Raw genomic sequence first — 72,089 nt, 5'->3', positions numbered from 1 at the left:
ACACGGAGATATGCCAAAATGCATACACAAAAGCAAACATTAACTCAATTGATCAGCTGACAGAAAACATAAGTGACATACTTTTCAGAACCCTGGATACTATTGCACCTCTTAAGAAGAGGAAAGTCTGCCAAAGGAAATTAGCACCTTGGTACATTGACCATACTCGTGCTCTCAAGCAAGCTTCATGCCAACTCGAGCGCAAATGGTGTTCTATCAAATTGCAGGTATTCCTCCATACCTGGAAAGACAGCCTACTAACCTATAAACATACCCTCTTCCACAGCACTTTCCTCATATTTCTCTACCTTAATTGACAAAAATAGAACAATCCACCTGTTTCCCAGACTGATCCCAGTGTTTCAATATCATTTAGCAGCAATGACTTTATGAATTTCTTTGATGACAAAATCTTCTACCACCCCTCATATAGGGTCTGCCCTTCCATTCACTCAACACATGGAGAATCTTCAGAAGGACGGGTGGCCTATCTGCTCCAATAGATCTCATGAAGTTTAATACCATAGTTCATTTTTCAAAATCTTCTACTTGTCTATGTTTGTAGGTCTTACGGTGAGTTCTTAAAATTAATGTAGCACAGACATTGTTCTGTCAATATTGACACTGAGAATGTTGCACTGATAATGCATTGAAATCAGCTGATCCTGAGACGGGTGCGTGGGGGGTTGGACCAAAAATGCACGACTTAGACAAAAGGGGTGAAATAAAGTCCTGTCAGGGCTTTATTCAGGGAATGTCCAGTGAGAGTAGTCAAAAAACAAGCAATGTTCATACACGTAATATTCAGCCAAAACCAAAGTACAGTACCGAGGGAGAAGGCAGTCTCGTAATCGGTACATCATGCAAAAAGTCCAGTCCCCAAGAAAGCTGTCAGCAGGGCAGAAGTACAGGCGGACAGTAGGCAGGCTCAGGGTTGATGGTGGCGCAAGAGTCAAGACCGAAGTCTGCTCCACGGGGCAAAAGCACAAAGACAGCAGGCAAAGTCGTGGTACAGGCAGGCAATTGTCAACAAAACAGAAGTCAATAATCTTTGGTCAATAAACAGGCTTGGATCGTAACGGGTAGACAATGGCTTGACAAAACCGCTAACGAGTGCACTGATGAACAGGAGGCAACAATTTCGCAAAGACTTGCCATGAAACTGAGCTTTTATGCAGGTGTAGACAGGTGTAGCCAATTAGCTTGAGAGCAGCATGAGAATGGAAATCAGATGTGGAGGATTGACAAGTTAACAAGATAATTAGTAATCGTTAGTAATAAACCTATCCTGTCCTAGCGTTAGTAAATTAGTAAATGACATGCACAAGAAACGTAAGGTAACATGAACACATGGTTTAAATGTTTTACCCAATCCTGATCTAAAGTTAGTAGATTAGTAAGAAGACAAGGGAAATTGAAACAATTAGGGAAGTGTGAGTGACAGAAAGGGAGAGAGAGAAAAAGCATGAATTCAAGGTCTGCAGAAAGACACAAAAAAGTGTATGCTAATCAATGAACAGAACATGAAACAAACAAAAATCGTGACATAACAAGTTTGCGAAATGTGACATGAATAAACTACATAACGTGACATGACAAGACTAACAATTAAATCGTGACAACTAAACATGAAACGTAACATGACATGAAAATAAAATGTAACGAAATAAAACATAAAAACATAAAAACATGGCGAGACTATCCATCCATCCATCCATTATCTGAACCCGCTTATCCTGAACAGGGTCGCAGGGGGGCTGGAGCCTATCCCAGCATACATTGGGCGAAAGGCAGGAATACACCCTGGACAGGTCGCCAGTCCATCGCAGGGCACACACACCATTCACTCACACACTCATACCTACGGGCAATTTTAGACTCTCCAATCAGCCTAACATGCATGTCTTTGGACTGTGGGAGGAAACCGGAGTACCCGGAGGAAACCCACGCAGACACGGGGAGAACATGCAAACTCCGCACAGAGAGGCCCCGGCCGACAGGGATTCGAACCCAGGACCTCCTTGCTGTGAGGCGGCAGTGCTACCCACTGCACCATCCGTGCCGCCCATGGCGAGACTAGACTAACATAATACGTGACATGACAATGACGTAACAAAGACAATGACTAAACATGAAACATGACGTGACAAACATGAAACGTGACAGATCCAATGGTATAAAGTCTGTGTGAGAGCAAACAATGTATTCAAATAGGCTATTGTGTACCAAAAATGTAGGCTAAACAAACATCCCTTCTTTCTTACCACCAACTCACTTTTAATGCATTTTGAACCATTCCTGTAAAATCAGTAAGAGTCTTCTTGTGAGCAAAGATGTTTCTGTTATGGAGATGAATGGGATGAGATGAAAAAGACAGTGGCCTGAGGTGACCGAAGTTATCTGTCCAATCTTAACTAGCTAACCCTGTACTGTAAGTTGGACCACATTGAACAGGTACCGTTAATTTTAAACTGTCATACATAACATAACATAATTCGACCGTTAAACTGTCGAATTATGAGGCTATCCAGTGCTGTAAGATAAAATCACATTGACAAGAAGCAGAGTACCACTTGTGATGACTGATGAGATTGTTATAGTTTGATTAACGTTACAAGCTAGCTAGCTGTTTCAGAGACGTTTGACAATTGCCTCACTGTTGCTTGGCAGCAGAGCTACATGCTTGGCAGCAGAGCTACATACTACCACTCTCTCCCCCACACTTTCCTCAGCAAACACAGTTTTTCGAACTTTTAGGCAGGCTCTTCCTGAATCACTTTTTGTCAATTCGTAAACCATACATGCAGTATTATATTTACCGTTTGATAACAGTGAGTGTTAGCAAGTCTAGCTGACGTTAGATTGCATTAGCTAACGCTAGCTAATTAGCTAACGTAGCGGATACAAAATGATGCGGAATGACATTCTCGAGCGCTGCTGTCCCACAGGTAGTGAACGGACCGGTTCAACAGATAGCTTATGTGAACATGGTAAATATATAAATTGTATATTTACCTAGGGTGACCATATTTCGGTTTTCAAAAAAAAGGACACTAGTTGGGAGACTAAAATGTTACTCACTGCTGGCAGGCTCTCATTGTTCTTATCCCTCCGACTATCAGACGTGAGAGAAACACGGTCCCTTATCATTGAGGAATAAGTTCTAATTGGCTAAAAGTCTCGAAACGACCATTCCTACAGAAAATTCTCTCAGATTTGTTGACTGTTGCGTCGGAAGGGGGAATTAATACCGAAGTCAAAACACTTAAAAAAATTAAATCAAATCATGTTAATTCACGCACACCTATAATGCTAAATGTCAGCGTGAGAGGGAAGAAATAGCTGAGGCCCAGACCTCGGTGACCTCATAGCTGGCTACGGGGGTGATTCCATGTTAGGAAAGTCGTCGTGCAGATGGTAGCCAATAGCTACTAAGGAATACAAAAATGAATTCAGTTTTTTGTATTTATTATTATAATAGGCCAAATAATAAATAAATATGTTTTTTAAAAAGGAATAATGTTTGTTCATCAAATAGGCTTAGAGGTATCAGAGTGTTTGAATTTACTTAATGCCAGGAAGTAGAGCTGACTTTTTATTTTCCAAGGAAACTACATTGGCAACTAAAACAAAATTCAGTTTTAAACTGAAAACTGTAAAAATTTTGAGGTCCCTAACTGCCGGAATTCTAGGACACGTTATTGAGGATGATCTGAGACAATCATTTTTGGTTGTGCTCTGGACTGGCATGACAGCTGTTAGGATGGCCCTGGTGCGTTATACCTTTCCCAAAACCTGAAAAACGGACAAAACATCTAAAAAGGCATTGGTTGTCAGATCAAACATCTCACCTCCCCTGCCAAAAGCCAAGTTTGGCCGGCTCATGTGGAGCGGCATTAATTGGCTCGCCGCTCCAGAGGGAGGGTCTTGGCAGGGTTAGCTGATCAACAATAAGCGCCTCGGACGCCTTGGAACCACAGACACGATTAGAGAGATGAGACGTCTTGAAGAAGACGTGTCACTCTTCCTCGGCCCGCCAGGGGGCGGGGTGCGGACGGTGTATCTAACACTAACTCGAATTGAATTAGAGGAGGGTACAATTGGCTACTAAATTGGGAGAAAAAAAAACAAAAAAAACAACAAAAAAAACACCTCACCTCCTTAAGATAGCACTGTCACAAATTCAGGGGGCCATTGATGTCCTGCTCATAGAAATCACAGAGGCAACATGTGTCAGAGAGAATCTCTGTCCTGAAAAGTTATATATTTTTAATCACAAGATCATTATCATGTTCGTACAAGATAAAATACAATGGTCAAACTGACCATCACCTTGCCTGTGTGCTTTGTGATATTGAAAGCGCTTATGTTGCCTACTACACAGCAGCACCATTGGCCATTTTTTTACATAGTTATGTTAGCCTACTGTATGAGCGATACAGTATATTCAGTTAGCTAGCTACACCCTGGTCATATAAAGAAGTACAATGAGGAAGCCAAAACTGACAGCAAAAAAAAGTGTTTGGCTTCATCATTGAGATTCCTAGATAGCAAGGAGAGAGCAGGAGACATCAGGGAAGTCCCAAACAGCAAGGTAAAAGAGAACCGGTCCCAAGTTGCTTGCTATCTGGGCCTGAGGCTGAGTTTGGACAAATTAAAATAATCATAGATTAAATTGTAATTTTCTTATACTTGGTTGCATATCCTTTGCATGCCATGACTTCCTGATGTCCGTGACCTATCAACGTCATTAGAGTCCGGATATCTTATTTTCAGGTTGTCCTACAAGGGATACTAAAACTCTTTGCATTTGAATGGATCTCTAAGGGAATTGGGGGGTGGGCCTAGATTCAACTAAAAATTATGCTTATACAGCATGGAACACATTTGTTGGCTAAATTGTTTTTAGTCGTAAAGGGTCCAAGGTATCCTAGTATCCTAATTTTTCCATTGGTTGCAGTAGGACAACCAAAAAGCCACAAAACACAAAACACTCTAACATTCTGTCTGTAGTAATAGACGTAGCCTACGGAGATGGAAATGCCTCAATGAAGGAAGTAAATGCAGCTTATGGGAAAAACGGGAGTATATTTAACATCGCTTCTGGTTTCATTGGGTAGCCATTTTATCACCTATATAATGTTTTATATTTTTATTCATAAAAAGGTGAAATAGGGTCCAGTTCCATTTCTGCGTTGACAGGCATGGGTCAACCCAACCTGTTTCTGCCACACATGCCCCCCCCCTTAGCTGCAGGGTCAGCCAAAACCAGGCTCACTTGGTCTTGTTTCTTAATTTTCATACATAGCTGTTTAATAAAGGAGTACATGGGACTTTTATTGATATTACATTACATTACATTATTGGCATTTCACAGACGCTCTTATCCAGAGCGACGTACAGTTGATTAGACTGAGCAGGAGACAATCCTCCCCTGGAGCAATGCAGGGTTAAGGGCCTTGCTCAAGGGCCCAACGGCTGTGCGGATCTTATTGTGGCTATACCGGGATTAGAACCACCGACCTTGTGTGTGCCAGTCATTTGCCTTAACCACTACGCTACAGGCCACCCCTTGCAATATGCAATTTATATCTGCATAATTTATTAGGTATCGAGAATCATGGAATTTTTCTGGTATTGGTATCAACTACTAAAATGCTTACCACCCCCAGTACATTCAATGTGTCAATTGTATTCATGAATGCAGTTTTTGATGAGATGCTCTTTACAGAAACAGGAAAGAAGAAGCCAAGACCAAGCCTGAACCCTCCCCAAATCCTGACATAGCCACCACTGTCATGAACCAGTGGGTCGGGGAAAGGAGAGGGGATATTGTGAGTGTCCCTTTTTGGGGGCGTCTAAGAGGAGCCTGGGACATCCTGGGGTTGGTCTTCATTGTCTCCAGAGAAGGCGTTCTCATAGTTGGGAGGTGGCTGGGCGGAGCGTCTTCTCTGATTGGCCAATCTGCGCCAGCGGATATAGACATAGGCCGGGTGAATGAACGTGGCCAGGCACAGGATGCACAGGGCTATGTTTATCTGCAGAGGGAGTAAGAGAAGAGACTGGAACAGCTATGCATATATATTTTCGTTTTTTGGTGCTGTAAAAACACACCTCCAGAGTATTCAGTGAAACATGCTCTTTTTAAATTGTTTGTAGGACATTTAGGCAGCAATGTAACATACAATTACGTCTTCTCATAGACCGACGGAAACAAATCTTGTTGGCCTAAGTGGACAGGCCCTCTCCTGGTTCAGGTCCTATCTATCATTTGTTTATACTACAAATTTGTCCATATATCGCTCTAGAGTAAGATATGGAATACCACAAGGATCTGTGCTCAGACCTCTGCTCTTCCCCTTATATATGTTACCTTTTAGCAACCATAGCATTACGTTCCACTGTTATGCAAATAATACCGAGCTGTACATATCAGCCAAACCTGAGACCATTGTGAAACTATCAAACATGGAAGCCTGCCTCAAAGCCATAAAGGACTCTTAACTCTGGTAAAACAGAATATTGGTTGTTGGCCCAAAGTCCATCGGAAACAAAATGCCTGACATTTCATTACACCTTGGTGTCTCTATGGCTTCGAATACAGTCATCAAAAACCTTGGTGTCACTTTTGATCCTGAGCTCTCCTTCAAAACGCATAAAAAGCACTTCATTATAGAGGCAAGAGAAATATTGGCAAAATTTGGAAAATGCTTTTAGTATATGATGCTGAAAAGCATTTTTTCCATCCAGATTGGATTATTGTAATGCCCTCTTGTCAGGATGTTCAAATATCTCCTTAAAGCCCCTGTAGCTTGTTCAAAATGCAGCTGCTTGTATTCTAATTAGAGCAAAATGCTTTGAGCACATTACCCCAGTATTATCATCTATCCATTGGCAATCTATTAAATTTTGCATTGATTTCAAACTACTCCTCACATTTAAGGCCGTAATGTGGCTCCCCCATTTTAAGGACCTCCTCCACCCATACATTCCTCCACAAACTTTCACCTATCGAGCCCCTCTCTTATGGATTTACCCATTGAGCAGACACACTTCCTATATTTAAGTCTAGGCTCAAATTTTACCTATATAGCAAATCCTTTAGTTGAGGGACACGGTTTGGTGTTGGCATTAATGATTTAACTTATTAATTTTAGGTATTTACAGTGGTGTGAAAAAGTGTTTGCCCCCTTCCTGATTTCTTATTTTTTTGCATGTTTGTCACACTTAAATGTTTCAGATCATCAAACAAATGTAAATATTAGTCAAAGACAACAAAAGTAAACACCAAATGCAGTTTTTAAATGAAGGTTTTTATTATTAAGGAAGAAAAAAATCCAAACCTACATGGCCCTGTGTGAAAAAGTGATTGCCCCCCCTGTTAAAACATAACTTAACTGTGGTTTATCAAACCTGAGTTCAATTTCTCTAGCCACACCCAGGCCTGATTACTGCCACACCTGTTCTCAATCAATAAATCACTTAAATAGGACCTGCCTGACAAAGTGAAGTGGACCAAATGATCCTCAAAAGCTAGACATCATGCCTAGATCTAAAGAAATTCAGAAACAAATGAGAAAGAAAGTAATTAAGATCTATCAGTCTGGAAAAGGTTATAAAGCCATTTCTAAAGCTTTGGGACTAATTTTGGCCGGCCGACCAAAATTACCTCAAGAGCGCAGCGACGACTCATCCAAGAGGTCACAAAAGACCCCACAACAACATCCAAAGAACTGCAGGCCTCACTTGCCTCAGTTAAGGTCAGTGTTCATGACTCCACCATAAGAAAGAGACTGGGCAAAAATGGCCTGCATGGCAGAGTTCCAAGACGAAAACCACTGCTGAGCAAAAAGAACATTAAGGCTCATCTCAATTTTGCCAGAAAACATCTTGATGATCCCCAAGACTTTTGGGAAAATACTCTGTGGTCTGACGAGACAAAAGTTTAACTTTTTGGAAGGTGTGTGTCCCATTACATCTGGCGTAAAAGTAACACCGCATTTCAGAAAAAGAACATCATACCAACAGTAAAATATGGTGGTGGTAGTGTGATGGTCTGGGGCTGTTTTGCTGCTTCAGGACCTGGAAGACTTGCTGTGATAAATGGAACCATGAATTCTGCTGTCTACCAAAAAATCCTGAAAGAGAATGTCCGGCCATCTGTTCATGACCTCAAGCTGAAACGAACTTGGGTTCTGCAGCAGGACAATGATCCAAAACACACCAGCAAGTCCACCTCTGAATGGCTGAAGAAAAAAAAAAATGAAGACTTTGGAGTGGTCTAGTCAAAGTCCTGACCTGAATCCTATTGAGATGCTGTGGCATGACCTTAAAAAGGCGGTTCATGCTTGAAAACCCTCCAATGTGGCTGAATTACAACAATTCTGCAAAGATGAGTGGGCCAAAAGTCCTCCACAGCGCTGTAAGAGACTCATTGCAAGGGTGGCCCAACCAGTTATTAGGTTTAGGGGGCAATCACTTTTTCACACAGGGCCGTGTAGGTTTGGATTTTTTTTCTCCCTTAATAATAAAAACCTTCATTTAAAAACTGCATTTTGTGTTTACTTGTGTTGTCTTTGACTAATATTTAAATTTGTTTGATGATCTGAAACATTTAAGTGTGACAAACATGCAAAAAAATAAGAAATCAGGAAGGGGGCAAACACTTTTTCACACCACTGTTTATATTACATATAACACTACTGTTAAACTCACTGTTTGCCCATTGCCAAAGTTTTGTCCTGTTAGTGAGGGAGTTTTTCCATGCCACTGTCGCCCTAGGCTTGCTCTGAGGGGGTGTCAGGCCTGGGCTCTTTGTAAAGCTGTTTTGTGACAATCTTGCGTTGTAAAAAGCACTATATAAAGACAATGTAATTGATGGCAATTAGCTGAAACTTGGGAAGTATCACAGGTGGTAAGGAGTCTGAATTCTTAATTCTTAAATATTTCAGAATAACACCAAAAACACAGAATTGAGAGTACCTCTGACAAAGGATATGCAAGAAAATTCCACAAACTCGAAAATGTGTGTGCATGGGTCACAGTTCACATAAATGTTTTGACATCAAGCTCATTTTCATAAATCACACAATCTGCAGGGAAAGTGATGTCCCTATTCTCTAAAGTACTACTTTTAATTTTAAAATGGAACAAAAGGCTGACAAAGGTATCAACTAATTTTAATGGGAAATATCAGCAACTGAACGTTGCACATATCTTCACATATCTTCACTGGCCACTAAGCGAAAAGTGATTACTATTATGATTTTGCTGTGACTGGATGCTGGGTGTGTGGGTGTGGAGCACAGTTGTGCGGTGCTCACATATAAGGGGTCTCCATCCAACACCTCATTCACCAGGATGATGCAGGGGAATTGCAGGAGCAACACCACAGTCACTGTAGCATTAGCCACACCGATTAGCTTACCAAAGTGACAGACTGGAAAACTGTACAGACAAGAGGAGAGTATGATCAGAAAAAAATGGTTGAATAGAGGACAGGAGAATGATAGGATAGGGGGAAAAGTGGAAAGAATAGGGGTAAAACAGAGGGGGATGACAGAGAATGAGGGAAAGGAAGAGAGACATCCTGGCTGCACTGCTACTCAATAATCATGACAATTTCATCCATCCATCAATTATCTTAACCCGCTTATCCTGAACAGGGTCGCAGGGGGGCTGGAGCCCATCCCAGGATACATTGGGCGAAAAGCAGGAATACACCCTGGACAGCCAGTCCATCGCAGGGCACACACACCATTCACTCACACACTCATACCCATGGGCAATTTATAGACTCTCCAATCAGCCTAACCTGCATGTCTTTGGACAGTGGGAGGAAACCGGAGTGCCCGGAGGAAACCCACGCGAACACGGGGAGAACATGCAAACTCCACACACAGAGGCCCCGGCCGACCGGGAATCGAACCCAGGACCTCCTTGCTGTGAGGCATCATGACAATTAGCAACAACAATTATTCAGAGCTCTCAAGTACGAGTACGAGAGTAGGAGCATCTGCTAAATGACTAAATATGAATGTATGTTATGCTCACACAGAGAACGGCCCCAGGCTGGGAACATTCTGGATAAGCAGTTCTGAAAAACTGTATGTGACTCTGGACATGTGATGCTTCATATATTCCTCTGGATAAGAGGGCTGCTAAATGAGTGGATTTGGTCACTCACGCAATGCTGATGAAGGCTGCATTCCCTCCAATCGAGAAGGCGCGGTTGAGCACTTGCAGGACGAAAGTCAGGTACTGCAGCGGGAGCACAGGTATGGTGGCGCAGATGGAGAATAAGAGGCACTGCAGGGCAGTGAGGAAGAGGGAGAGCACCACAGAGCGCAAGTTACTCTCCTCCTCCGTCTCTCCTGTGGCAGAGGCAAGAGCTAGGTTAGCAGAGTTAGAGGCAGCTACAGGCAGCCCCCAAACACTTAACTGCTGCGATATTCTGATTTCAGAATCTAGTGTTGATTCTAGGCTTTTGAGTGCCTTTATAGTCTGTTATTAGTGTTTGTCAACATGAAGCCAAGATTTGTGCCATGAACAGTCAAGGAAGCCATTATTGTTCCCTCTCCCAGTAGTTTTCTCCAATTGCTGTGTAAAGTGTAGTAGCCTTCCGGATGAAATGTCTGATTTGAACATGTGAAGCTTCTTTCCAAAAGCAACCAGTTTTTTTGTTCCTCCCTTGCAGCTGAATGTTTAATGCATTCAGGTAACACAATATGTCCAGCAAGCAATATGCATTCCCTGCTGCAGCACACCTGTGGGAAGGTAACACAGGTACCTACCTTCGGCCCGTTGCTTGGCCTTGTATCTGTCAATGATCAGGCCATTCAAGGGGGCGCACAGTATGCCACATAACTGTGTGTAGGCGAAGACGTTGGTGTAGTGGCTCACTGAGACAGAGGGAGAGCAGAGCAGAGGATTAGCATACAGCAGCACACCATAGCATGGCCTCACACACTACTTCAGCTCCTCAGCCTGTCTCTCTTCTGCTCATTGTCTCACAGAAAAGCACCATTAAGCTGGATTCAATATTTCTCCTTCACTTTATCTAAATGCAATTTAAAAATTTCCCTTTTCTCTCCAAATTGGAATTAGCAATTGTATACAATAAGATCCTTGAGCAAGGCCCTTAACCCTGGGGATGGATTGCTCCAGGGGAGGATTGTCTTCTGCTTAGTCTAATCAACTGTACGTCTGCCAAATGCCATTAATGTAATGTAATCTAATGCCAGATCACAGGGCCCATTCCTGCACTAGAACAGTGCCTTGGCTAGATGAGTTATCTCGTAGACGTCTGAGCAGCAGACTGAAGACAGGGGATTACCTTGGGCTGTGTCTCCGTGAGCCAGGAGGGTCAGCATGGGGTTCAGGGTGCTAATGAACAGGATATGCCGCAGAGCCGTGACAGACACCCACACCAGGAGCCACAGAAAAAGCCAGCTGAGCACACACTGCTTAAAACTGTCTACAGGGAGAGGGTGAACAGAGAGATCGAGAAGGAGAGAGGGGTAGACAGATATATAGTGGCACACAGCGAGTCAGAGAGGACACGCTCCTATCAATCTATACTCAAACAATGACCTGTAATAACAAAGTTTTGTTTTTGCAAATGTATTAAAAATCAAACACTGAAAACTCTCATTTACATAATTATTCAGAACCTTTACTGTGGCACTCCAAATTGTTGTCAGGTGCATCCTATTTGCTTTAATTATCCTGTGTCTAGAACTTGATTGTCCACATATGGCCAATTTAATTGCCGATTAATACATTTCCCTGCACAGAGGGAAATGTCCATCCATCCATCCATCTTCATCTGCTTATCCGGAGTCAGGTTGCGGTGGCAGTAGGCTAAGCTGGGTATTCCAGGCGTCCCTCTCCCCAGCAACACATTCCCGCTCCTCCTGAGGGATCCTGAGGTGTTCCCAGGCCAGGAGAGATATATAATCTCTCCAGCAGGTTCTGGGTCTACTGCGGGGTCTCCGCTCAGTTGGATGAGCCCGGAAAACCTCCGGAGGGAGGCACCCAGGAGGCATTCTGATCAGATGCCCGAACCACCTCAATTGGCTCCTTTCGACACGAAGGAGCAGCGGCTCTACTCTGAGCTCCCTCCGGATGTCTGAGAACCATGGCCTCGGATTTGGAGGTGCTGACTCTCATCCCAGCCACTTCACACTCAGCTGCAAACCGCTCCAGTGCGTGCTGAAGGTCACGGTTCGATGAAGCCAGCAGAACCACGTCGTCTGCAAACAGCAGAGACGCAATTCTGAGGTCACCAAACCGGACACTCTCCTCACCTCGGCTGCACCTTGAGATCCTGTCCGTTAATATCACAAACAGGACCGGTGATAAGGGGCAACCTTGGCGGTGTCCCACACTCACTGGAAACGTGCTTGACTTTGTGCCGAGGATGCGGACACAGCTCTCACTTTGGTTATACAGGGACCGGATGGCTTCCCCGGGGGACACGGTCGAAAGCCTTCTCCAAGTCCACAAAGCATATGTGGACTGGATGGGCAAACTCCCATGACCCCGGCAGCAACCCCGCTGTTAAAGAGCTGGTCCACTGTTCCATGACCAGGACGGAAGCCACATTGCTCCTCCTGAATCCGAGGTTCGACCATCAGTCGGAGCCTCCTTTCCAGCACCCTAGAGTAAACTTTCCCGGGGAGGCTGAGGAGTGTGATACCCTGATAATTGGAGCACACCCTCCGGTCCCCCTTCTAGAAAATGGGGACCACCACCCCGGTCTGCCACTCTGCAGGTACTGTCTCTGACCTCCACGCAACACTGAAGAGGCATATCAGCCAAGACAGCCCAACAATGTCCAGAGCCTTCAGCATCTCATCCACACCTGGCGACTTGCCACTGAGGAGCTTTTTGACTACCTCAGCAACTTCCACCAAGGATATAGGTGCAGATTGCCCCGGGTCTTGGGGCTCTGCCTCTTCCACAGAGGACGTGTTGTTTGGGTTCAGGAGCTCCTCGAAGTGCTCTTTCCACCGCCCGACAACATCCCCAGTCCGGGTCAGTCTGAGTCCGAGTCGTCGGATGGTTTGCCAGAACTTCCTTGAGGCCAACTGAAAGTCCTTCTCCATAGCCTCCCTGAACTCCTATAGCCAGGTTTTTGCTTCTTTGCTTCAGTGACTGCCGAAGCCGCAGCCCTTCTGGCCACCCGGTACCTGTCTGCTGCTTCGGGGGACCCCCGGGCCAGCTAAGCACGAAAGGCCTCCTTCTTCAGTTTGACGGCCTCCCTCACCGCTGGTGTCCACCAGCGGGTTCTTGGGTTGCCGCCCCGACAGGCACCAATGACCTTCTGGCCACAGCTCCTGCTTGCCGCCTCTGCAATGGAGGCTTTGAACATGGCCCATTCGGACTCCATGGCCCATTCGGACTCCATGTCCCCAGCCTCCCCCAGGATGCACGAGAAGTTCCTCCGGAGGTGGGAGTTGAAGACCTCCTGGACAGGGGGCTTCCGCCAGACATTCCCAGTTCACCCTCACTACACGTTTGGGTTTACCGGGTCTGTCCGGCAGCCTCCCAGGCCACTTGATCCAACTGATCACCACCCGGTGGTGAGTTGGATCAAGTGGCCTGTTCTGTTCCTCTCTTCACCCGAGTGTCCAAGACATACGGCCGCAGGTCTGATGATACGACCACAAAGTCAATCATCGATCTTTGGCCTAAGGTGCTCTGGTACCAAGTACACTTATGAGCTACCCTATGCTCAAACATGGTGTTCGTTATGGACAATCCAAGTCCAATAACAAGACACCGCTCGGGTTAAGATTAGGCAGGCCATTCCTCCCAATCACCCCCTTCCAGGTTTCTCTGTCGTTGCCCACGTGAGCGTTGAAGTCGCCCAGCAGAACTATGGAGTCTCCGGGCGGCACCCTTTCCAGGATGCTGCCCAGTGACTCCAAGAAGGCCGGATACTCTGAACTGCCATTTGGTGCATAAGCACAAATGACAGTCAGAGCTTTCCCCCCAGCGACACGTAGTCGCAGAGAGGCGACCCTCTCGTTCCCTGGGTGAAACTCCAACACAGTGGCACTCAGCCGGTGGCTTGTGAGTATCCCCACACCTGCCCGGCACCTCTCACCCTGAGCAACTCCAGAAAAGAACAGAGTCCAGCCCCTCTCCAGGAGTTTGGTTCCGGAACCAGTGCTGTACGTGGAGGTGAGCCCAACTATATCTAGTTGGTACCGCTCCGCCTCCCACACTAGCTCCGGTTCCTTCCCCACCAGAGAGGTGACATTCCACGTCCCCAGAACCAGTCTGCGACGCTGAGTATCAGCACGCCCGGATCCCCGCCTTCGCCCACTGCTCGTTGGGCAAAGCACCGATGCCGACCCCTGCAAGTGGTGAGCCCACAGGGCGGCAACCCCGCGTTACCAGTTCAGGCTGTGCCCGGCCGGGCCCCATGGGATAAGGCCCGGCCACCAGACGCTCGCCGACGAGCTTCCCTCCCGGGTCTGGCTCCAGAAGGGGGCCCTGGTTTCCCTTTTCCGGGTGAGGTAGCTGGGTATCTGTGAGGCCATGTCATGGAGTTTTTCTTAGTCTGGCCCCTCGCCTGGGACCAATTTGCCTTGGGAGACCCTACTGGGGGCTAATGCTAATGCCCCCGACAACATAGCTCCCAGGATCACCAGGACACACAAACCCCTCCACCACGTTAAGGTGGCGATTCTTTGGAGAGGGAAATGTAACACACCCAATGTGGATGTGAACACCCTTATATTAAAGATGACAGTCTCCATTTTAACGTCATTATCCATTGCTTGATTTCAAATCCAATGTGAATCCAAATTGTACCATTGTCCAAATACTTACAGACTTCACTGTATGTCTACTGCATAGCAGAGCCATACCTGTCTGTGGGGTCTGCTGGGGGTTTCCTTGTTCAGATGTTGCGTTCTCTATCCCTTCCTCTCCCTGCACAGGCTCTGTGTTGTCTGTCTGTGCTTTTTCTGTGAAGCAATGGGTGTTACATTTGGTCTGTCCACAGCTCATCCTGTAACAGAAACCAGGATTTAATACCTTTGTGAAAGCCGGCTACACCACTGTCAGTCAGGCAGCCAGCTGTTAGGCCACTGGTCTAGTCTACCCTTGTGGATGTAAGCCTCCCTTTCCCCTGTGAAGCTGGTTCATACCCATAAGTGTAGCCCTCAGGGAGGGGGTAGGGGATGTGCCTCTTTGGCATGAGGATGAAGGTTCTCATGAGGTGGATTATGCTGCATGCCGACAAGAAGAAAAAAGCATGGTGCAGAGAGATCCCTCTTTCAGATGCCACCTGTAACCAAAGATGGAGAGGATCATCATTATCCCTATAATGGTTCTGCTACAGTACCTCAGAGTGCCTGCACTTCCAAGTCAGTTGGTTTGCACTTTCCACAGTCCTCAACAAATCTGCAAATCTCAACAAAACTCTCAGAAAATGTGGTAAATATTTTCCACTCCTGAAAAGCTACTAATTTTCTTAATTATGAAAACATTCCTGGTGATAGGTTCCCAGTTTTATTATCGGCAGCTTCATCAGTACCGCAAAAATTGTGGATATATGTTCCATGTCCCATGGGACGCAGTGGCTGCAGCTATTTGCTCCTACCGTGTGCTACAGCACCTGATTTCACTAATTATTTCACCTGCCTGGTTCAGATAATAAGCTCATTCATGAAATCAGGTGTTGTAACGAGCAGTTGAAGCAAATGCCTGAAGACACTGTGACCCGCTGGACGTGGAGTTGAGTAGCGCTGCACTAGGAATTATTCAGTGAGCAATGGAAACCCTCTGACCACAGCAAGGTGGCAATTCACTGCCCATTATAGATGGTCTAGTGATAGGATTATTATTATTATTCCCCTTAATATTATTTAATATTATGATTCTTTTATGGCATGAACTTCACATAATCTCTTTTCTGCAAATGTTTCTGCTGTTATTCTAGCAGCTGCCTTCACCTGTTTTTCTCCAGTAGAGCAGCACATACCTCTCAGAACACATTTTTGGTTTGTTATTTAACTGCCGTTACCTTGATTATGAGGAAGATTATGGCAGAGGAGCTGTAGGCTCCAATATACAAGGTGATGACAGTGGAACGATGGGTGTCAAAGAGGTTCCCCACCTGGATGATAGAGAGGGTCAAAAAAACACTTTTTTAAGTAGCAATCTCAAACTATACCTGGGAGGCTACAATGTGTCTGTTGGTTTTCAGCCCACAAGTATTTCATCCACAAACCTTGTTTTAAGGACTTTCTGAAATAGTCCCCCTTGTTGATACACTTCTTGGAGGAAACTACTCGTATACAGAACAGGGTCAACTATGGCTCTCTATTATAACTAATGTCATTTTTCTTTCCCGCCATCCATCTGTGATTAATCAGAACATCACATTTTTGTGACCTGTGATCAATTCACAGATAAAATGTACGTTTTAGCTGATTTCCAATTAATCCCTGCATTACTTGATCTCAAATGTGCCTTGCAATTGGTTGAGCTTATCTGGATTCTATTATTTTCTATTCTTCGCAAAAGTTAGTAATCATAGAGCATTCTATGGTGATGATGCCAGGTCCCATCCCTATTTCATAACTCATTTAAGTTGTAGCCAACTTTCATCCCATGCATATGATTGAGCAGTGATAATGGGGACACACCTGCATGTTTGTGAGCAATAACATGTCACTTCCAACTGCGATGAAGGCCAGACCTGGAAACAGTATATTGGATATCTCTGCAGGAGAAAGAGGGGGAGATAAAGAGATAGGGAAACTGTGAAAGGGTTACTCATATACTGACACAGAAGCCTGCATGGAAAACTGCCACTGTGTCAGGGTGAGTGTCAGTTAAAGGCCCAGAACACTTTACCTGGATGTGAAAAAGCAATCAGCAAGGTGCCAGTGGTGTACAGTATTCTGGGAAAGGAAAAAAGAAAACACAAATCACACAAATGAGTTTAATCATTGGAGGAAAATTCCGAAAAGGTCTGACCCCAGGTCTGGGGTAAAGGAGTTCAGAAAGTTAGGTGATGGGCTTGGTGTGGGGGGATACATTTTATCTGCAGTGGGCTCCAGAATTATTGGCATACTTGATAAAAATTGAGAAAAAGGCTGCATATAAACAAGATAATGGGAGATGGGAGAAGCTGCCGGAAGGATCACCAACTCAGCAGCAGTCCATTAATCAAGCTTTTATAGTAGTGGCTAGACGGAGGCAACTTGACAGCCCGCTTGGAATCAAAAGACATTTAAAGGAATTTTGTGGCATGAGGAAAGATATTCTCTGGTATGATGAGACAAAAATGTAACACAATGGGCAGAACTCCAAGCACTATATCTGGGCACTGCTCATCACCAGGCTAATACCATTCCTACGGTGAAGCATGGTGGTAGCAGCATCATGCTATGGGCGTGCTTCTCAGCGGCAGGGACAGGGAAACTGGTCAGAATTGAGTGAAGGATGAATGCAGCCAAATACAGAGAGGTCCTTGAAGAAAATAACGCCACCTCCGACTCAGACCTCTGCTAGTGATAACACTTCAGATTCTTATTTGCAAAGCAGGGCAATAAAACACCAGGCACCCTCATGCCATGTTAACGGCTTAACAAGTCACAGACTGAAACAAGAAAAGGCATAAAAGGCATATTCCAACAATCCTTGATACCATTTCACTACGTCAAAAAATCATGTTCCAATATACAAACAAAAAAATACAAAAAATACAATTCAGAAGTTGCATGGATAAACGCACAGTTTTATTGATAGAAATAAAAGTTTGTTTTGCTAATTATTAAATGCAGACACATTTATGGAACCAAATATCCCACCTGGTTATGAAGCTACGACTCTTTTCTGACAAAGTTCATTTCATAATCGGTTCAGCCAATTTCGAGAAATCTATGTTTTTGCCGGAACTATACCAAAGCAAATGCCGTCTTGAACGACTTGTTGTTGTTGCATAAATACATTGCTAGGTCATTTCCCTACAGAACTCATTTAAACCATAATGATCTTCTTGTAGAGGGTTTCCTACATTATTTGTAAATTAATTATTTCATGATTTATTTTCATTTTCTTTATATAAATGATGGGCTGTAAATTTACAAAACATTAAAAACAAACATTGTAATTCTTAGTTTACAGAGCACCTCTGAAAGTCTAACACAGGTCATACTTTACATTTCCTGGTTCACCCATGGCCTGGCCACATGAGTACAAAATTTGAGAAACATATGTAAAACTACCGAGGTTCTACAAGGTCATTTGTAAACAGTGTATCTTGGCATCCCTTAGCCTCTTAGCGTCTCCAAATCTATCCAAAATGGATAAGATATGCATTATATTAAATCAAGAGATAATAACTTATTTTTACAGATACAGTATTCTGGCTCATAGAAAACCGTTTCTACCCATTACATCAGGTAAATTGTAAATAAATAAATATTTTTCCAAAGAAATGGGTTGGATATACACCAACCTGCCTAATATTGTGTAGGTCCCCCTTGTACCCCCAAAACAGCTCTAACCCGTCGAGGCATGGACTCCACAAGACCTCAGAAGTTGTCCTATGGTATTTGGCACCAAGACGTTAGCAATAGAAGACCAATAAGTTAAAAAAAAAAGTCTGATAAATACCTAATAAAGTCTGCACTGAGTGCATATTGAGGTCAGAAAACCTATCCAAACCCATCTGAATATGACTACAATGCTTTTTTTGTCCATATGAAGCATATTAGTGTGTCCTTTTTGGTAGTAAGATAAGACATCACATTTAGAAGGTGATCAATTTCTTATCTCTTATTATCATTTGAGTTCATTCTGCCTAAAAGGTATTTTTGCAGACTGCTGGGACAGCTCCTCGGAGTGCACGACACCGAACTCTGCTCCTTGAAAGAGAGTGGGGCCAACTTACTCCACCAGGTTTACATGTTGGCAAATTCTCTGGCCAGCACCCTCATCTCCACGCCTCAACATGTTCCTGCTTCTGAACCAGTCTGGTCCCAGCCAGAGCCCTGTCTGCCACCGCTGGAGCACTATGACAGCAAACTCAAAGACTGTGCCTCCTTCCTGTCCCAGTGCTCGCTCATGTTCGAGCTCCAACCTTCCACCTTCCCCACCGAACAATCCAAGGTGTCATCACTCTCCTGTCCGTGTCTTCGTGAGGAACTGCTCATGCTCCAATTTCATGGTTACCCCTCTGCATACATCTGATCACCACTTCATCTCATTCTCCCTCCCTCTTCCTCTCCCCCACCCACACTTCCTCAGCCCGCCGTAACCTCCACTCCCTCTCACCCTCTTCATTTGCCACCACTGTCACCGCCTCACTCCCCCCTCTTGAATCCTTCTCCAAACTCCCCACTGACTCGGCATCTGCCACCCTCCTTTCATCTCTCTCCTCCGCCTTTGACTCTCTCTGTCCCCTTGTCTCAAAGCCACCTCACACATCCCCTCCCATTCCTTGGATATCTGACACCCTCCATACCTCCAGGGCCAGCCTCCGCACAGCGGAGAGGAAGTGGGGAAAATCCAGAGACCCATCAGACCTCACAACCTACCACTCTCTCCTGGCGTTACTGCCACCAAGGTAAAATACTATCAAACACAAATTCAGAACTCCACTTCTAACCCCCGGAAACTGTTCTATTTTTTCCTCTCTCCTCAGCACGCCGCCTCCTCCACCTCAGTCATCCTTCGCTGCTGATGACTTCGCTGAGTTTTTTTAGATGAGAAGGTCACAGACATCCGCAGATCCTTTGCAACCACCACCCCCTTCTCTGTGCCCTTCCTCCCTTCTAGGCCCATCCCTTCCTTTTCTACTTTCTCTCCCCTTACAGACTCTAATGTTTCTGAACTCCTGCTCTCCCACTGCCCTACAACCTGTGCCCTTGACCCTATCCCCTCTTCTCCCCTCCAGACTATCACACCTGACATTCTCCCATTTGTCCCCTCCCTTGTCAACTCATCTTTATCTTCTGGCTGTTTTCCATCATCCTCCATGAGGGCCCACATCACTCCGCTGCTAAAAAATCATTATCCAGAACTACCGCCCTGTATCTCTTCTTCCTTTTCCATCTAAAACAATAGAACGATCCGCTTCTATTCAACTTTCTTCTTTATTTTCTCCATCAGTGAATCACTCCATGCTGCACGAGCAGGCTCCCTCTCTACTGTCCTCATTCTTCTAGACCTCTCGGCTGCCTTCGACACTGTGGATCACTCCATTCTTCTGTCCTCCCTGTCAGCAATGGGGATCTGTGGCACAGCTCTGGACTGGATTGAATCCTACCTCTCTGGTCACTCCTTCCAGGTTGCCTGGGCTGGTACGGTATCGACACCTCGGACCCTTGCTACCCTTGCTTGCCACTTCTTTTCTCTCTTTACATTCGTTCTCTTGGCCCTGTTATCACTGCATATAGTCTATCCTACCACTGCTATGTGGACAATACCAAACTCTTCATCTCATTCCCACCATCTGATACACAGGTTTCAGCCTATATCTCTGCTTGCCGGGGTGACATCCAGAGCTGGATGGACAACCACCATCTAAAGCTCAACCCAGGTTCATCCCTGCTATTACCTCACCCCATCTGGATCTCTCCATTTCCCTACCACACTGACACCATCACCCTGTGCCAGGAACCTCAGCGTGGTGATGGACAGCAGACTTTCCCTCTCCAAGAACATTTTGGCGGTGACTATACAACATACAGAGAATCCGCCCCTTTCTCACCCCCTACTCGACCCAGCTCCTGGTCCAAGCGATGGTTTTGTCCCACTTGGACTAATGCAACTCCCTCTTGGCTGGCCTCCCAGGGTCCACCATCAGACCCCTCCAACGTATCCAGAATGCAGCAGCTTGTCTGGTCTTCAACCTTCCAAAACACTCACATGTCACCCCCCTGCTTACTTCCCTCCACTGTCTGCCTGTCATGGCTCGCATCAAATTCAAAACATTGGTGCTAGCCTTCCAAGCAGCTGCCCCAGCTTACCTCCAAAAAATCATCAGACCCTACACCCCTGCCAGACTTCTTCATTCGGCCTCCACAGGCTGCTTGGCGCCTCCCTCTCTCTGAACTTCCACTTCCCACTCACGACTACTGTCTGTTCTGGCTCCACGGTGGTGGAATGAACTCCCTGTTGAAGTCAGAACAGTAGAATCTCTTTCCATCTTCAAGCACAAACTGAAGACGCACCTCTTCAAGCTACACCTCATCCTGTCTCTCCCTTCCTCCCTGTAAACCTTAATTGTTGTCTTTCTGTGATATTTACTTGTGTATCAGGATGTTTAGTTTGGCTAGGTAAGCAGTGTTTGGCTAGGTAAGCGGTTTGTTCTTACATTTGCGTGTATTATGGAAAAAAAAAAGAAAAAAAAAAGAAAAGATGATCAAATAAGGCCGGGTCCTTATCTTTGTTGCGCAGGTGGTAGTTGAAATTGTACTTCCCTCTAGCGCACTTATCCCTGGTTATAGGTATGCACTTTGCAGTTTGTTGTACGTCGCTCTGGATAAGAGCGTCTGCCAAATGCCATTAATGTAATGTATATTTCAACAAGACAATGACCCTAAACACACAAGTAAGCGAGCAACATCTTGGTTCCAGACAAAAAGGATTGAGGTAATGGAGTGGCCAGCTCAATCCGTCAACCTCAACCCCATTGAAAACTTGTGGGGTGACATTAAAAATGCAGTTTCTTCATCCTGGGCTGAAATACCTGTTTCTAGGTGCCAGAAGTTGGTTGACTCGATGCAACAAAGATGCGCAGCAGTTATCAAAAACAATGGTTATGCAACTAAATATTAGTTCAGTAAGTGAAGTTAAATCTTGAAAAACTTCTTCAGTTTATACAGTTTGAAGAGTTTGAAGAGAAATTTCTACATTTTTTTGAACAGATTAATATTCCTTTTCTTTGCTTCCTGTAAATGAATAACACAGACTTGTTCAAATTTGCTAATGCTTTGATTTGGAATTGAATGTGTAATGTTTCCACTACATTTGAAATGAAAGCTATTAAAAATGTTTTGCACTTTATTCACTTTTTTTATCGCACTGCTATTTATTTGAACACAACTGTATCTAGCTACTTTTTCTTTCAGCAGGGAACAACAAGCCTCAGTGGGCTTAATGCCCTGACATTGTTACTGTGTCTTCTTATGTTCATATTCTTAGGCTGCAGGCCAATTAGAAGACAATACATTGCATTCATTTTGCAGTAACTTGCAGTGTAAGAAAGCATAAGTGCATCCAGCTAGTTCTGTGGGCAGCAGGGACAGACCTGCCTGCATTTCCATTTGCTTGAACATATTGTAATTTGTCAAGTTCTAGGACCTATTTTCATCTGCTTGCACACAGACCTCTCATCACCTTTGTTCACAATGACAACCATTTAATTCACGCACAGAAGATTTTGATTTGTTCATGTGCAGTATGTCCATCTCTTTTGTCCAGAATGCCACCTCAGGTCCAGCTCCTTTAGCTCAATCGCATATTAAATCTTGAGCTACCTGTCTTACATGTACTGTTCTTTACACATCAACAACGTCTGAAACTCACATTGCCAGCAGTCTGGATGCCATGGTACCGAAGCGGTCAAAGAAGAATCCATTGAGAAGACTGAGGAAGTTCTGTAAGAAGGCGGCAATAGTGAAAACCAGGGAGAAGAGCTCATCCTGTTTGCTACAGTCTGGGGAAAGTAGAGGGAAGAGAGGTATTCACACCACAAGCGTTTTTAAAAACTTCCATTTCAATTTCTGTTCACTGCATGTCATCATCTGCATTGTCTTTTATCATGTACTCTCACCGAGCACTTTATTAGGTTATAGCCTGTCCACTTAGAGTTATGATGCGTTGTGTGTTCAGAGATGCTCTTCTCCAAACCACTGTTGTAATGTGTGGTTATTTGTGTTACTGCCACCTTCTTGTCAGCCTTGACCAGTCTGGCCATTCGCTGTCCAACTGCAGCGAACTGCAACCGCAATTCTGCTGCATCTTAGCCTGTTGCGCCACCGTGGCCCCGCTTTCACATATTTTTTAAATGGCAATTGTATTATTTGTGCAAGAAATGTTTCCTTAAATGTTTCCTTAAAAATACGAACATCACAATTGATAGTCATTAGCCTGTCTTCTAGTGGCAAAAAAATAAATGAAACAGTGAATGAAGTTTTTGTACTTTTCATCAAATATTTAAGTAAACAGTCACACTCACCCATGTACTGTGTGCCATTGGGTCCTGTGGCATTCACACACTGGTCTCTGAAATACCCACTGGCTTTCAGGATAAACACCAGGGAGGGCCACCCATAAACAACCCCAGTAAAACACAGGCACTCCACCAGTCCTGTGGCCAGGGTGAGCCAGCAGCGCAGACTCACTCCACGTAGCGTCATGTGAATACAGTTCTCAGTAATGGGTATTGCCTTGTAATGACAATGAAAAGAATTCACCATACAAAATTAGAATTTGTGTTGATAAAGTGTACATTTTTTAACTCTAGACAAATTCACTATCACAACTTAAAATACAAGATTAAACACTCACCAAGCACTTTATTAGGTATTTATTAAACTTATTTTTCAGAATTCTACTGCTGTCGCCTATCCACTTAGAGTTATGATGCGTTGTGTGTTCAGAGATGCTCTCCTGCATACCACTTTTGTAATGGTGTGGTTATTTGCATTACTGTCACCTTCCTGTCAGCTTTGTCCAGTCTGGCCCTTCTCCTCTAATCTCTCATTAGCAAGGCGTTTCTGTCTGCAGAACTGCTGCTCACTGCATTTTTTTTCTTCTTTGCAAATTCTAGAGACCAGTGTGAGTGAAAATCGATCCACGGTCTAAGTAACTTAGATCACATTTTTTCCCCAACTGACAATTGATGTCACTATTAACTGATGCTGCTCGGTGAGTGTATATATAACGTTATGACCGCAAACTAATTCATGATGAACTTATTCACTAAATGATCTGTCCACAACCTGGTGGCAATTCACAATAATAACTACTAGACATACCTGTGTGCTCTCTGCACCTGTGCCTAGGTCTTCTTTTATTGCTTCCGTTCCTTCCTTTCATTCTCTCCATCTTATAAGCCCTCTACTCATCCCTCCTCCTCCCTTTCCTCCTCCCTATACTGAATATTTTAATTTGAACTTTCACATCAAACAGGTTTTTATCTTATCAGAAATGTATGGACCACATTCCAAAGCATGTACTGGATGGGCTGGATCATGCTGGCATTACGATAATGTTCTTGTTATTATCCTGGCACTGGACAGGGAAGGACACACGTCACCCCCCTGCTTACTTCCCTCCACTGGCTGCCTGTCATGGCTCGCATCAAATTCAAAACATTGGTGCTAGCCTTCCAAGCAGTTAAGCGGTCTTCCCCAGCTTACCGACAAAAAATCTTCAGACCCTACACCCCTTCGTTCAGCCTCCACATGCCGCTTGGCACCTCCCCCTCTCCGAACCTCCACTTCACGCTCACAACTACTATCTGTTCTGGCTCCACGGTGGTGGAACGAACTCCCTGTTGAGGTCAGAACTGTAGAATCTCTCCCTACCTTCAAGCGCAAACTGAAGACGCACCTCTTCAAGCAGCACCTCTCCCCGTCCCTCCCTACCTCCCTGTGAACCTTAATTGTTGTCTTTGTGATTTACTTTGTGTATCGGTATTTTTAGTTGGCTAGGTAAGCAGTGTTTGGATAGTTAGGTTTGGTCACTTTTGCTTTGTTTGTTTATTTGTTTGTTAAAAAAAAAGAAGAAAAAAAAAAGAAATTTCAAATAGGCCCTGGTCCTTATCTTTGTTGTACAGGTAGCAGTTGAATAGGGTCTTTCAGCACACTTATCCCTGGTTATGGGTATGCACTGTATGTTGTACGTGTTGTACGTCGCTCTGGATAAGAGAGTCTGCCAAATGTCATTAATGTAATGTAATGTAATGACCAATGGGCCATTCTCTCCCTTTTACCGAAGACACTTGGGACTGTCATAAAGAATGTTCACTAGCCAGTAGGTTTTGCAAAGATAGCCACTTGGAAAACAAGCAGAAGAATAATGTTCGGGATGCTGGCTGCTTGCCTCAGGATTACTATGGCAGTCGCTATACTCCCTGCACTATATACTCTCTCTTTTGTAGCCTTAGTTTTACCTTAGAGTCTTTGTCCATGTGGTCAGAGCGCTCAGGTCCTTTTCGGTCCATTACATTACAAGCATGGCCACCTTAACCACTACGCTACAGGCTGCCCCAGGTCCCTTTTACTACATCTTCAGTCACTGGTCGTTGAGGTCAGGATCTCTCTGTCTTTCGCTTATAATCAGGAATGGAATGTACAGCAGGTGCTGGGACCTCAAGGTCTTTGGCATGAAGCCACTGGCACCTGGGCAGGGCTGGGCACTCTGGGAGTAATCAGCGGGATGCTAGGCTTAGAGATGCTTGCCAGTGTGGAGGATGGTAACAGCTGGGTGCATTCTAATGGGGGTGACCACTGATTGTCAATAAAGACAGAAGTATCATGAAGTGGCTTTAGTTCTCTAGTTTCAGAGTTCTCTTGGAGAAGCTCTCCCTGTGTACATTGTAGCTGATTGGACCGGCTGTGGTCATCTCTCGTCTTGGGGTTCCTAAGTCTGTTACTGGAGAGCTGGTCACCACATCAGACAGATTTCCCGACTGGACCACTGGACTATAGGAGTTTGCTAGCCATCTAGCTATAGCAGGTCCACCTGTTACCACCTTGAATTTCGCTCTTTTCAAAAAACGTCCAACTTCCAAAAATTCCAAAAATCAATCCAACTTTGATAACTTGGTGACCTTTCTGTTGGTCTGTATCTCTAGAGATCCTCTTTTGTGTTTTATGGCATTTTAATTGTCTTTGGTGTTGTTCACTAATCTATGCTATTTTCTTAACTACTGACACTGACAAAACTATCTACAGTTAGCTTCATTATTCTGCATTGTCACACAAAATAGACCCTTGACTTTGGACAATGACATACACAGGCATGTTTCCCAGCAATATTATCAGAAAAGAAGACACTACTTCTTTCAAAGAATGTACACTACCACTGAAATGAATGAAGAGTGTTTGCAATATTAGCATTCTCTGCACGTGTGACTAGGAACAGTTACAGATCTAGAACGATAATTGAAGAATGTACCAACGGTTCAACATAACATGATATCTCTGATACCATGTCTGCTGGTCACATTTTGGCTTGATCTTGTCACAATTGCAATGCAGTTGGTACACACTGATTAGCCTATGTTGCACCGAAAATGCATCTTTGCATTATATCTTCCATACTTTAATTATCATGAGGTATGGACTTGAAAAGATACATTCCAACAAAATATGTAAATTAGCTCATTTGCATACTTTCTTTCAGATTGTAAATAAGACATGTTTGCATTTATCAACACAGATTTTTCATGAATAAAAATTATGAAATTTCAGGATCTAATAATGAGATTTATAACAAAAATTATTGGTCCTGTAATATCATCCAAAATCAGGTTTCGAGAAAATCGACTCCAAAGATATGGTAAATAATTATACTGATTTCACTATACACCATACCCATGGCATAACACAAACAAAATAATATGTATTATCTTTGAAATGTACGAATTTGCCTTTACGTTTACGTTTGCCTTTTATTCTGCGATGAAATTAAAGGAGAAACCTAAAAGGAAATAAGGTGCAACAGTGTTTAATATTAAACTCAGCTGAATGCATTCAAGTGCAAAATTAAAGTGTAATTAAGAGCATTATAATATTTTTAAATGAAAGCCGGTCAAAATACCCCACAGTGCATGGCAATATAAATAAATAAGCGCTTTCCTTTACTTGCAGATAACATACAGTAGTGTGCAAAGATTTGGGCACCCAGGTCAAAAAGCCTTTTAGAGTTAATATCTAATTGAACAGAAGCAAACCTGACATCTAAATGGTGTCAATTTTACTTGGAAGGTTTTTTCAGAGACACTGTCACATAAACCTGATAGGAATAGCCAAGCCTGAACCCCCCAAAAATCCTTTCTTTAACAAGCATGGCCACCATTTATCGCCATGAACCAGTGGATTGGGGAAAGAGGAGCACCCTGAGAAAACAGCAGACCTTCTGAGTGTCACTTTTAGGGGTGCCTAAGTGTCCTTTGTAGGGGAGCCTGGGACATCCTGGGGTTGGTCTTCATTGTCTCCAGAGAAGGCGTTCTCATCGTTGGGAGGTGGCTGGGCGGAGCGTCTTCTCTGATTGGCCAATCTGCACCAGCGGATATAGACATAGGCCGGGTGAATGAATGTGGCCAGGCACAGGATGCACAGGGCTATGTTTATCTGCGGAGGGAGTAAGAGAAGAGACTGGAACAGCTGTGCATATATTATTTGTCAGAACAGATCTGGGCCAAATATGTATTTAAAATTCATTCATTCATTCATTTTCCATCCATCCATCCATCCATTATCTTAACCCGCTTATCCTGAACAGGGTCGCAGGGGGGCTGGAGCCTATCCCAGCATACATTGGGCGAAAGGCAGTAATACCCCCTGGACAGGTCGCCAGTCCACTGCAGGGCACACACACCATTCACTCACACACTCATACCTATGGGCAATTTAGACTCTCCAATCAGCCTAACCTGCATGTCTTTGGACTGTGGGAGGAAACCGGAGTACCCGGAGGAAACCCATGCAAACACGGGGAGAACATGCAAACTCCGCACAGAGAGGCCCCGGCCGAAGGGGATTCGAACCCAGGACCTCCTTGCTGTGAGGCGGCAATGCTACCCACTGCACCATCCGAGCCACTGTATTTAAAAATACTTTGTTTTAATTATATTGGTCTAATGTATTTCAGAACCTTTTGGTCTCTTTCAAATCCCTGCTGTTTACACAAAACGGCAGCAATGGCAGCTGCATTTTCACACTTCACATTAAATTCAATACAATTCAATTGAATTCAATTCAATTCAAATAGCCTTACTGGCATGACAAAATCATGGTAGCGTTTCAACGAATAACAAGTGTCCTCCCACTGGGAGTCCAAGGCTGCAGATTGTCAGGTTCTGTATTTCTCTGTTCCTGTGTATTTAGACCCTGTTCTCTATCCGTAGTCATGTCATCTTGTTATTTGTTTCACCTGAGTCTTGTCACCTGTTCCCCACTTACACGCCTGTTCATCATTTCAGATCATTACATCTGTGCATTTATACAGATGGTTCTGGGGAGCTCCCTGGCATTCAGGGTTTAGGTTTCTTTCTCGCCCCAGTCTGGTTGCTCTCGCCGTCTGCTTTTTTGCGTGCTCTGTGGCGGTTATCTCTAACTTCAGTAGTAGGCGGGGTGTACCTATTGCCCTCCAGTTGGTGTAGGTGGGTGTAATCAGTTTGTAATATGTGCTGGCACCCCTGTTTGGGCGCTGACTCATTGTGTCACCTGGAGGTGTATGACAGTCTACAGAATGTTCAGCTGTGAGACAATGATCTGGAATTTGAGTAATTTTAAAACAAGAACATTCAGCAAAAAACTGCTTTGTAAGAAAGAACTTGCTAGAAGTTAAGTTCTCACTGGCATATGTTTTTTTAGTCACTATTGTCCCATTCCCTAACTAGGTGTTCGGTTCTACCACCATTAAGCCTAGAAACTGGCACTCCACAGAAACATTAAAACAATACAGAAGTGATCTTGGTGACAGTTGGCGACTGAAAAATCCATCAGTCAGAGAATATTCACACTTTTCACCGCCCCATGAAACATTCAATATACAGTGGTGTGAAAAAGTGTTTGCCCCCTTCCTGATTTCTTATTTTTTTGCATGTTTGTCACACTTAAATGTTTCAGATCATCAAACAAATTTTAATATTAGTCAAAGGCAACACAAGTAAACACAAAATGCATTTTTTAAATGAAGGTTTTTATTATTAAGGGAGAAAAAAAATCCAAACCTACATGGCCCTGTGTGAAAAAGTGATTGCCCCCCCTGTTAAAACATAACTTAACTGTGGTTTATCAAACCTGAGTTCAATTTCTCTTGCCACACCCAGCCTGATTACTGCCACACCTGTTCTCAATCAAGAAATCACTTAAATAGGACCTGCCTGACAAAGTGAAGTAGACCAAATGATCCTCAAAAGCTAGACATCATGCCGAGATCTCAAGAAATTCAGGAACAAATGAGAAAGATCTCAATTACTTTCTGTCAGTCTGGAAAAGGTTATAAAGCCATTTCTGAAGCTTTGGGACTCCAGCGAACCACAGTGAGAGCCATTATCCACAAATGGCGAAAACATGGAACAGTGGTGAACCTTCCCAGGAGTGGCCAGCCGACCCAAATGACCCCAAGAGCGCAGCGACGACTCATCCAAGAGGTCACAAAAGACCCCACAACAACATCCAAAGAACTGCAGGCCTCACTTGCCTCAGTTAAGGTCAGTGTTCATGACTGGGCAAAAATGGCCTGCATGGCAGAGTTCCAAGACGAAAACCACTGCTGAGCAAAAAGAACATTAAGGCTCGTCTCAAATCAAAATTGACGAGACAAAAGTTTAACTTTTTGGAAGGTGTGTGTCCCATTACATCTGGCGTAAAGGTAACACCGCATTTCAGAAAAAGAACATCATACCAACAGTAAAATATGGTGGTGGTAGTGTGATGGTCTGGGGCTGTTTTGCTGCTTCAGGACCTGGAAGACTTGCTGTGATAAATGGAACCATGAATTCTGCTGTCTACCAAAAAATCCTGAAGGTGAATATCCGGCCATCTGTTCGTGACCTCAAGCTGAAACGAACTTGGGTTCTGCAGCAGGACAATGATCCAAAACACACCAGCAAGTCCACCACTGAATGGCTGAAGAAAAACAAAATGAAGACTTAGGAGTGGTCTAGTCAAAGTCCTGACCTGAATCCTATTGTGATGCTGTGGCATGACCTTAAAAAGGCGGTTCATGCTCGAAAACCCTCCAATGTGGCTGAATTACAACAATTCTGCAAAGATGAGTGGGCCGAAATTCCTCCACAGCGCTGAAAGAGACTCATTGCAAGTTATCACAAATGCTTGATTGCAGTTGTTGCTGCTAAGGGTGGCCCAACCAGTTATTAGGTTTAGGGGGCAATCACTTTTTCACACAGGGCCATGTAGGTTTGGATTTTTTTCTCCCTTAATAATAAAAACCTTCATTTAAAAACTGCATTTTGTGTTTACTTGTGTTGTTTTTGACTAATATTTAAATTTGTTTGATGATCTGAAACATTTAAGTGTGACAAACATTAAATAAAAAAAAGAAATCAGGAAGGGGGCCAACACTTTTTCACACCACTGTATGATATATATATTCATGAATCACTCAGTAGGGAAGACCACGCAAACACCTAAAAAAAGAAAGACACATTTCATGAATTTTACAGCAAATGATACACCCCTGACAAAGATCCTGACCCAACAGATATTAACACCTTCCTTAATAACTTAGAATTACCCCAACTTAATAAAGAATAAGCAGACTAACTCAACACACCATTAACACCCAAGGAACTCCATACAGCACTCAATAAGATGCCAAACAATAAAGCTCCATTACCTGATGGCTTTCCTGCTGAGTCCTGTGCACATTTTTGGGATACAATCTTACCTTTTTAGAATGGTCCTTAATATTAAACATTACTGAACAATTCCTCCGCACATGAACACAGCCCTCATCTCAGTACTACTGAAACCCTATCACTCACAACATCTGGCTCCACGGTGGTGGAATGAACTCCCCGTTGAGGTCAGAACTGAAGAATCTCTCCCCACCTTCAAGTGCAAGCTGAAGACACACCTCTTCAAGCAGCACCTCTCCCCATCCCTCCCTACCTCCCTCCCTGTGAACCTTAATTGTTGTCTCTGTGACTTGCTTTGTGTATCGGTATTTGTAGTTGGCTAGGTAAGCAGTGTTTGGATAGTTAACTTTGGTCACTTTTGCTCTGTTGTTTGTTTCTTTGTTCAAAAAAATAATAATAATAAATTGGCCCTCGTCCTTATCTTTGTTGTACAGGTAGCAGTTGAAATTGTACTTCCCTCTAGGGTCTTTCAGCGAACTTATCCCGGGTTATGGGTCTGCACTTTGTTGTACGTCGCTCTGGATAAGAGTATCTGCCAAATGCCAATAATGTAATGTAATGTAATGTAACACAGACCTAAACATTATCAGTAAAGCACTAGCCACCAGAATGGAAACCGTTAACTCATCCATCCAGATCAAACTGGATTCATCAAAGGCCGACACTCATCAAATAGCATGCGCGGATTAGTTAATTTAATTCACGTATCAAAACAAAACAAATTGAAAACACTAATTGTACCATTAGACGCAGAAAAAGCTTTTGATAGAGTAAAATGGAAGTTCTTTCATGGAACGCTGCACAAATTTGGTTTCAGAGAATTGTTCATTCACTGCTTAAGAATTCTGTATAGTACACCAATGGCCACAGTTGTTACTAACGGATTAACATCACAGAGTTTCACACTGCACAGCGGTACCAGGCAAGGCTGCCCACTCTCTCCTTCCCTTTTTGCTCTGTTCATTAAACCCCTTGTCACTGCAATACGTCAAAACATCAACATCAAGGGAATCCAAACCCTCAACACTCACCACAAGATTAGCCTATACATGGGCCATGTGTTGCTGTATCTACAAGAACCATCAAACTCTCCACAAGAAACCATCATTAATTCATTCTCCAACATTTCCTATGCTATAAATTGGACAAAATCAACAATTCTACCCATATATGGTGATGACTGGAATGCTGCAGCTCAAAACCCACTACTCCCCATTCAAACTGGTAACATTAAGTGTCTGGGCATAAATATTTCCGCCAGACTGTCACAGTTGTTTCACCTAAACTTCACTCCATTATTAAAAACAATAGAAGATGACCGCTGGATAAACGTACCCCTCTCATTAATTGGCAGAATAGCTACTGTAAAAATTATCATAATACCCTAAATGAATGACCTCTTCACGATGACTCCGACCCAGCCCACCACAAAATGGTTTAATTCACTAAATTCACTAAATGTGATCAAATTGGTCACATTGCAGAAGCTCAAAACTCAAGGAGGATTAGAATTAATTTTCAGAATTATTATTTGGCAAATCAACTACAATAGAACAACATAATAAAACACCATAATTGCTTTAATAACACAGTAATTTCAACAACCCTGACAGCCTGGTGGAAAATCAACAAAATCTTCAAATCTACAATGAAACCCTGGAAACCCTTCAACACACGGAAGCAAAGTGGTATCATACACCTCCACCACTTTGTCGAGGACCCGGCCCTAGGCCCGCCTGATGAGAGATTGACAGAAGATGGGTTAGGCAGGAATGTATTGTTAACCCCTCGCACACGCCAATGGGGTAGGAGTAAAAGCTCCCGTAAGAGGAGAAGTATATGGTACAAGATAAATGTACAACCGTATATGGACACTGAGGAGTCTGAAGTCAGAGGACTTAGATTCAGGGTTTTAGAGAGCAAGGCTAAAGGCCTGACTGAGGCCATGAGTAGAATGTGTTCTAGCATGACCATGGAAGATGCTGAACAGGCTGAACGGGAAATTGGTGATTGGAGTTTGGCATTCAAGGAGACGGTAGATGTGATAACATACTTAGTTGACACGTGCGGGCTTGCTCCTACAGGGGAAGAGCAACAGGATGGCCTGGTTAAAGCAACAGGATGAGAAAGACAATGAAGATAATTGGGAGATCAAAGAGTATGAGGAGATGGAAAAATGTAGGAGAGATAAGGAAAATGGAAGGGATGTCAATACCGAAAGAAGATTAAGAGGCTTCAAGGGCCTTCCTGATTATAGCACAAATAATTTATCGGATAGATTCAAAGGACTAACAGTGGAGGAGTTAAATGATGAATTACACTCAGCTATTAGCTGGATGTCCTTTGTAGATCCCTTAAGGCGCCACAAAAAGGGGCACCTGAAGAGTGTATTGAGATGGTGGCAGGCACTAACTTCTGGCTTGCATGAGGTCAAGGTGTGGAGGAAGTCAAGGAGAGACTATGAAATTGAAACAGACACCAGTGATGGATAGGTTCCTTAAAAAAAAATACACAAAAAATCTAGTGTTTTTCCACTCGTATATTGAGATGGTGGCAATTCCCAACCGGAGGGGCACATGAGATAAAGTATTGGGGAAATTTCTTTTGAGGTATGAGAAAATGACAGTGGGACAAACAGAAGTGATGAATATGGTCATTAAAAAGTTGCATAAGAGATAAATGTCTTGCCGCTTGATATATTGGGGACATTTCTTATCAAAAAGGTACACTCTTATACGCAAAAAGGATATATAAGGAATAAGCTTTTAGACCTTAGGATAGCATCTTAGAATTTTGCTTCACAAGATATCTACGAGCTGTTGAAGAAAGAGCCACGCAGAACAACTATAATCAAGCTTGAGTGGTAATTATAATCTATATTACTTGTAGAAGTAGGAAAAGTAATACATAGAAGTAATACATTATACGTTTCCTTTTAATATTATGTACTATTAACATTAAGGTACTATATAAGGTAGAAAAATGTAGAGAAGTTTTTATAGTTAGATAAATATAATATTCTAGGAATAGTTTCTTTTAAACGTCCAGAAGGGGGAGCTATAGGATAAGGCTAAGGCCAAAGAGGATGGGTATGTGATGGGTGTACCTTGATTTTTAAACATCATGGTGGAAAGGTAAATTAGAAAGAGCTAAAGGGGTATATGTAACTTGCATGTGATCAGCAAACTGAAAGATGATATTTACACTGTAATCTGTATAATTATATTCTTTTGATTGATTATAATAAAGTATATCTTACTATAATCATATGTGATAAAGATTCTTTAGAGGAATACATTGAATACAGGACATCGAATACCAGATTTGCATCACACCCTTCACTTCGAGACTGGGCTGGAAGTTCAGTAGAACTTACCAGGGCTCCAGAACGTTCGGAGTACTTGAGTTTGTCCCCGAGACACCTCATGGTGAGGTACTGCTCGTGGGAACGTGAGGTCTGAGCTCGGCAAGGGGTCCGTGGCTCACGACAATTTTGGCGCCCAACGTGGGGCACGAGTAGTTGAGAACTGCTCACGGCCTATCGAGGCACTGCCCGAGTAGATTCCTACTCGTGAGGCTCGAGTCAATTACTGGCACTGACGAGAAAGGTGCTGGACACCTAAGTAGTGAAACCGTAATACTCGAACTCGAAAGGAATCGAGGTAATTTAGATTAAGTTACAATATTAGAAGACTGTATAGGACAGAAAATTCTAATAAAGTGATAGTATAAATATAAATTTACAACTAGGTGGGAAAATGGCTGTTAGTGATATGCCAGACCCACATATAGAAGTATATTTCGGAGCGGTTGAATCACTGTTCCATGAAGTGCAGAGGCCTTTTCCTTGGCCGCTGCACTTAGCGGATCCATGCAACCTTGGCCAGAGTGCTGGAGCAGGTGTGTCATGGGCAATTAGTAGAATATTAGATGGGCATATTCAAAGGGGAGGATGGTATGAACAGAGATTACTGTTGGCTCAGCAGGATACGGCACGTCAGGTGATAATCTCCCAAACAGCAGATTGGGTCCTGCTCAATTGGGTCCAAATATAACTGCAATTTTGAGTCATGTGCCCCCTTATGGGCAACACCCTACGAGATCGAAGGCCCTGTTGTTGGGCGCCAAATCTGCAGGAACGCCTTCACAATGACTAACAATACTAACTTGCAACTTATACAGTGCAAAGTAATCCACAGAGCACATATCACTCAGCACAAGATGTATAGGGTGGGACACACAGACTGTGATGCATGCTCTCACTGCACACTAAACACACCAGACAATTACCTCCACTCCACCTGGCTCTGCCCACCAACTCAACGCTTTTGGCAAGAAGTTATCAAAAGAATTCATCTCATTTTGAGCTGCAGCATTCCAGTATCTCTATCCCTCTGCCTGCTCGGAGATCTCTCGGTAATAAAACCACCAATCCAAAACTGAAAACCAATACTCAGCGCCTTAACTGCCACCAAGAAAACTATCCTGCTAAACTGGCAAACTGGCATTAAACATCACACAATGGTTAAACCTCCTCAAAGAACACATATCCATGGAACAAATTACACTCCGGCACCAAACCTCATTCTTTAAAACAGTTTGGGGCCCCTTCATCATCTCATTAGCCCTGTCACCTGTTTTGCGAAAATTTTCTTAATAGAACACTACAAATAGACGGCAGGCTCTGTCGCGTTTGTCACTGTCAGCTTTCCAAAACAGTGCACAAGAGCATGGAACTGTATAATAACACTTTATATTTTTGATGCTTTAGCTTGTGGAAGAACCTATGCACTTGTAAGTCGCTTTGGATTAAAAGCACCTGCCAAATTACTAAAATGTAAAAAAAAAATATATTACGCGTTATATTCAAAGACTGTGGGAACAGTGTTGTGGTTTGAGGTTGTTTGTTGCTGCAATTCCTCTCTTGACCATTAGGAGTACTGTACCTTTAAAGCAGTCAAACTCCAGTGCTGGAGGTCCACAGAGTCCGCAGATTTGTTATTTATTATATGTTGGAAGTATTAACTTAAGTGCTTGACTTAAGTTAAGCACAAGTGCCGAAAGACAATAAAAGACAAAAAATAAAAATAAAAGGTTTGGTAGTCGCCATGGTGTACCTATTGCTTGTTCACCTCGTGGCATCGTCAGTCGAGTTGGAGGTTGTGTCGGCTTTGTTTATCTCACCATTAGGTCTGAATTACCTTGCCCGAGTCAGTGGAGACTGTCATATGTGATAATAGATCATGTTACCAAGGCAGCAATATAGTGCCCTCCTGTATGGCAACTTAGGATGTAATATACAGTACTGTGCAAAAGTCTTAGTCACCTGTATCACATTCTGTACAGATAAGATCCTTTCAAAAATAATTCAATGAAAGGTCCTAAATAAACCGACTATACATTTTATATTACATTTTAGTAATTTGGCAGAACAGTAAAAAACTGAATCAAATCAATATTTTTTGTGACCACCCTTCGGCGTTAAAACTGCATCTCTTCTCTGAGATAGCCAACACTGTCCTCAGTACTATGAGACAATCAGCAGGGAGGTTGCTCCAAGCATGTTGGAGAACTTGCCACAGTTCTTCTGCAGACTTTGGTTGGCTCCTTGCTTCTGATCTCAGACAGCCGTTTTTATGTGAAAAGTAGTCAATTGCTTCCAGTAATATGTCACTTTTTAAAATTAAATACAAAAATGTCTCTGTAAAATTAAATATTTTGGAAAATGAATATTTGGAAATCTCAAATGTGTTCTTTTATACAAGCACACACAAAAAAATAAACATATGTATAATAAAGTCTAGGGTGCCAAAGACTTCTGCACAGTACTGTATTTTGCTATTTTGGGATTTGGGGTTTGGGATATAAATATACATGCTGTGACTGGATTCTGGGTGTGGAGCACAGTGGTGAGGTACTCACATATAAGGGGTCTCCATCCAACACCTCATTCACCAGGATGATGCAGGGGAATTGCAGGAGCAACACCAGGGTCGACAGAACAAATAACAGACCAAACAGCTTCCCAAAATGGCAGACTGGAAAGCTGTAAAGACCACAGGAGAGGGAGATTAGAAGAAAATGTGTGAATGGTATGAGAGGGGGGAAAAGAGGCAAGAGGGGAATCAATGGGAATGAGGAGAGAGAGGGGTTCAATTGTGAGACACATCCTGGTTGCACTGCTGCTCATAATAATCATAATAATCAAAAACTTATACAGAGAACTCAGGATATGAGTTACGCTCACAACAGAGATCAGCACAAGGCTGGGAACACACATTGGGCATCATGTAACGAGAGCCGAACAAATTTGACTGTAAATCATTCAGAAATGTATTTAAACAAACAATGTGGGATTTATCAATGTTTTCGTGTGTCAGTTTGTTAGTAGGATCGGAATGGATTTCACAAGTGCTCTGAACTGTTAGTATCAGGTGCATGAATGAAAAAAACTTGGTTGTAAAGCTTGTTTAGTGCTTCTTATTATTCCATTCATGCATATTTTGTTTAGATTTGAAAATGAGTGGAAAAATTGAATATTAGAATTATTTATATAATATATATAATATAAAAATCTTTATTCAACATTAAAATGGGTGGTTTCATTTAGGTAATCCTGATTAATTATAATGCTTAATTTCAGTTGAATATAAATTCCATAAAACTTGTAAACAAAGTTTGCTATGAATCCCAGCTAACAGAGAAGGTTCTGAGAACATTCAGCAACATTATCTATAGGTTCTAAGAAGGCTCCACTGCAACGTTACTAAATAAAGTTCCTGGAACTTTCTAGAAACATGTGATGTCAGAATGTTTCTTTTTCTTCATCATGTTTTCAGAACATTGCTCACATAACGTACCCAAGATAATGTCACTGCAGTGTTCTGGAAACATGTGATTTAAGAATGTTTTACTTTACAACGTTTTTAGAATGTTGCACGGAAGAGAAATTACATTCCGAAAATGCTGAAGTAACCTACAATACGGTTCATGTATCATTGTTGTGAGAATGTTAAGAAATGTTACATACAAACTTTATAAAAACTCCCACAACACTTGACACATTTATCAATATTTTCGTAAATCCATGTGTAAATATTTGTGATTGAAACCAAAACTAACGAATTTCAGCAGGATTTATCAAACGCGCGTAGATACAACATTTTTTTGTATCCACGCATGTATGTGGATAAATACCAATCAATCGTAAACAAAAAGCTTGTGCACAGCACTTATGATTAGCATAAATTAACGCCCCTAAAATACCTAATAAGGACCAAGGAATTCAATGCCAGGCAGTTTAAAGAGATGGTCGAGAAATGATGAAAGAACTTTGCTTTAGAATGCTGTGTAGCCTACACATGATCTGATTTTAAAAAATCATTATATGACAGTGTGCTACAGCTACTTTGTAGCATACTGTCTTTGCGATTGTAGCAGGGTAGAGGTTGCCTCTTTCCCTGTTGTTCTCTCTGCCGTCCACTTGAACTCTCTCACCCTGGCCCTCCCCTTTTTCTCCCTCTGTACTGCTTCGGCTTCGGTAGCCGAATTAGCATACGAGATTGGCACATTTTAGTATTTTGTTTATAAAAGTCCCATGCAACCTGAACGTATGCCTTGCAAGTGCCTCCCTGTTTGCCACCTGACTTCTGCTGCTCGAGAGCTTGTCCTGGGAAGCTGCGGTTCTTGTCCGTGTTGCTTGACACCAATAGTTCAGGTCGGCTTCATTTTAGTTTAGTAATCCAGTCCGTTCGTATGTTATCTTTGCAATGATTGTGGTGAAATTTTTTGTTTTTACCTCACGTGGCCCAACATCCTCCCTTAGCATCACTAGCCAGCACATAGTTTTATTTACGCAATCTCACTGCTGGTATGTAAACATAGCCACATCAGAAATGTTCTTAGGCTGTACACTTTCAGGTTGTGATCTTGTCACCTTATCTTGCAGGGAGCTCGAGGCCAAATATCTATTGCTTGTCAGTCAATGATGAGTGGGAAGGCTGCTGTTTTGTCTCTAGTTTGAATGGTTTTGTCTCAATCTTTTATTTTTTTGTTTTGGTTCCAATGGGAAATAAGTGTATGTGTTTTATTATTTCTAGTTCTTATGGTTTGGTTTTGCTTCTTTAATATTGCCCCTTTTTGGGCGTTGTCTGTGCGCATGGTTTACTTACAGCAAACTAATTAGTATTGATTAATTGTTTTTATTTCTGTGCATGGTTAAGTTTCCCTTTGGCACATGGTACCAACTGGTACATTTACATTTTTGCCCTTGTGTGCTTGGTACTCTGCTCATTATTTCCCCCCTTTTTCTTTAGCAATGACTGTGTGCCCCTGAGGAGGCTAGGCACCTGGTGGTGGTTTCCTGCACTGCATGTGACTTAAGAGCACGTAGGTCGGTTGATCTCTGAGGTTTATTTCCCTGGGTGAAATTCCCAGGGTGGCATAAGTATACTAGCACACCATTCCTGGTTACCCTCATGCCACACAAACATAAAAATATACAGTAATATACAGCAATTAGTGTGTCAGTTGAAAAGAGCAAATTTGAGATTTCCAAACATTCATTTTTGTATGTATTTCTTTAAATAAATTAATGTAACATATTAAGAAATCGACCACTATCCTGATAAAAACTTGATCGAGGCTGGGATTACCCGGAGAGCTAAAAGGGAGTGAAAGAGCCTGCAGAAGAACTGTGGCAAGTTATCTGATAGTACAGTACTGTGCAAAAGTCTTCGGCACCTGTATAACATTCTGTACAGATAAGATTCTTTCAAAAATAACACAATAAATAAACCGACGATACATTTTATATTACGTTTTAGTAATTCAGCAGAACAGTTAAAAACTGAATCAAATCTATATTTTTTGTGACCACCCATGGCGTTAAAACTGCATCAATTCCCGGAGATAGACAACGCTGTCCTGCAGTTCTATAAGACAATCAGCAGGGCAATTTTTCCAAGCATGTTGGAGAACTTGGATACTGTAAGCATGTTACAGTAGGGAATTGCTTCCAGTAATATGTAACTTTTTTAATTAAATACAAAAATATCTCTGTAAAATCTTTTGGAAAATGAATATTTGGTAATCTCAAATGTGTTTTTTTATACTAACATACACAAAAAAGTAAACATATATATAATAAAGTCTACGGTGCCTAAGACTTCTGCACAATACTGTATATTAACATGTATTGAGGAGTTGTTTATTCTGTTAAGAAATGGATGAGGAAAAACTGATCGTCCTCATGGAGAAATAGAAGAGCTATAGCTAAGACCCACAGAACCTGCTGTAAAAAGATAACATTGAAAAATATACTATTTGGAGCGCCGTCACCATTGCCGTCAGAGCTTCTGATAAGTAACCAATTTCAATGTGCCAAACTAACATCTAAATGTATTTCACCTACTTTTGTTTACACAGGCAACATAAACTAGGTATGTGCCATGCAGGACTGGAATAAAACAAAGGCAGGCGGTGTAAAACGTGGTGCAGCGTCCTACATGCTTATTATTGAATAAATATAAGTTCATATTATTGATTAAATTGGTATAACATGTAATATTATTGATTAATCTGTTCACTTACCTTAATTTAATTGAGTAAATAGAGATGCAGAGCCATGCAGTGTCGGGAGTAAGCAGTGCAATGTCAGGGCCAGGGAAGATACTGCAGTTGTTGGAAAACTGTTCAATTCATGTTCCAGTTAAAAAAAAAATGGTTTGGCATTAGAGTGGCAAAGTTATAAAATCATAAGAGAGACATTGCTGTCTGGAATTACCCAGGAGGGCAACAGCGATGTTTTCACTGTCCTGTACTAGTCCAAGAAGCTGAGGACGGAAAGCAGCAGAACATGCTCTGGAATTGGAGAGGAACGGTCTGTGGATCTTCTGAGTTCTGGCTCCAGTGTGTTGCATAAACTCAAAAGGAGGTGTCTGGGCAGTCAGAACTATTTTTATAATATCTATAGTCAGAAACAACTTGTGAGCCTCACCAAAGAAACTGGTTCAGTCTCTGAAGATGCGCTCTCTCCAAAGAGTGAAACATCACCCATTTTATGTTTCTATATGATATGAATAATAATGATATTAATTTACCTTACTAAAATGATTTTGCCTCTCTAAATTAAAAAGAATAAAAAAAGAATGGAATAATAAAAGCACAAAACAAGCTTGTGTGTATACATCACGTAGGACGCAACACCACAACGACTCCATTTTATACACCAACTCCATTTGTTTTTGCTTCAGTCTTATGTGGCACCAATGTAGTTTATGTAGCCTATATAAACAAAAGTAGGAATTACGATATTGGTAAATCACTGGACAAAATAAATTTTAGCCTATTTTTACCAACATATACAGCTGCAAGAGATTTAATTGTTTTGATTTAGCCTTATTTTGTACACAAAATATAATTATACATTGTCAATGACTGGTCCGCAGTAATTACTGGTGATGACTGCATTGCAGATGGGAATCACATGATGCTTCCGTAGTTCGCTGTACTGCTGCAACACACCTGCGGGCAGATAATGCAGGTACCCACCTGCCTGTCGCGTGCCGTTGTATCTGTCAATGATCAGGCCGTTCCAGATGGCGCACAGTATCCCACATAACTGTGTGTAGGCGAAGTCGTTGGTGTAGTGGCTCACTGAGACAGAGGGAGAGGAGAGCAGAGGATTAGCATACAGCAGCACACCATAGCATGGCCTCACACACTACTACAGCTCCTCAGCCTGCCTCTCTTCTGCTCTTTGTCTCACACTGAAAAGCACAATTAAGCTGGATCAATATTTCTCCTTGACTTTATCTAAATGCAATTTAAAAATGCTTTTCCCTTTTCTCTCCAAATTGGAATTACCAATTGTATGTGTTAGCACCCAGTGCTGCAACCTCCATTATCAGGAAAATTCAGGAAAGCAAAGACAACCATTGTGCTCTCATTTGTGATGCTAATCGCTTCTTCTGATCACAGCGCAGTTTGGAAGTTGAGCAGACATGATTGACAGAAAGAGCATCCCTAGGCAATACTAGGGCCAATTGTGCATCAGCCTGCAGGGCTGCCTGCCATTTGATTTGATGTCGCCCTGTAGCGTAGTGGTTAAAGTACATGACTGGGACCCGCAAGGTCAGTGATTCCCGGTGTAGCCACAATAAGATCCCCTTAACCCTGGGGATGGATTGCTCCAGGAGAGGATTGTCTCCTGCTTAGTCTAATCAACTGTACGTCTGCCAAATGCCATTAATGTAATGTAATGTAATGCCAGACCACGGGGCCCATTCCTGCACAGTGCTTTTACCAGATGACTTATCCCGCGGACATCTGAGCAGCAGACTGAGGAGAGGGGATTTCCTTGGGCTGTGTCTCCGTGAGCCAGCTGGGTCAGCATGGGGTTCAGGGTGCTAATGAACAGGTTGATTTGCAGAGCCATGACAGACACCCACACCAGGTGCCACAGAAAAAACCAGCTGAGCACACACTGCTTAAAACTGTCTACAGGGAGAGGGTGAAGAGAGAGATCGAGAAGCAGAGACAGGTAGACAGATATATAGTGGCACACAGCAGGATAGAGTGGGAGGGAACATGCTCCTATCAATCCATACTCAAACAGTAACCCGTGAAAGCAAAGTGAAACATTTTGTTTTTTTTGCAAATGTATTAAAAATCAAAAACTGAAAACTCATTTACATAATTATTCAGAACCTTTACTGTGGCACTCCAAATTGTTGACAGGTGCATCCTACTTGCTTTAATTATCCTGTCTCTAGAACTTGATTGTCCACATGTGGCTAATTTAATTGCCGATTAATACATTTCCCTTCACAGAGGGAAATGTAACACACCCAATATGGATGTGAACACCCTTAAATTAAAGATGACAATCCAATTTTAACCTCATTATCCATTGCTTGATTTAAAATCCAATGTGCATCGAAATTGTACCATTGTCCAAATACTTACAGACTGCACTGTATGTCTACTGCATGACAGAGCCATACCTGTCTGTGGGGTCTGCTGGGGGTTTCCTTGTTCAGATGTTGCATTCTCTATCCCTTCCACTCCCTGCACAAGCTCTGTGTTGTCTCTTGTTTGTCTTGGGAAACAACAGGTGTTGCATTTGGTCTGTCCACAGTTTGGGCTGTCCTGCAACAGAAACCAGGATTTAATACCTTTGCGAAAGCCGGCTGCACCACTGTCAGTCAGGCAGCCAGCTGTTAGGCCACTGTTCTAGTCTACCCTTGTGGATGTAAGCCTCCCTTTCCCCTGTGAAGCTGGTTCATACCCATAAGTGTAGCCCTCAGGGAGGGGGTAGGGGATGTGCCTCTTTGGCATGAGGATGAAGGTTCTCATGAGGTGGATTATGCTGCATGCCGACAAGAAGAAAAAAGCATGGTGCAGAGAGATCCCTCTTTCAGATGCCACCTGTAACCAAAGATGGAGAGGATCATCATTATCCCTATAATGGTTCTGCTACAGTACCAGTGTCAGTTCTGGCCAGTTGGTTTGCACTTTCCGCAGTCCTCAATAAATCTGCCAACTCTCAGAAAATGTGGTAAATATTTTCCACTCCTGAAAAGCTACTCATTTTCTTCATTATGAAAACATTCCTGGTGATAGGTTCCCAGTTTTATTATCGGCAGCTTCATCAGTACCACAAAAATTGTGGATGTATGTTCCATGTCCTGTGGGCCGCAGTGTCTGCAGGTATTTGCTCCTACCGTGAGCTACAGTATCTGATTTCACTAATTATTTAACTTGCCTGGTTCAGATAATAAGCTCATTCATGAAATCTGGTGGTGTAACGTACAGTTGAAGCAAATGCCTGAAGACACTGCGACCCGCTGGACGTGGAGTTGAGTAGCGCTGCACTCGGGATTATTCAGTGAGCCATGGAAACCCTCTGACCACAGCAAGGTGGCAATTCACTGCCCATTATAGATGGTCTAGTGATAGGATTATTATTATTATTCCCCTTAATATAATTTAATATTATGATTCTTCTATGGCATGGACTTCACATAATCTCTTTTCTGCAAATGTTTCTGCTGTTACTCTAGCAGCTGCCTTCACCTGTTTTTCCCCAGTAGAGCAGCACATACATCTCAGCACACATTTTTGGTTTGCTATTTAACTGCCGTCACCTTGATTATGAGGACGCTTATGGGAGAGGAGCTGTTGGCTCCAGAATACAAGGTGATGACGGTGGAACGATGGGTGTCAAAGAGGTTCCCCACCTGGATGATAGAGAGGGTCAAAGAAACACTTCTTTAAGCAGCAATCTCAAACTATACCTGGGAGGCTACAATGTGTCTGTTGGTTTTCAGCCCACAAGTATTGCATCCACACACCTTGTTCTAAAGGACTTTCTGAAATAGTCCCCCTTGTTGATACACTTCTTGGAGGAAACTACTTACAAATGAGCCTTGCGATTGGTTGAGCTTATCTGGATTCTATTCTTTTCTATTCATCGCAAAAGTTAGTAATCATAGAGCATTCTATGGTGATGATGCCAGGTCCCATCCTTATTTCATAACTCATTTAAGTTGTAGCCAACTTTCATCCCGTGCATATGATTGAGCAGTGATAATGGGGACACACCTGCATGTTTGTGAGCAATAGCATGTCACTTCCAACTGCGATGAAGGCCAGACCCGGAAACAGTATATTGGATATCTCTGCAGGAGAAAGGGGGGGAGATAAAGAGATAGGGAAACTGAGAAAGGGTTTCTCAAGGCTAAGCATACACTGACACAGAAGCCTACATGGAAAACTGCCACTGTGTCAGGGTGAGTGTCAGGTAAAGGCCCAGAACACTTTACCTGGATGTGAAAAAGCAATCAGCAAGGTGCCAGTGGTGTACAGTATTCTGGGAAAAGAAAAAAGAAAACACAAATCACACAAATGAGTTTAATCATTGGAAGAAAATTCCAACAACGTCTGACCAGGTCTGGGGTAAAGGAGTTCAGAAAGTTAGGCGATGGGCTTGGTTTCAGGCGTGGGGGAACACATTTTATCTGCAGTGGGCTCCAGAATTATTGGCATGCTTGATAAAAATTAAGAAAAAGGGGGTGTCTCGGTGGGGCAGCCTGTAGAGCACTGACCGCATGCTCATTGCGAGCCGTGACGTCGGCGGTTTGAATCCGACCGTCCGACATTTGTCGCATGTCTTCCCCTCTCTCTCGCTCCCATTCTTCCTGTCTCTCTATACTATATACTGTCCAATAAAGCTGAAAAAGGCCTAAAAAATATCTTTAAAACAAAAAGAAAAAGGCTGCATATAAACAAAATAATGGGAGATGGGAGAAGCTGCCGGAAGGATCACCATCTCAGCAGCACTCCATTAATCAAGCTTTTATAGTAGAGTGGCTAGACGGCGGCAACTTGACAGCCCGCTTGGAATCAAAAGACAGTTAAAGGAATCTTGGCATGAGGAAAAAGATTCTCTGGTCTGATGAGACAAAAATGTCACACAATGTGCAGAACTGCTTATCACCTGGCTAATACCATTCCTACGGTGAAGCATGGTGGTAGCAGCATCATGCTATGGGCGTGCTTCTCTGCAGCAGGGACAGGGAAACTGGTCAGAATTGGATGAATGCAGCCAAATACAGAGAGGTCCTTGAAGAAAATAACGCCACCTCAGACTCAGACCTCAGATTTTGGGTGACAGTTCACCTTTCAGCATGACAGTGACCCAAAGCATACAGCCAAGACAACGCTGAAGTCTCTGACTGTCCTTGAGTGGCCCAGCCAAACCCCAGACATAACCCCATCCATGCTACCCCCTTTTGGTTGAGTCGTTGACGTCCAAAATTATTGCTGCGTTCATATTTCTAACATAATAAAAACTGCAATGGAATAAAACCACAAAATGGTGATGGCCGATTGTTAAAAAGACTTCAGATTCTTATCTGCCTCTTATTTGCAAATCAGGGAAATAAAACAGCAGGCGCCCTCATGCCATGTTAACGGCTTAACAAGTCACAGACTGAGATAAGAAAAGGCATAAAAGGCATATTCTAACAATCCTTCATACCATTCCTCTACGTCAAAAAATCATGTTCCAGTATACAAACAAAAAAATACAATTCAGAAGTTGCATAGATAAACGCAAACTTTTATTGATGGAAATAGAAGTTTGTTTTGCAAATCAATGCAGACACATTCATGGAACCAAATATCCCACCTGGTTATGAAGCTCTGACTATCAAAGTTTATTTCATAATCCGTTCAGCCAATTTCGAGAAAACAATGTTTTTTCCGGGACTATACCTAAGCAAATGCCGTCTTGAAATACTTCTTGTTGTTGCGTAAATACATTGCAAGGTCATTTCCCTACGGAACTCATTTAAACCATGATGAGCGTCTTGTAGAGGGTTTCCTACCGTTTCCAGCAAGGTATAATGTGTCATATTCAGATGACGGACAGTTTAGGAATATTGCTGCGTTTAAATTAATAAGTTAAATTAATTATTTAATGATTTATTTTCATTTTCTTTATATAAATGATGGGCTGTAAATGTACAAAAAATGTAAAACAAACATTGTAATTCTTAGTTTACAGTGCACCTCTGGAAATCTAACACAGGTCATACTTTACATTTCCTGGTTCACCCACTACCTGGCCACATGAGTACAAAATTTGAGAAAGATATGTAAAACTACCGAGGTTCTACAAGGTCATTTGTAAACAGTGTATCTTGGCATCCCTTAGCCTCTTAGCGTCTCCAAATCTATCCAAAATGGATAAGATATGCATTATAGTAAATCAAGAGATAACTTATTTTTACAGATACAGTATTCTGGCTCATAGAAAACTGTTTCTACCCATTACATCAGGTAAATTGTAAATAAATAAATATTTTCCCAAAGAAATGAGTTGGATATACACCAACCAGCCACAACATTAAAACCACCTGCCTAATGTTGTGTAGGTCCCCCTTGTACGACCAAAACAGCTCTAACCCATCGAGGCATGGACTCCACAAGACCTTAGAAGGTGTCCTATGGCATCTGGCACCAAGACGTTAGCAGTAGAAAAAAAAAAAAAAAAGTCTGATAAATACCTAATAAAGTCTGCACTGAGTGAATATTGAGGTCAGAAAACCTATCCAAACCCATCTGAAAATGACTACAATGCTTTTTTTGTCCATATGAAGCATATTAGTGTGTCCTTTTTGGTAGTAAGACAAGACATCACATTTAGAAGGTGATCAATTTCTTATCTCCATTTGAGTTCATTCTGCCTAAAAGGTATTTTTCCAGACTGCTGGGACAGCTCCTCAGAGTGCACGACACCGAACTCTGCTCCCTGAAAGAGAGTGGGGCCAACTTACTCCACCAGGTTTACATGTTGGCAAATTCTCTGGCCAGCACCCTCATCTCCACGCCTCAACCTGTTCCTGCTTCTGAACCAGTCCGGTCCCAGCCAGAGCCATGTCTGCCACCGCTGGAGCGCTATGACAGCGAACCCAAAGACTCCTTCCTGTACCAGTGCTCGCTCATCTTCAAGCTCCAACCTTCCACCTTCCCCACCGAACGATCCAAGGTGGCTTATGTCATCACTCTCCTGTCTGGCCAAGCCCGGGAGTGAGGAACCACTTTCTAAGCCTCTGGTGCCCCAGAATGCTACAAACTCTTCTCCACCGCCATGAATATGGTGTTCGACCAGGCCATCTCCGGACCAGCGGCTTCCCGTGAGCTGTCCTGAATCTGCCAGGGTTCTCGTTCCGTCTCTGATTATCCCAACGAGTTCCGGACCCTGGTAGCCTCGGCTGGGTGGTCCCTGTTCACTCTGACCTACTGGCCTGGCTCACCTGACACATTTCCCTGTCTGCACTTACCTCCTCAATTAGACGAAGAGCCCACCACCATCCTGCCCCCCTGCACCCTGGTCACTGCCACACAGCTTGACATCACCAGCAAGGTGGAGGAAGCCCTGAGGAGCTGTCCTGTTCCTGATGACACTCCGGCCAACCGCCTGTTCATCCCTGAAGTGGTCCGTCTGCTTGTCCTGGAGTGGGCTCACTCATCCCATCTAGCCTGCCATCCTGGGGTCAGCCATACGCTGGCTCTCCAGGGTCGCCACTTCTGGTGGCCATCAGTGAAACCCGAAGTGGCTGAATTCATCGCCGGCTGTCCTGAATGCAAGTCCAGCAACCAGCGGCCCCAGGGACTCCTCCATCTGAATGTTCCCCGTGGCCTTGGACTTTACTATCACTGGTCTACCCGTCGCAAAGGGAATGTTTGTTGTCCTGACGGTGGTAGACTGGTTTACCCGTTCGGACACTTTGTCGCCCTACCCTACTGTTTCTGCACGGCCTACCCCTGGAGGTGACCTCATGAGTATGAATGGATGAATGAGAGGCATCAATTGTACAGCGCTTTGGATAAAGGCGCTATATAAATGGTAACATTTACATTTAGTAATGATCCGTAGTTTACCGACCTGTTTTTGTTTTTCGACTTTTACCTCTGGATTCCGATTCTGTCGGATTCGCCTGTTTGTTTTCGACCCTTCGCCTGTGACCATGACTACGATTTGGATTATCTGTATTATACCTGTTTGCTGGAGATTTGACCCTGTTTCAGGTCTATTGATTACGAACTGCCTATTCCCTGCTGTATATGTTTGCTGGCTATTGACCTCCACTTGTTTAACCTGCTGCACTTATAATAAACACTCTGAAAACTACTCCTGGTCTTTGCTACAGGATCCTGGCGTTCTACATTCCTGATATTCGGGCTCGGATAACTGAATTGACTTTTTAGACATTGGCGCATTACGGACGAATCTGGACGGAAGGTGCTGACTCCATTGCCTGAAAACCCCAAGAAAACAAAATACATTTTTTGAAAAAATATGCCACTTTTTCTGAACGAAATCCCAGAGAGTAGAGGCTATTTAAAATGCACTTTCTTTGTACTTTCCAGAACAAAATGGTTTAAAAATAATTAAAGTAGCCTATATCCTACCACTTTAGGATGCAGATCTTAGAATAAATTGTATCTGCAGTCTATCTGCACTATCAGAGGACAATGGTTTTGTGAGAGGTATGTAAACACAGGTTTATTTGTGATTCACAAGTGACGAAATGCATTTTGATAATATATTGCGATCTGCGAGTGAAAATCCTCGCAAATCGCTTTCGCCCCAGAACAGCAAGGAAGCAGTGAATTGGCACAGCTTTGAGGGAGGGCGTGGGTTGCCAGCATGCAAGTTTGTTTCACCAGTGCGACCACATGAGGAGGAAGATGCGGTTGGAGCATTGTGTTGCTGTGTCTCAGAGGTGCTCCATCTGTCACACGCTCACGCCTGCCATAGTTTAGTATTGACACTGCTCATCTCTATGAGGGTTTGTCTTTAGGTAAAGGTTGCATGTTGTGTTTAACTGTGTTATCAGAACAATAAGTACACATGCAGGGATGCAAAGTTCAGCAAAATAAAGTTTTGATAGCACAAGAAGAGCCTTTGCAATGTTTGATGAATAGATGAAATAACACCCAACAAGATAAGTTCCTTTTGAGATCCTTTTGATAAGGGTTCATCATTGTCAACATCAGTAACCTGATGAACCACTGTTATTAGTAGTAGTGCTATTTCTGCATGGCAAATACTTTACTTGTAGATGTAGTAGTGTAATAGAAACAGACCCAACTGTCATGACATGCACACTGCTTGTTCTGAGTAATTGACTCATTCATTGAAAGGGGCGTGTTCAAAATAATAGCAGTGTGGAGCTTAATTAGAGAATTAATTAATTCTGTGAAAAAACAGGTGTCATTAATTGTCCTTTATTAAGGAAGAAGGGAAGCAAATGTTTCACACATTGTTATAAAATATTCATTCTGAATTGCTAAGTAAAATGAGCCGTTCCAAACATTGTTCGGAGGAACACCATCATTTGATTAAAAAGTTGATTGGAGAGAGGAAAACATATAAAGAAGTGCAGCAAATTATAGGATGCTCAGCTAAAATGATCTCAAATGCTTTAAAATGGCAATAAAACCCGAAATAAGCGGAAGAAAATGAGCAACTACTGTTAAAACCGATTGAAGAATAGTCAGAATGGCAAAGATTCAGGTATTCATCAGCTCCAGAAAGATCAAAGATGATCTACAATTACCTGTAAGTGCTGTTACAGTCAGAAGATGTTTGCTATCAGCAAGAATCCCCCACAAGAAGCCCCCGTAAAGCACCATTGTTGAAAAAAGGGCATGTGCAGAATCGGTTAAAATTTCCCAAGGAACACATCAATTGGCCCAAAGAGAAATGACGTAACATTCTGTGGACTGATGAGAGTAAAATTGTTCTTTTCGGGTCTAGTGGTCGTTGACAGTACGTTAGATAACCCCCGGGTACAGAATTCAAGCCACAGTAGCACAGAAGCATGGTGGCGCAAAAATCAGGGTATGGGGATGTTTTTCATACTTCGGTGTTGGGTTCGTATACCAGGGATCATGGATCAGTTTGAATACATCAAAATATTGAAGAGATTATGTTGCTGTATGCTGAAGAGGAAATGCCCCTGAAATGGGTGTTTGAACAACACAATGACCCCAAACACACGAATAAGCGAGCAACATCTTGTTTCCTAACAAAAAGGATAAAGGTAATGGAGTGGCCAGCTCAATCCCTCGACCTCCACCCCATTGAAAACTTGAGGGGTGACATTAAAAATGCAGTTTCAGAAGCATAATTCACAGGAACTGTGGAATGTAGTTTGTTCATCTTGGGCTGAAATACCTGTTTATAGGTGGGCTGACTCGATGCAACGCAGATGCACAGCAGTTATCAACAACAATGGTTATGCAACTAAATATTAATTCAGTAATTGAGGTTAAATCTTGAAAGATTCTTCAGTTTATACAGTTTGAAGAGAACAGATTAATATCCCTTTTCTTTGCTTCCTGTAAAAGAATAATGCAGACTTAATTTGCTGATGCTTTGATTTGGAATTGAATGTGTAATGTTTCCACTACATTTGAAATATTGAACTAAAAGCTATTCAAAAACATTTGCACTTTATTCACTTTTTTTTTAACGCACTGCTATTTATTCGAACACAACTGTACCTAGCTACTTGTTCTTTCAGCAGGGAACAACAAGCCGCAATGGGCTTAATGCCCTGGGATTGTTACTGTGTCTTCTTATGATCGTATTCTTAAGTTGTAGGCCAATTAGAAGACAATACATTGCATTCATTTAGCAGATGCTCTTGTGAAAAGTAACTTGCAGTGTAAGAAAGCACAAGTGCATCCAGCTAGTTCTGTGGGCACCAGGGATAGACCTGCCTGCATTTCCATTTGCTTGAACATATTGTAATTTGCCCAGTTCTAGGACCTGTTTTCATCTGCTTGCACACAGACCTCTCATCACCTTTGTTCACAATGACAACCATTTAATTCACGCACAGAAGATTTTGATTTGCTCATGTGCAGTATGTCCATCTCTTTTGTCCAGAATGCCACCTCAGGTCCAGCTACTTTTGTACAAAAACATATTAAATCTTGAGCTACCTGTCTTACATGTACTGTTCTTTACACCACAACAACGTCTGAAACTCACATTGCCAGCAGTCTGGATGCCATGGTACCGAAGTGGTCAAAGAAGAATCCATTGAGAAGACTGAGGCCACTCTGTAAGAAGGCGGCAATAGTGAAAACCAGGGAGAAGAGCTCGTCCTGTTTGCTACAGTCTGGGGAAAGTAGAGGGAAGAGAGGTGTTCCCACCACAAGCGTTTTTAAAAACTTCCATTTCAATTTCTGTTCACTGCATGTCATCATCTGCATTGTCTTTTATCATGTACTCTCACCGAGCACTTTATTAGGTATTTATCAGACTTATTTGTTAGACGTCTACTGCTGTAGCCTGTCCACTTAAGAGTTATGATGCGTTGTCTGTTCAGAGATGTTCTTCTCCATACCACTGTTATAATGTTACTGTGACCTTCCTGTCAGCTTTGACCAGTCTGGCCATTCTCCTCTGATGTCTCTCATTAACAAGGGGTTTCTGTTTGCAGAACTGCTGCTCAAAGCCACTTCACATCACATTGTTTCCCCATTCTGATGGTTGATGTGAAAATTAACTGAAGCTCCTGACCCGTATCTACATGTTGTATGCACTGCACTGCTGCCACACAATTGGCTGATTAGATAATCGCATGAATAAGAAGTAAAAATGTTCCGAATAAAGTGCTCAGTGAGTGTATATGTATAGGCCTACCTCTCTATTTTCTATTTTCTATTTATTTTAAGTTGCCTTTCACATTATTTTTAAAATTGCAATTGTATTATTTGTGCAATAAATGTTTCATTAATGTTGAATTAAAAATACAAACATCACACTTTTTTTTTAACCAAAGCATACTTTAACTTTTCAATTTCTTTAATGAAAATGTACATGTAAGATAATGTATAAGAAACCTCATTGTGTCTAATTTATCTGATACTCATTTGCCTGCCTTCTAGTGGTAAAAAATAAATAAAACAGTGAATAAAGTATTTTTGTACTTCTCATCAAATATTAAACAGTCACACTCACCCATGTACTGTGTGCCATTGGGTCCTGTGGCATCCACACACTGGTCACTGAAGTATCCACTGTCTTTCAGGATAAACACCACGGAGGCCCACCCATAAATGACCCCAGTGAAAAACAGGCTCTCCACCAGTCCTGTGGCCAAGGTGAGCCAGTAGCGCAGCCTCACTCCACGTAGAAGCCACAGCATCTTCAGCCTCTCTCTCCCTCTATTCTCAGTCCTTAACCGCTCCCTCTATTCTCTGTCCTTTACCTTTTTGCTCCTCTGATCACTGAAAGATAAAAGAGAAAAAAAGACTAAAATATTACAAGAAATGGCAAAACCATGGAAGTGTGGAAGCTGAACATTTACAGAGACAATATTGCTTGCTCATGTGACTACAGTTCTCAGTAATGGGTATTTCATTGCAGTTGTAATGAAAATAAAATAATTCACCAGACAAAGAGAAAATTAATGTTAAGTTAATAGACTCCAAGTATATAGTATTTAGTCAAAGTGGCTATCACCACTTAAAACATAGTATTCATACAGTATAGTATGAATCCTGATTAAATACTTATGAACTTGCTCACTAAACGAACCAAAAGGTTCTATGGCCACAACCTGGTGTAATACTGTCACCACAAGACATACCTGTATGCTCTCTACATCTGTGCCCAGTTATTATTTCATTTGTCCCATGGCCTTATATAGCCCTGTATTCTCCCATCCTCCTCCTTCTCCCTTCACTCATTTGTTTACTCATTTATTTCACTATCTAAAGTATGTACTGAGTATGTTTTGCTGGAACATGCTGGTGGGTATACAATGTTCTTATTAATGTACTGCCACTTGACACAGTAAGATAGTGCAGAGCACATAGGCTGACATTCTGAGCGGTTATCTCCCTTTTGTAAAAGAAGGCACACTTTGGGCTGTTTAAGAACTGGTGACCTATAAATCTCCTAACTACAGATTATAAAATACCAAAATGTCTCTCCAAGTGTGTTAAAGGCCCAATTTTGAATGCTAATAGATTGCAAAAAGCAAAAATACAAAGTTTTTATATTATAATCCTAATAAAGATAACTTCATAAAAAGCACTTATAAATGATAATTTATATTTAGTGTCAGACTGACAGTACTTCCTTGTTCATCTTCCATCTTCCACATTTCATTTTTCTTTGTTTTATATGACATATATTTTGGAGTCCTTGCTCAGCTGATCACCATGGAAAAGAACTCACTCCTCAGGCAAGATATCAAAAGAATAGTTGGTAACACTTTGACACCTGTCATGAAGTGTCATGTCCATTCATAAACTATGACATACATTGTGATGACACAATCCTTAGTTTGTGTTATGACATTTGTTAAGTTCATCTTGCGATGACTCGAGTAGATTGCACACATACTGCAGTTCAAGCCATTTTGATACATATGATGCATGTAAGAATGCGTCTTTCAGTCCCATCCAAAAGTATTGGAACCGCAAAGCCAAATCCATTGTTTTTTGCTGTACACTGAATACATTTGGGCAAATCCATCAAAAGGAGAACATAGAGGCCTCTTGTATTTTCCATGTGGCTCCCACACATAAGTGCCACTTAAACGTCATCACAAACAATGGATTTGCCCATATATTTCTAAGGTCCTTAGCGACACACAAACTGGCCTTCAGTGTGAAGTTTTCTTTGAGATTACAGTAAATTGATTACTTTATCATAATTACATCTGTCAAGAGAATATTTCAATACATTTTTCCGGTATATGGCCCCAAAGATGGCTCTAGTCATGTAAGGTCAGTCACAAAACAATTCATTTTATTTCATAGCCTTTCATCATGATTTTTTTTGTGCCATTGATAATTATGAGAGGTTATGAGTAACTTATCCATAGCACGCAAAACCCCAGGTAAACTATTTGAGCTGACAGGGCTGGTGTTGAAATATGTAATGTCAGTCATGTTTTGTAATGTGAGTCACACATTTTATTTGAAGTAATTAAAAGTGGTGTTTCTGTTATTAATTGCAATGGATTTGTTTCCTCAGTGTCCGATGTGTGATGGTAATGGCTGCAGTGGCTGTAAGATGAAAATGAATGTTTGGAATAATATTGTTTGCAATTTAAGCAATATTACTGGTTCCATGCCATTTAGAACTCTTATACTTAACTTGCTGCAAACAGCGATATGCAAAGTGTTGGCTGCTTATTGTAAGTGGACAAGTTGTAATGTCAGTCACACTATATTTATGTAATTACTGGATCTACTGGCAGTAGTTTGAAGCCAAAAAAAGCTGACTGCATTTTTTGCATGTCCATTTGTAACGTCAGTCACGCGACAAACTTCCACCACAGCACAAAGAAGCATTTAGCTAAAGATTAATTGACAATATTTCCATGTCAAACAAGAGCATAATAATAAATGAAGTAAAGAAATGGAGTGAAGACAGGAAACGAGACTGCACAGTCCAGCCAGCGATCGTCCCTCGGACCCAATCCACCTGCTGCCGACGCCAGGGCCGGCCCAACACCACAGGAATATAAGGCGACAGGGCCGGCCCAACACCACAGGAATATAAGGCGACAGGGTCGGCCCAACACCATGGCGACACCAGGAGACTTTGTGGCGTAGAAGGACAGCTCCTCTCGGTGCTTACCCGAGACCAGGTTCCCCACAGGAGAGGTGATGTTGTTCGACTTCCGCCAGAGGGGTGCCATTGAGGGCGTTGGTCTGGAGGGCCGTGGCCAGAAGTGACGTGGGAATCTTCAGTTGGTTGACCAGGGTAGAGCACATGAAACTGGCGTCAGCGCCCAAGTCCATAAGAACCCTCACAAGCTGTTGGGTTCCCTTCCAGGAAACTGAAATCGAAGGGGCGGAGTTCAAGGAGGCGCCCATCAGAACCCCCTTGCTTGCTGACTGAGGGTGGAGGTGGAAAATCAGGGAGCGCTGGGACAGGAGATTGGACTGACATGGCAGGTATGAGTGTGAGGAACAGGTAAACGAGGCACGTCGTTCCTAGGTACCGGTCAGTGACTCAGGGAAGTGGCCGCACGTAGGAGGACAATGACTTAACACCCTATTGGGTTTTCTTTTGTTTCTTTTATATCCATTAAACCTAATAAATTAAACTATGTGCGAAAGCGCCAAGCAGGTGAGTCACCTGTGGAAATGGTGGATGTGTCCTGTGTCGTCTTGTTTTTCCTTTTTTCCATTAGGCCCACAGCACACACCTGAGGTTAGGAATCTCAATAATTAAGTCTAATTAGGGGAATTATGGTTCGGCCAGCACACTATAGGCTTATTTTGATTAATACGGTCGATTATTAATTCATTTAATTCAGCACAGAGGGATTAATAACAGTACTGGCAGTTCTTTGGCTGCTAATGGAGAGGCTGTTATATCTAGAAGTAGTTGTAGGGTTTATTAGCTCTTGGCTGTCAAAGACTGAAATCACACAACAATTTGCAAAGGGGCGTGTTCAAAATAATAGCAGTGTGGAGTTTAGCACCACTGTTGAAAAAACATTGTTGGGCAGAATCAGCGAAAATTTGTTCGGATTTTAATCCGGGACGTTCTTGCTGTGAGCTGACAGTGCTATCCACACCACCGTATATGGACCACCATGCTGCCCAGATACAAGAGTCTGATAAACATGAGGGAGGAGCAGGGGTGGAGGGGTTTTGGACTAGCAGTCTGTATTGAGCATACACGGTTTAGACTAGCAGTCTCTAGTGAGCATATATGGTTTAGACAAGCAGTCTGTAGTCAGCATACATGGTTTAGACGAGCAGTCTGTAGTCAGCATACATGGATTAGACTAGCAGTCTGTAGTGAGCATACATGGTTTAGACTAGCAGTCTGTAGTGAGTATATGTCGGAGGGTCAGGAGTTGCAAAAGCTTCCCCTGCTACCCCGCTACCACAGGTACCGGAATCCACCCACCACAAACAACCAGGACAGGGATAAGGTAAGCAGAGTCTTTAATACAATTTTTAAAACCGCTCATGACAGGGCAGCCGCCCCGCTCTGACCGCCCCTCCCGTCTCCATCACCCCCCTGCTTGTGTGATGGCCCCACCCACCGAATAACCCCAGGCCACATGAGGATCAACACACCGGGGAGAGGGGGGTTCACACACTCACACACAGGCACACGCACACAAACAAATCTAAGCCACAGCTGCTGGACCGTCTCCGTGTCCCAAAACTGCTCCTCATTCCTGCCACTTCCGGCTGCTCCTGACACTGTTCCTCTTGGGGAAACGCTGGCTTATGTACAGGACCCACACCGGGTTCCAGCCCAGGGCCCACGTCAGCGGTCCTGCTTCCAGTTCCCGTTTGGCTTCCTCCTCGTCTGGGGGCTCCTTCCAGGCGTTGCCCACCGGACAGGCACACAGTGTAGGGTCCAGTCCTCCCGACCTCCTTCAGACCTGAACACATACACCGACGGCAGCTGATCGGACAGGGAGACCACCTCTTACCAGCTTACCTTGTTCCACACCAGCATCCGGTCCCCCAGCAAAGCTGCTGCTACTATGAATGCTTTTGTTATAAGCCTGGGGCAGAGCTCCGGCCACCAGTAACTCTGACCCTAACCCTGTTTGCCCTCCTGGGGAGTTTGGTTGAACTGCTCGCAGGCCCCATTGCCCTGCTGGTGGTAGGGGATAGTGCGGATCTTAGTGCACCCATAGAGCTCACAGAATGACGCCACCAAGGCTGCTCCTCGGTCTGAGAGGAGCCGTTTGAGGCACCCCCAGTGCTGCACAAATCTGGTCCATGGCCACAACCTCCAGCGGAGGTGGAAAGGGGGGCCAGGGGGGGCTGTACCTCCGGCTCGGCCTCCACTGCCTGACATCGTTCCCCAACCCCAACCAGTAGAACCGCCAACGCAGGATAACCTCCACCTTGTTGGCTCCCAGGTGGTCCAAGGCCTGATGGTACCACTGCCAGACGCTGCGTGCCACCCACAGTGGCCCATCTACCAGGGGATCTTCCGACCGGCGTTACAGGATCCCCCCCTCTACCCGCAACTGCTCCCACTCCCTCCACCACCTACCCTCCTCCGGTGGGGCCAACCTCCGCTCCTACCCCTGCTGTACCCGCTGCAGAACCGACCAGTCCCACATGTAGTGGCGGGAGTGGGTTGAAGGTAGTTGCGGGTAGGATCCTGTACTGCCTGTTGGAAGATCCCCTGGTAGATGGGCCACTGTGGGTGGCACGCAGCGTCTGGCAGTGGTACCATCAGGCCTTGGGCCACCTGGGAGCCAACAAGGTGGAGGTTATCCTGCGCTGGCGGTGAACCCCTGGTAGATGGGCCAATGTGGCAGGTGCTTTTGCCCCTGAGGGTGGCACGCAGCGTCTGGCAGTGGAGCCCGAGCCAGAGGTACAGGCCCGCCATGTCCGCCGAGCGGCGTCATTCTGTGAGCTCTATGGGGGCACTAAGATCCGCACTATCCCCTACCACCAGCAGGGCAATGGGGCCTGTGAGCGGTTTAACCAAACCCTGCTGTCTCTCCTGGGGTCTCTCCAGGAGGGCGAACAGGGCCGGTGGCTGGAGCGCCTGCCCACTCTGCTCCAGGCTTATAACAACGGCTTTCACAGCAGCTTAAGATCTTGCCATTATTGCTGGGGGACCGGGTGCTCATGTGGAACTTCAGGCGCCGGGAGCGAGGTAAGCTGGCCCTGAGGTGGTCTCCCCGTCAGTTTGTTGTTGTCCACCAGCTGCAGCCGGAGCGGCCGCTGTATGTGTTCCGGCCCGAAGGAGGTCTGGAGGAGTGGACCCACCTGTGTGCCTGTCCGGTGAGCGACGCCCGGAGGGAGCCCCCAGATGAGGAAGTGTGGGTCCCGGCCCGGGGTCCTGTACGTGATCCAGCTCTCCCCCTGGAGGAACAGGACAATGGAGCATCAGACAATGGAGCAATGGAGCCTCCTGAACAACCGGAAGTGGTGCCCCAACTCTCGTTGCCTGAACTGCTCTACGCTGCATTCTTCCAGTCTCCTGTTGGCCATCTGGGGAGAGACAGGGAGCAGTTTGTAAAACCATACCCATGTGTATGAATGTACACAAGGAATAATACAGTATTAGTTCTGATTTAGCACATTGTATTGCACCTCTGCATTAGCGCTGGATAAGAGTGTGCCGTTTGCAGTCTGTATTTGCGTTCTACAAACACAACATTATCTGCTTTACCTCCCTATATTCTGTTACTATCAGCACTTGGTATTAGTGCAGCGTATGAATGTTGGCAGAGCTTCCTCACCTGCGCCTGGCTGCAGCGATAGTTGTTCCCCTGTCCATCAGTAATCCATTGGTTGGGGCGGTAATTCCCAAATGCCTTCACCCATCGGGGTCTGTCTTCCCTCCTGTGCTCTGTTTTGCTGAGGTATAGTCCTGCAACAAAATCAGGGAGAGCAAAACACACATTCATCATTCATCCATCATTATCATTCCAAAAACTACTCAATCCCCAAATAAACCTGAAGCTGAACACAATTAAACATATTTTTCCAACCAAAGGATTCTGTATTTTTAAATTAATCATTTAATTGGCTTAGGTGGTAAGAGGTGTCGTCTGGCAGTCGAAGGGTTGCAGGTTTGATCCCAGGAGGGCGAACAGGGCCGGTGGCTGGAGCACCTGCCCACTCTGCTCAAGGCTTATAACAACGGCATTCACAGCTGCTTAAGATCTTGCCGTTATTGCTGGGGGACCGGGTGCTTGTGTGGAACTTCAGGAGCCAGGAGCGAGGTAAGCTGGCCCTGAGGTGGTCTCCCCGTCAGTTTGTTGTTGTCCGCCAGCTGCAGCTGGAGCGGCCGCTGTATGTGTTCCGGCCCGAAGGAGGTCTGGAGGAGTGGACCCACCTGTGTGCCTGTCCGGTGAGCGACGCCCGGAGGGAGCCCCCAGATGAGGAGGTGTGGGTCCCGGCCTGGGGTCCTGTACGTGATCCAGCTCTCCCCCTGGAGGAACAGCATCAGGTAATGGAGCAATGGAGCCTCCTGAACAACCGGAAGTGGTGCCCCAACTCTTGTTGCCTGAACTGCTCTACGCTGCATTCTTCCACAGTCTCCTGCTGGCTATCTGGGGAGAGACAGGGAGCAGTTTGTGAAACCATACCCATGTGTATGAATGTACACAAGGAATAATACAGTATTACCTCTGATTTAGCATATTGTATTGCACCTCTGCATTAGCGCTGGATAAGAGTGTGCCGTTTGCAGTCTGTATTTGCGTTCTACAAACACAAAAATATCTGCTTTACCTCCCTATATTCTGTTACTATCAGCACTTGGTATTAGTGCAGCGTATGAATGTTGGCAGAGCTTCCTCACCTGCGCCTGGCTGCAGCGATAGTTGTTCCCCTGTCCATCAATAATCCATTGGTTGGGACGGTAATTCCCAAATGCCATCACCCATCGGGGTCTTTCTTCCCTCCTGTGCTCTCTGTTTTGCTGAGGTATAGTCCTGCAACAAAATCAGGGAGAGCAAAACACACATTCATCATTCATCCATCATTATCATTCCAAAAACTACTCAATCCCCTAATAAACCTGAAGCTGAACACAATTAAACATATTTTTCCCACCAAAGGATTCAATATTTTTAAATTAGTAATTTAATTGGCTTAGGTGGTAAGAGCAGTCGTCTGGCAGTCGAAGGGTTGCAGGTTTGATCCCAGGAGGGCGAACAGGGCCGGTGGCTGAAGCGCCTGCCCACTCTGCTCCAGGCTTATAACAACGGCTTTCACAGCAGCTTAAGATCTTGCCATTATTGCTGGGGGACCGGGTGCATGTGTGGAACTTCAGGCGCCGGGAGCGAGGTAAGCTGGCCCTGAGGTGGTCTCCCTGTCAGTTTGTTGTTGTCCGCCAGCTGCAGCTGGAGCGGCCGCTGTATGTGTTCCGGCCCGAAGGAGGTCTGGAGGAGTGGACCCACCTGTGTGCCTGTCCGGTGAGCGACGCCCGGAGGGAGCCCCCAGATGAGGAGGTGTGGGTCCCGGCCCGGGTTCCTGTACGTGATCCAGCTCTCCCCCTGGAGGAACAGCATCAGGCAATGGAGCAATGGAGCCTCCTGAACAACCGGAAGTGGTGCCCCAACTCTCGTTGCCTGAACTGCTCTACGCTGCATTCTTCCACAGTCTCCTGCTGGCCATCTGGGGAGAGACAGGGAGCAGTTTGTGAAACCATACCCATGTGTATGAATGTACACAAGGAATAATACAGTATTACCTCTGATTTAGCACATTGTATTGCACCTCTGCATTAGCGCTGGATAAGAGTGTGCCGTTTGCAGTCTGTATTTGCGTTCTATAAACACAAAATTATCTGCTTTACCTCCCTGTATTCTGTTACTATCAGCACTTGGTATTAGTGCAGAGTATGAATGTTGGCAGAGCTTCCTCACCTGCGCCTGGCTGCAGCGATAGTTGTTCCCCTGTCCATCAGTAATCCATTGGTTGGGGCGGTAATTCCCAAATGCCATCACCCATCGGGGTCTTTCTTCCCTCCTGTGCTCTCTGTTTTGCTGAGGTATAGTCCTGCAACAAAATCAGGGAGAGCAAAACACACATTCATCATTCATCCATCATTATCATTCCAAAAACTACTCAATCCCCAAATAAACCTGAAGCTGAACACAATTAAACACCAAAGGATTCAGTATTTTTAAATTAGTCATTTAATTGGCTTAGGTGATAAGAGTAGTCGTCTGGCAGTCGAAGGGTTGCAGGTTTGATCCCACCCTGGGTGTGCCAAAGTGTCCCTGGGCAAGACACCTAACGTCTTAATGCTCATGACAAGCTAGTTGGTGCCTTGCATGGCAGCAAATCGCCATTGGTATGTGTGACTGTGAGTATGAATGGGTGAATGAGAAGCATCAATTGTACAGCGCTTTGGATAAAAGCGGCATATACAAGTAGTTATAGTTAGTTACTGGCATTTTTAAAAGAACAGTCAAATCAATGTCCTGTCTGGCACTGTCAGAACTGGCATTTCCATGTACAGGGCATCTTGTTTGCCACTTACAGCTGCTGATGGCCGCCCTGCTTCTGGGACTCCATCAGCTTCAGCTCCCGATCCTTTCCTTCAACAGGAGAGAAACATTGCAAGAACATTTGCTTGCATTCTGCTACATAAGAAAACGGCAGATTCCTTTTACAAAATTGTACTTGTGCATTGATGTATCTTAAATAGCTATGACTGTATATTGTGAGGTGTGCTAGTAGCAGATGGTGCCACCAAAAGGTTGCAGAACTCACTTTTCCCACGGAGGGCCTCCTGCTTTGTGGAGAAACCAGAACTTGATGTGAAGGCTGGAGGTCTCTTGACGGCAACCTTTTGAAAAACAGCCTCAGCGAACCTGGAAATAAGACACAAGCACAGCATTAAACCACAACCAATGTAGGTAGACCTGATTGGCTTCTATACTCACGTCTTCCGCAGGCTGCCTGCTGCCATTGGCTGATCTTTCAGGGCCAACTGCAGCTCTTGGACCACGGCCTGGAGACAACAAGAGGATCCTGCATTTTGCAGACGGTTAGTGTGCTCTGAAAGGAGAGACAGCCAATGGTTCACTGGCGGTAACAGTTAAGCATAAATGAATGGGTGAAATGCATGCATTAATAATCTCTGAAATCTATGTAAGAAATGGCCAATGGTAAACTGCCCTAAGTAACACTGGGCAGATGTGATGGATGGTGTAGTGGGTCACAGTGCAGTGCGGACACTTAAACCCACTACACCACACACTGCTGGGTACCCCCACCATCCCCCCCAGGGTACCTACCAGTGTGGGGTGTAGTGGGTTTAAGTGTCCGCACTGCACTGTGACCCACTACACCACACACTGCTAGGTACCCCCCGGCCCCGTGCTCCACACTCCGTGCCGCACGATGGACCCTCACGATTCCCTCAGCCGCCGACGCGGTCCCAGGTCTGTCGCCCCACTGCCACGCTCCCTCAATCACACCTAAAAGAAACCCAGTACCCAGGTCCATATTCCCATGCGTGCTCCCAATTACCGATCAAGGAAAGTGCTCTCACCAAGCCGGCGGCTTATCAGGCTGACCTCCTGACACATACCTGGTTTAGACTGGCAGCGTGCAGCAGCTCGTATGCAGAAGGAAGCAGCATTGAAAATTGATTAAACAGAAAAATACAAAATAAGAAATCCGACAAACAGTGGCATTTGCCGGTTTAAAATAACATCGAATTGGAAAGTAAATTAATAATTGTAACTCCATAAAATACCAGCATAACTTGTGTAATGTTTCACAAGTTAAGAAAATAATTGTTTGTTATTGCTGTCTCTCGACATTTATCAGGAGACTAGCCCCTATTTAGTAGATGTAAATGCAAAGTCACAGAACCCAGCTCCTGCTCCCTGTCCTGCTCCCTGTCCTCAAGCTGCTCCTCAGATGCCAGTTCATCTGTTGTAGCCTCAAACCAGTAGTAGTAGTAGTCTGTCAGTTCCTTCTCCATGGTCTGACACAGCTCTGACATGGCCGCTAGCTTCTCCTCCCCGGTCTCAAACTTCAAAGTCATGGCAGCCAGCTCCTGCTCCTTGTCCCTGCATAACTGCGTCACAGTCTCCAGGCTTTCTCCTCTCTCCTCTCCTAGCTGCATCTCTGATGCCAGGTTGGCACTCGTAGCCTCATACAGCGTGGTCAAGTCTGTCAGTGCCTTCTCCGTGGTCTGACACAGCTCTGACATGGCCGCTAGCTTCTCCTCCCCGGTCTCAAACTTCAAAGTCATGGCAGCCAGCTCCTGCTCCTTGTCCCGGCATAACTGCGTCACAGTCTCAAGACTTTCTGCTCTCTCCTCTCCAAGCTTCTTCTCACATGCCTGGTTCTCCCTTGCAGCCTCATACAGGTAGGTCATGATAGTCAGTTTTTCTTCCATGGCCTGACACAGCTCTGACATGGCCGCCAGCTTCTCCTCCCCGGTCTTAAACTTCAAAGTCATGGCAGCCAGATCCTCCTCCTTGTTCCTGCATATTTGTGACAGAGTCTCCAGGCTTTCTCCTCTCTCCTGTCCAAGCTGTTTATCAGATACCAGGTTGTCTATTGTAGCCTCGTGCAGGTAGGTCAAGTCTGTCAGTGCCTTCTCCGTGATCTGCCATAGCTCTGACATGGCCGCCAGCTTCCCCTCCCCGGTCTCAAACTTCAAAGTCATGGCAGTCAGCTCCTGCTCCTTGTCCCTGCATAACTGCGTCACAGTCTCCAGGCTTTCTCCTCTCTCCTCTCCAAGCTGCATCTCTGATGCCAGGTTGGCACTCGTAGCCTCATACAGCTTGGTCAAGTCTGTCAGTGCCTTCTCCGTGGTCTGACACAGCTCTGACATGGTTGCCAGCGTCTCTTCGCTTGTCTTATTCTTCGCAGTCATGGCAGCAAGCTGCTGCTGCTTGTTCCTGCATATCTGCATCAGAGTTACCAGGTTTTCTTCTTTCTCCTCTCCAAGCTGCTTCTCAGATGCCAGGTTGGCACTCGTAGCCTCATACAGCTTGGTCAAGTCTGTCAGTGCCTTCTCCGTGGTCTGACACAGCTCTGACATGGTTGCCAGCTTCTCTTCGCTTGTCTTATTCTTTGCCGTCATGGCAGCAAGCTGCTGCTCCTTGTTCCTGCATATCTTCATCAGAGTTTCCAGGTTTTCTTCTTTCTCCTCTCCAAGCTGCATCTCTGATGCCAGGTTGGCACTCGTAGCCTCATACAGCTTGGTCAAGTCTGTCAGTGCCTTCTCCGTGGTCTGACACAGCTCTGACATGGTTGCCAGCTTCTCTTCGCTTGTCCTATTCTTTGCAGTCATGGCAGCAAGCTGCTGCTCCTTGTTCCTGCATATCTGCATCAGAGTTTCCAGGTTTTCTTCTTTCTCCTCTCCAAGCTGCTTCTCAGATGCCAGGTTGGCCCTCGTTGCCTCATACAGCTTGGTCAAGGCAGTCAATGTCTTCTCCGTGGTCTGCCACTGGTCTGACATGGTTGCCAGCTTCTCTTCGCTTTTCTCATGTTTTGAAGTCATGGCAGCCAGCTCCTGCTCCTTGTCCCTGCATAATTGCGTCACAGTCTCAAGGTGTTTCCCTCTCTCCTCTCCAAGCTGCCTCTCTGATGCCAGTTTGTCCTTTGTAGCCTTAAACCGGTAGGTCAAGTCTGTCATTGCCTCCTCCGTGGTCTGACACAGCTCTGACATGGTTGCCAGCTTCTCTTTGATTGTCTTATTCTTTGCAGTCAGGGCAGCAAGCTGCTGCTTCTTGTTCCTGTATATCTGCACCATAATTTCCAGGTCTTCTTCTTTCGCCTCTACAAGCTGCCTCTCTGCTGCCAGGCTGGCACTCGTAGCCTCATACAGCTTGGTCAAGTCTGTCAGTTTGTCTTCCTTGGCCTGACACAGCTCTGACATGGCAGCCAGTTCCTCCTCCTTCTTCCCGCATGTTTGTGTCATAGTCTCCAGGCTTTGTCCTCTCTCCTGTCCACGCTGTATCTCGGCTGTCAGACTGTTCATTGCGGCCTCATACTGCTCGCTTACAGCAGCCAGTTCATCCTCCTTAGCCTGACACATGTGCTCCATGGCTGTCAGCTTCTCCTCACCCATCTCGACCTTTACGGCTATAGCAGCCAGCACCTTGTCCTTCCTCTTCTTTGGCATGAATCTCATCAGTTTCCTTAAGGCCATCTCTGACAGCTCTGCGTCCTGAAGTCCTTGTTCCTCAGCCTTTGCTACTTCTTTTGGGCAACTATTTCTCATGGCTGAAAGTTCCTTCTACAAGGCCTGGACAATGTTGCAGTGTCACTTTGAGTTACCTCCTCTACAAGACAGCTGGACGATTCCTGTTCAAAAGAGGACATTCATCACTTTGTAAAAATAGCTTAGAATATGTCTACCCATTGATTCCACAGAAATCACAATTCTGTGTGTAAATGGTTGGCATTTATATAGCGCCTCTATCCAAAGCGCTGTACAATTGATGCTTCCCCTTCACCCATTAATACACACACTCACGGCGACTGGCTGCCATGCAAGGCACCGACCAGCTCGTCAGGAGCATTTGGGGGTTAGGTGTCTTGCTCAGGGACACTTCGACACAGCCCGGGCGGGGGATCGAACCGGCAACCCTCCGACTGCTCTTACTGCCTGAGCCATGTCGCCGTGAGTGTGTAGTTGTGAGATGCCAAGTGCCACAGTGTTAACATCATTGTTAATCAGCTGGCCAAACTGCCCATTACAACCGATCTGACCTGAAGCAGATTTCTTGCAGGCAATCCGTTCCTGCGGAAGTTTCTGAATCTTCTTATTGTTCCTTGTCTCGCTCACTTTGAAAGCAATGTTAAAATGGAAATGAAACATTAAATTTCATCACATTCTAAAAGGCAGTAGAGTAGGCTAGCTAAGTCATGTAAAGTGGCAGTTAATGTCTAAAAATTTTTTTTTTTAAATAAAAAGATTTTGGCATTTCCTGTTTTTAACCTGGAGAAGAATGAACGGAAGAAAAATCAATCACAGAGAGGACAATTAAAGGTGCAATCGGTAAGATTTTTGTGTTAAAACATAGTTACAAGACCATTTTAAATCTCTTCCTATCATTGAAAAAGGCTCACTCACATGTTGACTCACCCTCTGCCTGTGTTTAAATTCAGGTCTCAAAGTGTACATTTGTCGGGCTGTCAAATGCACCAAAACATTGTACAGCTGTACAGCAATTAAAGCTCATTGGTTGAAAAATGGTTCCAACTGCCACAGCCAATGGCATTCTGGGGGCTTTTTCTGATTGTCGATCGTCGCTGCCCAAATTGCACTCCAGACAAGCTATCACTGAAACGGTATACTACTATTGCTTATTATCCAAGCGAATAATACATATCTAGTTATAAAATGATACCAGTTTGTTATTGGTAGCAACAAGCAAATTAGCTATTAGTTAGCTTGCCGAATTTACAAATATCCACCTGAGACAACGCCTGTGCAACAACGCTTTCTCCGATGTTCGTATTGCCTCAGGTGGATATTTGTAAATTCATTGAGCTAACTATGGCAAATTTGCTTGTTGCTACCAATAAAACTGCTATTGTTCTTTAACTAGATATGTAGTCTTCGCTTGGATAATAAGCAATAGTACACAGTGTCATGGATTGCTTGTCTGGAGTGCAAATTGGGAAGCCACACGCGAACGATCTGAATAAGCCCCCACGCCATTGGCAATGGCAATTAGAACCATTTTTTCAACCAATGAGCTTGAATTATTGCACAGCTGCGCAGTGATGGCCGTCAATTTTACATTTTGAAACTAGAATTTAAGGACTATAAACACAGGCAGAGGCTGAGTCAACATGTCAGTGAGACTTTTTCAATGATAGGAAGGGATCTACAATGGTCTTAATCTTTTAACACAAAAATCTTACCTATTGTCCCTTTAAGTGCACACAGGGCAAAGTGAAAAATATATATCATTTTTGGCAGCGTTATAGCCTACAAGACGCTCAAGGAAAATAAGTAGGCTAATTGTACATACATGATATGTATTCCATAAACGTTCCATGAGCAAATTAACATTTAACGTACATCTTGGATGGTTTAGCCTAATATCTCTCCGGAAAATAACATTGTTAATATATTACGTTAAGTAAAAAATAACTCACCACAAGCGATATAATGATGATAACAGCGACCCCCGCGACTGAATTGAGCTGAGAAAAAATGAAACAAACATGGTCAGGAACGCAGTTTCCGTAGCCCTTATAGTCGATACATTTCCCCAAACATTCATCAAACACCGCACTTAGCTGCTCTTGCAATGGGTTTCGTATGGCATTCTTGCTAGATGAAAACAAAACTTAACAGAGCTTACTCGCTCTACATGGAAAATATATTTCTTAAGACTTACAATTTCAGAAGAGACCAAACAAATTTTCCGTTATCAAGAATGCGAATAATGTTAATAGGTTATAAAATCGACTGTGTTGTAATGACGAACGAGCTCCGTGAAGTAAGTAGGTTTATGATGTGGCCGACGTGAAAACCCCATATTTATTTCTAAAAATTAACTTTCCACTGTGACGTAATCCTACTCACTGAAAATACAGTGACGTGATAATTTTAACGGAAAACTCCCAGTAGAACCCTCATTTTTAAAAAATTCTCCTAAGGGGAATGCGAATTATTCGTTATTTAATACCCAGGTAGCCAGCATATTTGGGCCTAGTCCGGTACATTTGGCGCACTGCCGGCTTGTACAACATATTATGGGCCAAAACAGTATCTTTTCCCACAATCAGTGTCGTCCCACAATTGTATGTATGAAAGCTGCTATATAAATAAAGTGTATTATTATTATTATTATTATTATTATTATTATTATTATTATAAAACAGGCCACGTTCGCTCGTTTGCTGTTATTTCGATATTTTAGATGAAGTAGCTATTTTCTAATCAGACGTAATACGGATCGAAAATAAAAATGTGAATGCAGGTTGACTTACTCTGACAGACGTTTTCAGTTGCTCTAGGGCGCCATCACGCAAGCTATATGCATTGATGCACTTGAGTACAGGGCTGCCTGGAAGTACATTAGGGACAGGTAAGCCATTAGAAAACCGAAATAATAATTTACGGTATGATATATGTGACTTTTATAATAAATAAATATTACTATCACTTAAATCATTTGGCTAAGCTAGCGAACACTAGTAGCCTAACATTAGTTAATATAAACATGAGAGGAATACTGCTAGTCACAAACAAGTGTTTATACATCTAAGTACATCTAACTCTATATCGAAGTAGTTTGCTCTGTTTTATGATTTGTCTAGCTAGTATATGTTGGCCAGTAACAGGAGCGGCTTTTAGCCGGCTTAGTTACAGCTGTTATTAGCTAGAGCTAGCTAGATGGCTAACCTTACTTCAGTTTGATTCGGCTGTCTGTGTCTAGTATCACGCAAAGGGGGTTAATGTTACAATCATAATTCCAATCCAGTTATACATCTAGTGCAAATAAGTATATAAAAATCAAGGCCCAACAGCGAAGCTTCAATTAGCTAGTTAGCTAAGTAGCTAACTTGCCAAGCTGGTGACCGTTTTTTCAAATGGGATGAACTGGAGAGGCGGGAAGCGCGAGTGGTTGCTAGCTAGTTTATATGGTGCGCAGTGCACTGTAGCATTCATTCAGAAACTCATGCATCTTCTCTGAAACGAAGGGTTTTACATTCATTCAATTGGGTCATGGTATGTGATCTCTGAAATGTGTATTTTAGCTCTGAGCTGATGTTAACTCTGGTGCCCTCCAGCACTCTTCTGTGCTGTCTCCTGTCTCTGAAACACTTATGGAGGGCTGTTGGATGAGTGTATCAAGAAAGCATGTTTTAAAAAAGTCAAATTATAATTTTCTGCCTGTTCCATTGGGAGGTAAAGCAGATACAGATGCTCCCTATTAAAGTTTTTTTAAATCACTTTGGCGCTAATCTCAGTCTGTGCGCAATTTTCAAAACCATTGTGCATTCATGTCTTTGAAGCAATCTTGCACTGCCAAACTCATTGGGAGGAACATTTGTTTAGCTCGCCCACACACACAATATCTATAGCTTCAATATGGTTCTTTTTGTGGTTCTAAATAAAGGGAATAGTGGGAACAGTTACAATTACAACACGTTTGTTTCATATTTGTTTTGCTCACAAGCTTTTTTTTGGATACCGAGTCTTCTTACACAGTTAGCACAAGAGCACTGTATGTAGACAACCTGTAAATGTTTGACAAACAATGCAAAAAAATAAAAAATTCTCAGTCAGGCTGAACCACCAAAAAACGGTACATTTCTACAGCTCAATTGGCAAATAACTGACTGAAAAGAGTGCAGCTATTATAATGCCACTGGTTTTGTGTTTTTTAGATCATTGTTCTATGATTGACAAAAAAATCTTGTTGGAAGAAAGGTAGTGCTGGTGTTTTGATCGAATGATTTTGCAGTGTTTTGGTACTTTTGGTCCATTGTGTGGATGAAATGAACTATTGTGCCAAGCTGCTAAATCCTCAACTGCAGTGAAAGGCACAGTCCCCGTCCCCCCCAACCTCTAAGGCGAGGAGCAAGGCCACCTCTCTGAGTGGTACCCCACTTGCTTCTGCCATTCCACTGACCACTTCCTCATCCTCTCACTGCTTTAAGACAAAAATCTCACCTATTGTACTTTTAAACAATTGTCTGTGCCAGCTAAAGCTGATCTTTGGACTTAAGTATGTTTTATCTGCGATGCCTGTCTTCATTTTTCAATGTTTTATATGAATTGTGAATGAAATGATTTTACACTGTGAATGTGCACACAACTAGGCCCAATGCCATGTGTCCTTCCCTGTTTCCGTAACAATGGATAATGTAACTTGTCGTTTGTTGTCGTTGTCGCCTGTTATGTGCATGTAATATTGTTCAGTTATCTTTCTAACTTCATGCCCTATATTATAAAAACTAGTGGGGACTAACAATGAAAGGGGCTGTAATTCCTACACGGTTTACCCAATATGGATGTAAAAACCATCAAATTAAAGCTGAAAGTCTGCACATTAATCAAGGTTGTTGGTTGTTTTATTTGAACTGGTTTTTTTGCTGTAGTACAGTGAACACAACAAAAAGTATGTTTCTGTCCAAAGGTCTGTCCGAAAGTATGTTACTGTTGAGGTGTTTGGTCTTTGTGTGTGTGTGTGCACGCCCCTGTGTGTGTGCGTGTTACTGAGCAACAACAACACAAGGCCTTGCCTGTCAACACAGTTATATTGCCATCTAAAAAGAAAGGATTGTCTTTTTAGCATGGATGGAGACTATAATCATCATGACAGATTACCTGCCGGATAGTCCAGTAAAAAGTGGTCTGTCTGTTAAAACTCCTGTCGAGACCAAGCTCTATGCTGGATAATGTTCTCCCTTTGAAGAAATTATCGCCCACCACAACGAGAGCAAAAATGTAGGTCTCCCGTATCGCTTGTTTAAGATGCCGTTTTTAATCAGTTTTATTCCAACCCGTTTAGAAACGGGTTGGTTTCAACAAATGAATATGATGTGCTATGTTGGCTGCGACAGACAGTGGTGCTTACATTGATGTTACCATTAGGTAAAGTAACATGAACAAAGATGGACACTGCATGTTTTTTGTTTTTTTGTTTTTTTGTTTTTTTACATTCATACACACGCTCACGCACTGACGGCGACCGGCTGCCATGCAAGGTGCCGACCAGCCCACCAGGAGCAACCGGGGGTTAGGTGTCTTGTTCAGGGACACTTCAGCTCGGGGATCGAACCAGCTACCCTCCGACTGCCGGACAACTGCTCTTACTGCCTGAGCCATGTCACTCCCTGTAGCTCAACTGGTAGTGCATGGCACCCACTGGTGATGGAATCAATTCCCACTGGTGCCAGCCGTCCTGAAAAATGTATGAGCTCATGGTATTGTAAGGTGCTTTGAATAAAAGTATTCATCAAATAGCATTCAAATGCAATGCTGGAGTGTGAGCTATTGATAATGATCAGACTTTTAGTTTTCATCCCCCCGTATCCAGCATCACCACCAGCCGCCACTGTTTGTTAAGAACATATGTCACAAAGACAGTTTACAGAAGCAGGAAAGAAGAAGCCAACATGGTCATGTTTGTTTTATTATTTAACAAACATGACCAATATTTTCATGAAACACTCAGTGGGGGAAAGAATGGACCCTCATAAAACAGTAGGCCTGAGGCATTGTGAGTGTTCATTTTGGGGGTGTCTAAGAGGATCCTGGGGTTGGTTTTCATTGTCTCCAGAGAAGGCGTTCTCATCTTTGGGCGGTGGCTGGGCGGAGCGTCTTCTCTGATTGGCCAATCTGCGCCAGCGGATATAGACATAGGCCGGGTGAATGAATGTGGCCAGGCACAGGATGCACAGGGCTATGTTTATCTGCAGAGGGAGTAAGAGAAGAGACTGGAACACTCATTTGCATGTATTTCCAAAGGAAGGGAATTTTCCAGGAAACTTGGAGACCTACAGAATTTTCTAAAATTGTCAGCAATGTTCCTGGAATTTGGGGAATTTTCATTCTCATGACACTATACAAATTCAATCTGAGGAGGATTGTTTGGATTCTCCAGGGCAGATTAAGCTAGCTGTGGTTTAGATAGATTAAAATGATTTTTTTCAATTGGTACAACCTGTTAATACTTTTAATAAGGCAATTACTATTATGGGTATTACCGGTATTTGTCATTTTTTGTCATTAAACAAATGAAATAATATTAGAAAACTAATTAGCCTTGGTCAAGCAAGTCAAGTCAAGTTTCCAAAAATTTATTTTTTAAAAGTTATGTTTAACCTTATTTTAGTCAAAGAATGAAGATAGTGGACACACAACAAAGGATTTTTAGGATTGGTTATGTAGAATATAAAAATTTTGCACCTTACAGTTAGTTATTTCCTACCTTCTGGGGCATTAAACCCTTCAAACAATAAGGGTTAAGAATTAGAGGTAATTTAGGCCAATAATGAGAGTAATCTTAAATTAGGATTTCTCTGAACAGATAATTAAAAGGGCAACAAAAAGACAGATTTAAGAAATTCCAAAGCTCCGAAAGAAAATATAAATTAAAAGTGAAAGTAACTCTCTATTTGTTATTTGTTTTTATTTTTTATTGCTTTAATACGGGTGCTTAAGTGAAGATCTGAATCAATTTTCACATCCAAGATTTCTGTCTTTCTGAGTGACTTTTAGCCTTTCGAGCCCTGGACTGAAAGAGAACACAAACTTCAAGTCTTGCTTATTTGGTGCCAAATAAAATGATCTCTGCTTTGTCTTTGTTTAAATGAAGAACATGTTGGATCAGCCAATTGTTTATTTGTTCTATGCATTGACACATTGAGTCTATGGGACCATAGTCATTTGGAGAGATAGCCAAGTAAATTTGAGTGTCATCTGCATAGCTACTGCATGGTAAGCAAATTTGTTGTCTCACATGATTTGGCCTCATGGGAC

At 43.5% G+C, this 72,089-nt stretch overlaps 2 protein-coding genes and 1 long non-coding RNA gene across 3 annotated transcripts; all 3 read right to left on the bottom strand.

Moving 5' to 3' along the window:
• Window positions 1-5,719: 5,719 nt before the first annotated feature.
• On the bottom strand, window positions 5,720-23,396 carry LOC133110113 (equilibrative nucleobase transporter 1-like). Its single transcript, XM_061219994.1, has 12 exons — window positions 23,216-23,396; window positions 22,564-22,693; window positions 16,879-16,925; window positions 16,668-16,744; window positions 16,043-16,135; window positions 15,165-15,304; window positions 14,883-15,025; window positions 11,336-11,476; window positions 10,794-10,901; window positions 10,187-10,373; window positions 9,324-9,447; window positions 5,720-6,038 (listed from the first exon to the last, which is right to left on the bottom strand). Exons 1-12 carry the CDS (start codon window positions 23,394-23,396, stop codon window positions 5,859-5,861), a joined length of 1,551 nt encoding a protein of 516 aa, XP_061075978.1. The 3' UTR covers window positions 5,720-5,858.
• A 3,407-nt stretch (window positions 23,397-26,803) lies between these two features.
• Window positions 26,804-42,724, bottom strand: LOC133109641 (uncharacterized). The gene is made up of 4 exons (XR_009704775.1): window positions 42,604-42,724; window positions 41,150-41,254; window positions 36,521-36,644; window positions 26,804-27,341 (listed from the first exon to the last, which is right to left on the bottom strand). It is a non-coding gene; the product is annotated as an uncharacterized LOC133109641 (long non-coding RNA).
• A 108-nt stretch (window positions 42,725-42,832) lies between these two features.
• On the bottom strand, window positions 42,833-55,067 carry LOC133110112 (equilibrative nucleobase transporter 1-like). The gene is made up of 7 exons (XM_061219993.1): window positions 54,786-55,067; window positions 52,149-52,417; window positions 51,174-51,303; window positions 44,425-44,471; window positions 44,204-44,280; window positions 43,747-43,839; window positions 42,833-43,027 (listed from the first exon to the last, which is right to left on the bottom strand). Exons 2-7 carry the CDS (start codon window positions 52,333-52,335, stop codon window positions 42,833-42,835), a joined length of 729 nt encoding a protein of 242 aa, XP_061075977.1. The 5' UTR covers window positions 52,336-52,417; window positions 54,786-55,067.
• Window positions 55,068-72,089: the final 17,022 nt, after the last annotated feature.

The sequence above is a fragment of the Conger conger genome, chromosome 14 (assembly GCF_963514075.1).
Source record: "Conger conger chromosome 14, fConCon1.1, whole genome shotgun sequence".
Taxonomy (NCBI): domain Eukaryota; kingdom Metazoa; phylum Chordata; class Actinopteri; order Anguilliformes; family Congridae; genus Conger; species Conger conger.
The sequence above is the reverse complement of the archived record's forward strand: the minus strand, read 5'-3'. Positions and strand labels throughout refer to the sequence as shown.

What these genes read in the sequence shown, in the direction of transcription:
- LOC133110113 (XM_061219994.1), bottom strand. Translation starts at nt 23,396, where the DNA reads ATGACGCTACGTGGAGTGAGTCTGCGCTGCTGGCTCACCCTGGCCACA. An exon ending in GATTGCTTTTTCACATCCAG is followed by an intron (nt 16,745 to 16,878) that starts GTAAAGTGTTCT and finishes TTTCTCCTGCAG; the next exon opens with AGATATCCAATATACTGTTT. An exon ending in CCAGCAGACCCCACAGACAG is followed by an intron (nt 11,477 to 14,882) that starts GTATGGCTCTGC and finishes CTCTCCCTGTAG; the next exon opens with ACAGTTTTAAGCAGTGTGTG.
- LOC133110112 (XM_061219993.1), bottom strand. Translation starts at nt 52,335, where the DNA reads ATGCTGTGGCTTCTACGTGGAGTGAGGCTGCGCTACTGGCTCACCTTG. An exon ending in GCATCCAGACTGCTGGCAAT is followed by an intron (nt 44,472 to 51,173) that starts GTGAGTTTCAGA and finishes TTCTTTTCCCAG; the next exon opens with AATACTGTACACCACTGGCA. An exon ending in TATTGCTCACAAACATGCAG is followed by an intron (nt 43,840 to 44,203) that starts GTGTGTCCCCAT and finishes TCTATCATCCAG; the next exon opens with GTGGGGAACCTCTTTGACAC.